The sequence below is a fragment of the Strix aluco genome, chromosome 18 (assembly GCF_031877795.1).
Source record: "Strix aluco isolate bStrAlu1 chromosome 18, bStrAlu1.hap1, whole genome shotgun sequence".
NCBI lineage: Eukaryota > Metazoa > Chordata > Aves > Strigiformes > Strigidae > Strix > Strix aluco.
This window is the reverse complement of record NC_133948.1, coordinates 16,720,260-16,790,949: the sequence shown is the minus strand read 5'-3', so window position 1 is coordinate 16,790,949 and position 70,690 is coordinate 16,720,260. Positions and strand designations below refer to the sequence as shown.

The 70,690-nt window shown below is 48.6% G+C and overlaps 2 protein-coding genes and 1 long non-coding RNA gene across 12 annotated transcripts in view; 1 reads left to right on the top strand and 2 right to left on the bottom strand.

Moving 5' to 3' along the window:
• Positions 1-1,894, bottom strand: part of LOC141931678 (uncharacterized) — a 9,964-nt gene extending 8,070 nt beyond the window's left edge. For 2 of the 3 annotated variants that reach the window (XR_012625642.1, XR_012625641.1), the window contains exons 1-2: positions 279-1,894; positions 1-167 (exon numbers count right to left, since the gene is read on the bottom strand). The exon at positions 1-167 is cut by the window's left edge and continues 10 nt beyond it. This is a non-coding gene — a long non-coding RNA (uncharacterized LOC141931678). The remainder of the gene's footprint in view (positions 168-278) is intronic. The other variant, XR_012625643.1, reaches the window with a different exon arrangement.
• A 4,476-nt stretch (positions 1,895-6,370) lies between these two features.
• LOC141931707 (apelin receptor A-like) lies at positions 6,371-7,495 on the top strand. The gene has a single exon (XM_074844202.1). The coding sequence runs from the start codon at positions 6,386-6,388 to the stop codon at positions 7,451-7,453; it is 1,068 nt and encodes a 355-aa protein (XP_074700303.1). The 5' UTR covers positions 6,371-6,385; the 3' UTR covers positions 7,454-7,495.
• Positions 7,496-13,673: 6,178 nt separating this feature from the next.
• On the bottom strand, positions 13,674-63,355 carry MORC2 (MORC family CW-type zinc finger 2). 8 transcript variants are annotated; one of them, XM_074843696.1, is made up of 26 exons: positions 63,231-63,355; positions 57,068-57,121; positions 55,549-55,583; positions 54,499-54,567; positions 47,709-47,799; positions 46,032-46,140; positions 44,598-44,757; positions 44,405-44,516; positions 42,577-42,702; positions 37,166-37,245; positions 32,369-32,451; positions 31,380-31,465; positions 27,990-28,130; positions 27,282-27,436; positions 27,011-27,139; positions 25,603-25,708; positions 21,464-21,596; positions 21,049-21,123; positions 20,550-20,939; positions 20,007-20,147; positions 19,859-19,913; positions 18,927-19,068; positions 18,392-18,583; positions 18,203-18,296; positions 16,768-16,956; positions 13,674-15,866 (listed from the first exon to the last, which is right to left on the bottom strand). In XM_074843696.1, exons 1-26 carry the CDS (start codon positions 63,296-63,298, stop codon positions 15,798-15,800), a joined length of 3,084 nt encoding a protein of 1,027 aa, XP_074699797.1. In that variant the 5' UTR covers positions 63,299-63,355; the 3' UTR covers positions 13,674-15,797. The 8 variants fall into 8 exon arrangements, with proteins under 8 accessions (XP_074699797.1, XP_074699801.1, XP_074699799.1 ...); XM_074843700.1 differs by lacking the exon at positions 63,231-63,355 and adding an exon at positions 60,954-62,454; XM_074843698.1 differs by lacking the exon at positions 63,231-63,355 and adding an exon at positions 53,847-53,925.
• Between the last annotated feature and the right edge of the window lie 7,335 nt (positions 63,356-70,690).

Below are 70,690 nucleotides of genomic sequence, written 5' to 3'. Positions count from 1 at the left end.
CCAGCAAAGGGCCACAAAGATGAGGAAGGCACTGGAGCACTATTCGTATGCGGAGAGGCTGGGAGAGCTGGGGCTGTTCATCCTGGGAAAGACTCGGGGGGATCTTGTCAACGTACACGTGATGGGAGGGAACGAGGAAGAGGGAGCTGGGCTCTCCTCAGCAGCACCTGCTGGCAGGACAAGAGGCAAAGGGCACAAACTGCAAAACATGAAATCAGATCTGAACGCAAGAAAAAACTTTTTGACTGCAGCTGTAGTCAAGCATTGCAACCGGTTGCCCGCAGAAGTTGTGGCGTCTCCACCCTTGGAGTCCACTGGAAACCTGAGGGGTCACGTCCTGGGCATCCTCCTCTGGGTGACCCTGCTTGAGCGGGAGGGGTTGGACTCGATGATCTCAAAGGTCCCGTCCAACCCCAACGATTCTGGGAAAGCCACAGATACAGGTCTCAGCCTGGAGCTGAGGGGCAGCATTCATCAGCCGACTCAGAGGAACAGGCTGGGAGGCAGCTAGAAAACTCTTCTTCCCTTGTCACCCCTGGCTCAGGTGTGCAAGCCAGTGCACTGCTTTGACTAGTCACCGAGTTCTCACCCTGCTGTGATTCTACAGATGACGTGAACACAGAGGAGGTAAACAGGAAGAACCTCTGCTTAAGGACACGGGGACCTGAAAGCGTCTGACAGCTTTTCTCTAAACACGGGCAATGCTGCTTAGATTCTGTCACCTATGGAAGAGAAGGAAGCAGACAAATGGGGCAAAGGATGACACAGGAATGAAATATGAGGAAGGTACAAGAGACACTCAAAGTACTGATACGTGCCCTGGAAGACTGTTTTGGAGTCAGCTGACCTGTCCAGTTCCCCACGGCCACGTGCTGCTCTGCCCTGGCTGCTGCTGCCCTTCAGAGGCAGCTGCAGCTGGGGGCTTGGAGCGCTTTGGGTTCCAGCGTGAGCCCAAAGCATCAGAGGAGTTGGCCTTGACCTTGTGGCAGGTCTTGCAAAGGGAGAGCCCAGGCCTCTCACGTCAGCATTAACTCTGGTGCCTAATGACAGCTCTGCCTGGGGTTCTGGAGAGGAAACACCCTCTTAGACAGCGCTCTTGAGCCTTTCTAGCAGCCACGTTTTACTTCTAAACCAGACACTACTGGAAAGCTCCAATGAACAGTGACCCAGCTGAGCAACAGTCCAAGAAGCAGCCCCTTTTTACCCCGTGAAAGCCTAACGGTGACGTTTGTACGGCCTGCCAAAAACAGCAACTGCCGATCGAGTGGGCGTTCTGCAAGAAAATCATGACAATCTATCTGTCCACCAGCAGGAAGGAACACTCCTGAGAGTAACGTCCCCACGGTGCTCCATGAAATCTCTAGTCCCCTCAGGTGCCGGCGGGAGCAAGCTGAGAAAATCCGCATGCCAAAACCCAAGGAGTTTCTGCTTCCAGCTCGAGAGAAGATTCCCGCTCGTCTGTTCGAGGAAAGCCAGGGTTATCTCTGCAGGGCGGGCAACAGAGCTCATCCCACACACACTCCGGTGCGACACGGGGTCAGAGCACAGATTCTGGCAGAAACGAGGGGGCGGGGGGGAACGCCCGGCCCGGCCCCCGGGGAGCCCCGAGTGTCCCCGGGGAGCACAAAGCCTGGCAGCTGCCCCTCCTCACGCTCCCGCCCCGCTCCTTCCGCAGCTCCTCCGCCCCTCCCGGGGAAAGCGGCCACCGGCATCTCCCCCCGGGCCGGCCCGGGCCCGCCAGGGACAGCCCCGGCCGATGCTGCCCTCGCCCCAGCCCGCCCCTTCTCCCCCGGGGGCTCGTCCCCGCGGTAGCGGGACCCGCCGCTTCCCCCCGCCCAGCGTGCGGGGCCGGGCTGCACGAACAGAGCCCCGGGGGCCCCGTCCTGCGGGCAGAGCCCAGCGGGGACCCGCGAGGGAACCGCCGCGGTTCCGCTTTCGGGCGGTTCCGCTTTCGGGGAGACCCCGGGCAACGGTTCAGGCGTGGCGGGGCCCGTCCCGAGCGCGGGGCCAGCCCCGAGGCGGCTGGCGAACGAGGCGGCTGGCGAACGAGCCCGGGGCAGGTGCTGAGCGCGGGGCAGAGCTGCCGCGGGGGCAGCCGAGGGCGGGCGCAGCCTCGGTCCTGGCCGGCGCTTGGTGCCTCTAGAGAGCGCCAGAACCCCGCGAATCGGCCCCGGCCCTTCGCTCCGTGGCCTTGTCCCCAGGGCAGTCGCTGCCAGAGACACGGGGACCCCCGGGTGCTGCCCACCCCCCCGCTCCCCGGCCCCGGGCAGGGTCCCCCCCCATCTGCCCGCCTCCCCCCGCCGTGGGCAGGAGCTCTCCGACCCGCGCTCCCCGGCCGCAGCGGAGCAGGACGAGGAGCTGCAGCGCCCGGGGCGCGGTGCCGAGGAGCCGGTTCCTGCCCCCCCATCACCGGCGGCGGAGGAGCCGCCCCGCGCCCGCAGGCAGCGCTGCCCGCCCTGCCCGCCCGTGCCGCTGCGGGCAGCTCGGCTGAGCCCGGCTCGGCTGAGCTATACCCGGTTCGGCTGGGCTCGGCTCGACTCGGCTCGACATCGGCTCGGCTCGGCGGAGCTAGACTGGGCTCAGCTAGACTTCGGCTCGGCTGGGCTGGGCTCGACATCGTCTCCGTTGGGCTCGGCTCAGCTGGGCTGATCTCGGCTAGACTCGGCTGCGTTCGGCTCCGTTCGGCTCGAGTCGACATCGGCTGCGGTGGGCTCGGCTGGGCTGAGCTCGGCTCCGTTCGGCTCGGCTCAGCTGACCTAGACTCGGCTGGGCTCGACAGCGGCTCGGCTCGGCTGGGCGGAGCTCGGCTGCGCTCGGCTCGGCTCAGCTGAGCTCGGCTGGGCTCGGCTAGAAATCAGCTCGGCTGAGCTCGGCTCCGTCCGGTTCGGCTGGGCTCGGCTGGACTCGGCTCGACACAGCTACGATGGGCTCGGCTCGGCTGGGCTGAGCTCGGCAAGACCCGGCTGAACTCGGCTCCGTTCATCTGGGTTCGGCTGGGCTCGGCTCGGCACAGTGCCGGAGCCCCCGCCAAGGCAAAGCGGTCAAGATGCTGACCGCCTTAGGCGGGGCATGGGACATCCCTGCTAAGCTCAGCCCAACCCTCCTGGCTGGGCAGCAGCTGGCAGGACAAAGAAACCCTGATGGGCGCAGAGCAGAGACACGGCGATAACGACCCGCCCTTCCCGGGAAAGAGGAGTCAGCAGCGGCTGTCCCGGGACTGATGTCCCACGCCCACCCGTGGGACCCGGGCACCAAACAGGGTGCAAAAGGCACCCGGCTGCCGACCCCAAACGCGCTCCCCCCCCGCAGCAGCTCCCCGGACCGAGCGGGCCCTGGCCGGGGTGCCCGGCTGGCTCCAGGCTCGGGGCACGGAGCATCTCCCACGGGAGACTTTTCCGTCGGCGATGATCCCCGCCGTGGGGTGGGGAGTGTCCTGCCGGTGACGCCCCACATCACGGGTGGGCAGCGCGCGCAGGCAGCGGGTCCCACGTCCGGACGCGCTGCCCCGCGGGGACCCCCCGAAGAGCTTCTCACGTCTTTGCTTTTCCTACTGGCTGTTCTGCAGCGGTGTGAAACGAGGGGGCTGCAGGCAGGGGCCGGGGGGGCTTCGGGCAAGGGTCGGGGGAGCTGCAGGAAGGGGCCGGGGGCTGCAGGCCGGGGCAGCCGGAGTGCAGCACCGTGCGGGGGGGGCTCGCTGAGCGGCAGAGCTCGGTTGGCCGCGTCCCGCAGCGAGAAGCGGGCTGGCTGCCCGGCTCCGGGCAGCGGGAGCAGAGCGGGTCGCGGCAGGAGCGGAGAGCTGCCGGCCGCCCGGAGGCAGGGAGCGGGCGGGACTCGCTCCGGGGTAGGCTGTGGAGGCACCGGCAGGGCCAAGAGCCCCGGGACCGGGTCCCCGCGGGAGCAGGCAGAGGCGCAGCTCCGGGCCCCAGGCTCCAGCGCTCTCCCGAGAGCAGCTCCCGCTGCTGCTGGCAGCGCTGGGCATCCCTCCGGGCGGGACACCAGCACGGCCGTGGCAGACGCTGCCGCTCCCGGGAGGAAAGGGCTGGATGCTGGCCAGGCTGGGGGGGGCTCCCCTCCCTCCCCGCAGCCCCTCCGGAGCCCCCGGGCACGGCCCTGCCCCTGCCCACTGCTGCTGGGTCTGGCAGGGTGGCAGGCCCGGGGCTGCCCGCTGGGATGTGGGGATGCGGAGAGGGGCCGGGATCTGGCAACAGGCTCCTGTCCCATCCCTGCCCGCGGGGACAGGCCCGGGGAAACCCAGGCTGCCGGCAGGACAGCGTCTGCCAAAATCCCCTGGAGTGGGCAGCGTGTGCAGGCGCAGCCCTGGGCCCAAGGAACAGGATCAGGCCCGGACCTGCACCCGAGCTGGGTTGGGGACAGTGGCTAGGGCCTGGAAACACCACAACTCTGCCCTGGGTGGCAGGGCTGGGATGGTGCAAAACTCTTCTCAGAACATCACCCCCCTGCAGACATCACAGCTCCAGGTCGTCATCAAAGACATCTCCAGCTTCTCCTAGAGTCCACCTCGTCACCGCGCAGTCAGAGGGCTCAGGGATCCCTCCCGTGTTCATATGCAGCACAGCCTCGCCATGTCCTCAGCGGCACCGACATGTCCTCACCACCCTCAGCGCCCCAGCACCGACACCACTGCCCGCTCGAAAGCTGCAGCAGGTGTGTGACACCCTTCCTGCCCGACCCGCACCCCCTATGACCCCCGGCTTCGCGCAGCGTGGCGGCTGAGGAAAGGCTCTGCAGTGTCGGGCACACAGGACAGAGGACGAGACCCAGAAATGTCCCTGCTACCCAGGCAGGTCCTCTTGCCTGGCTCCCATGTACTTACTGTCCATGGTCCGGGTTCAGTTTGCCCACTTCCCACTGCAGGACAGGAACCGCTCCCCTCCCAGTGAGCGGGCAGCCCACCACAGCCCAGCACTCCCTCCCCGCTCCTGGCAGTGCTGCAGCTGGCCACTCGCCACCTCGGGACCAACACAGGGGAAGCGTCTTCTGCAAGGCTCTTCTCGAACAAGGACGTTTTTATGGTGTGTCTGAGAGGAGGAAAAGAAAGAAAATAAAATTTCTCTGAAATACTGAGACTGTGATCCATAGGAAACCAGCCCAGGGGGGAGAGAACTTGCTTCCGGAGATGTTGCAGATGCTGCTGGCTCCAGGGCTCCCAACGACCCTGCCTGTTCCCCGTGCTCGGCACGGCTGGGGAAGGGGACACTGAGGATGCTTAGTGGGTGTAGTGGGTGCAGTGTCACTGGGGAATGTGTAAACACTTGACACGGGGCTCTGCTGCTGCTGAATGCTGCAAACCAGGAGGTGGCCAGCACGTCCAGCTAACCCAGCTGCAATTTCAAAAGGAATTCCACGCTCTCAGAGCCACAGCATCAGCCTCTCTTTCCCCCTTGCCTGAACCGAGTGGTGATAAGAGGTCCTGCCCTTGCTCCAGGGCAGGCTTGCTCTCCTCCTGTGCTCGCCACATAGAGATTCCTTTGCAGGAGGTGGCCACCTTCTCCTTATCACCAGGTCCAGTGGGAAGGCTCTTAGAAAACACTGGCTAGGACAGAACAAACTCACTTCTGTCTTTGAGGAAACACAGTAAACGTGCAAGTCTCTGCAGAAAGCAGTGGGAGGGACACCCTGCCACATCTCCTCCATTCCTCTGCGCTTGAACAGGGAGGCAAGAGCAGGTTTGGTGCTGGAGGGAGCTGCTGGAGGAAGGCATGAGGTGCTGGCGGGGATGTGGGGGGGGTGCTTCACGAGGCCAGGATGCTCTGGGGCTTGCTTCATCTCCCTCCACCAGACCTCCAAGTCCCACTCGGCCAAAGCTGTGCTCCAGCACGGCACCACCAAGGAGCGCCGGTGCTGACATGCCCAGAGCAGGGACCCCGCAGGTTCCCCACGCTGCGTGCTGCTCTGCCTCCGTGCCGTGCTCACCGGGAGGCGTCTGCATCCTTCGCTTTCTGCACCCTTGCCTGTTCATCCCGCAGGATGCCCGGCACTCTGCTCCAGTCCTCAGCTCGGGCACCGCACCAGGCACGCGGGGTGCGCGGGCACCGCAGCCCCTCGCGGAGCGCTGCAAGAGGCATCGCGAATTGTGTTACCACAATCCCCCCGCGCCCGCCTGCCGTCGCTCCTCGCCCGTCGCCTTCGGTGCCCCGCGGGCAGCGAACCGCTCCCGCCGCCGTGGCGCGGGATGCCCGCAGCCAGCTGAGCCGCCTGCGGGGCTGCCGGGCAGCACCCGACGGATTGGGGCGGGGGGGGGGGGATGCTGCGCCGGGCGGAGCGACTGTCCCGGGGCCGCCCCGGGGCGGGGTGGGGGGGGGGGGCGGCGGGACCGCCGGCCCCCTTATAGCGGCGCGGCGGGGCGCGGGGGGCGGCGGTCGCGATGGAGTACGCGGAGGCGGAGGAGTACTACTACGGGGAGGAGCCGGCGGGCAACGCCACGGGGGAGGCGTGCGAGTGGCAGGCGGACTGGGAGGCGTCCTTCTCGCTGCTGCCGCTGCTCTACCTGCTGGTCTTCGCCCTGGGGCTCTCGGGCAACGGGCTGGTGCTGCTGACGGTGTGGCGCGGCCCGCGGGCGCGGCGCCGCTCCGCCGACGCCTACATCGGCAACCTGGCGCTGGCCGACCTGGCCTTCGTGGCCACGCTGCCGCTCTGGGCCGCCTACACGGCGCTGCGCTTCCACTGGCCGTTCGGCGCCGCGCTCTGCAAGCTCAGCAGCTTCCTGGTGCTGCTCAGCATGTTCGCCTCCGCCTTCTGCCTCGGCGGCCTCAGCGCCGAGCGCTGCCGCGCCGCCGCCCGCGCCGCCCCGCCGCCCCGCGCCCCCCGCCGCCGCCGCCCCGCCGGGCTGGGCCCCTTGGCCGCGCTCTGGGCGGCGGCGGCGGCGGCGGCGCTGCCGGCGCTGCTGCTGCGGGAGGCGCGGCGGGGGCCCCGCAACCGGACGCTGTGCGAGCTGGCGGCGGGGGGCGCGGGGCGGGCGGCGGCGCTGAGCCTGGGCGCCACGGCGCTGGGCTTCGCCGCGCCGCTGCTGCTCATGGCCGTCTGCTACTGCTGCGTGGGCAGCGCCGTGCGCCGCCACCTCCGGCCGCCGCGGGCCGAGGCGGCGGCGCGGCGGCGGCTGCTGCGGCTGCTGGCGGCGCTGGTGGCCGTGTTCGCCGGGTGCTGGCTGCCCTTCCACCTGCTCAAGAGCCTCTTCGCGCTGGCGGCCGCCGGGCTGCTGGAGCTGCCCTGCGCGCTGCTGGGGCTCATCGCCCGCCTGCACCCCTACGCCACCTGCCTCGCCTACCTCAACAGCTGCCTCAACCCGCTGCTCTACGCCTTCCTCGACGGCCGCTTCCGCGCCCGCTGCCGCCTGCTGCTGGGGCCGCGCCGCCCGCCCGCCGCCGCCGCCTCCTCCACGCTCAGCGGCCCCACGCAACGCTCCGAGCTGCCCTCGGCCGGCACCAAGCTGTAGCGGCCCCGCCGCGCCCCAATAAACGCCCTTTCCGCCGACGGAGCCCGCTGCCTCTTTCCTCCGGCTCCGCTCGGCAGCCCCGCGCGGCCCCCCGCCGGCAGGGCAGGACGGAGACCGGCGACGGGGTGTCGGCTCCCAGCACCCGCGGCCTCGGGTCACCTCGGGGCGCCGGCAGCCCCGCGCTCCCTTCCCCGCCCCGGACCCCCGCGCGGCCCGAGGAGCGGGTGCTGCGCCCCGCGGGGGAACGGCCGGCCCCGCCAGCCCGGGGTGGGGCCGGCCCCAGCCCCGTCCGTCCCTCCCCGCCGCCTGGGGACCTGCCCCCCCTCCACCGGAGGCTCCCTGCGGTGAGGGGGCTTTGGCACGGCCGCTGTCACCTTTCTGAGCCACCGCTCTCACCGTCGTCCAGGCAGCGTCCCCTCCGCCCTGCCCGCCTTCAGGGCCCATCCAGCTTGTGTCCAGCCGTGTCTGGAGGCTGCTCAGCTCCTCTCCTCGCAGACAGAAGCTCCTTGAGGGTTGTCCAAGACAGCTGGGTGAGGACACGGGCGTGCTGCCATCCTCCAGGCATGGTTGTCCTAAGGGGGCCCTGCAGTCTGCTGGACCCAGGTTGCCAGGAGCTGGGTGCATTTTCCTTCAGCTCAGGTGAGCCAGCCTCTCCCCAGGCACAATCTGGTGCTGGAGGTGTCCTCTCGGAAAACCCTGCCCATATCCAAGGGGTGTCACCTGGGCCCCTGAGTTTCTGCCCACTGAGCTGACACCAGGCAGGCAGCACAGGGTCTTTGGAGCGTTGCACTGGGTAGAAGTAAGGAACGTTACCCATCCCGTGCTGCTGTCAGCATGAGCCTGCCCTACTTTGGGCTGTGATGGTATCTCTGGAACGCCACAGATGCATCACCCCTTTCCAGCTGGCAACGGGCAGCCCTTTTGTGGAGTCTAATGGCCATCTCTGGGGGTTGAGCTTTCAGAGGGCACAGCTGCTGATGGTGCTGCTGTGGGAGCTGTGACGGGCCCAGCCAAGCCTCGTGGTGTGGATGCTGCCCCACCAGAGGAGCTACACTAGAGAAAGCTGAGCCTGAGCAGAGCGGACACCCCATTTGGCAGCGCCGCACGTGCGAGTGGATGTGCTTTCCTCCTCCCCTGGCTCTGCAAATCCTGCTGGGTTTTTGCTGTCTGGTCTCGGCGCTCATACACCTCTGCAGGCACAGCCTGCTGAGCTCAGACTGAAGTGAGACCTGCACAGTTGCGGAGAGTAACAGGCTGTCCCCCTTGGAGCCATGCACGGGGAGAGTCCCTCCCCTCCATGCAGAGGAGAGTCAGGCAGCACAGACATAGGTAGGAGGTAGGTCCTCAGGCCCACCGGTCATGGGACGTCTGGACAGGACATCAGGGCAGTGTAACATGGGCTGTAAGCACTGTCCCCCCCAGGCACCTGGTGAAGAGTCCTTCCCTGGAGCAGCCCCTGCTGCTGCTCTCCTGGGGCACCCCTGGGGAAAGCTGCCATCTCCCCATGCCAGCGCAGGACACCAGCACCAAACTGGGGAGGCTCATGCTCTATAGCTTCCTGTTGCTTCTCTTTCCCCTTCAGCTCAGCTGGGCAGCTCTCTAACGGCATGTTAAAAACCCCCAAACCCTGCCCATCCCTCCTTCCGGGCAGTGCCTCCCCCTGCCCAAGCCTTGCTGCCGTAGGGCTGTGGACTCTTCTTCCCCACAAAAAGTTTGAACCAGAATATTTGGGACACCTGCCAGGGCAGCCACAGACATGGCTCCAGACTGCATGAAGGAAACGTGAATCCTGGTAAGGAGCCCTTGAGGAAGGGCCAAGGGTACGGGGAGGATCCCAGGAGGGGCAGGCACCCACCACAGCCCCCTTCGTCCACGGAAGCACAGCTGAGAGGAGATGGTGCCCATGGGACTGGCAGGTGGGAGCTGTCCCATTGCGGGCACTGCTTTCTGTGGAGGGAAGGCAGGGAAAAAGGGAAGGGCTCATGGCCCTGCTGCCCTCGGGGTGGACCCACACGCTTGTGTCCATGCTGGTCACCTGCTCTGTCCTCAGACCCTCCCTGGAAGCCCCACTCTCTGCATCTCGCCCCAGAACAAATCACACTAGCTGTCCTCCAGCCCCGACCCCGAGGCACCTGCCCCACACCAGCCGTGTGGGCTGCAGGGCCTTGTCCTGGGCTGCAGGGACAGAGCAGGCTGTCCCATCGCCCTCACCAGCCTTGAGCGATACTCGGGAGCAGAGCCTGTGTGGACGCGACAGGGGCTGGCCCTGCCACGCTTCTGCAGCCACCACAGCCCCTGTTCTGGGTGGAGCCACGTTAGACCCAGGGTGGTGCCACACAGACCCTGAGCGTCAGCTGGTCAGGCGTGGGGTGAGCATGGGGACAGGCCAGGGCCATGCAAAGAGTAACCACGCCAGACAGGGCACATGCCTTCCCTGCTCTGGGTGCAAGCCCCTGGCAGAGGAAGTGCAGAGACAGCTCTGCGCCCTGCCAGGATTTCAGCTCCATGTGCATCACTGCTTTGCATTTGGAAGATGCATCCAGACGATCCATGTGCCTGCTGCCCATGGGCGCTGCATCCAGCTTCCAGAGCTCAGGCTCTCTGGGCACCAGCTGCTTTGGACCTATGCTACAGGATGGGTTTGGAGGGAACTGAGCAGTGGGAGGCTGGTCCTGCCCATGCCATGGGGCAGAGCAGCTCTCCTCTCCAGCTACCACTGTGCCTGAAGACAGGTGAGCAGCTCGGAGGAGTGGAGGGCTGCCAGGAGCAGACAGTGCTGAGCCCATGGCCCCACCTAAGCCAAAGGACCACAAGGCAAGAGCAGGATCTGGGAGGAGCAGTTGGGAGATGGGCCCCAAGGCTCCCAGGGAGTCCCTGGGCAGCTGCACTAGTAGGAAGGGGGCTCCCCCCACCCGGCACGGCTCCAGATGCTGAATGCTCAGTCACATCCTCTCCATCCCACTGCAGCTGCCTCCCCCATCACCCCAGAGGGACATACATGCCTGTGCCATGGCCCTCCAGGAGGGAGCTGGGCTGACAGTAGGGGGAGGAGGATGTGAGAAACCTCCTGTGGTCACACTCGGGTGCTGCAGGGTTGAAGAAGATTTAAAATAAAACTACCCATCCTGATCCAGCCTTCCCCTGGCTCAGTACATCAGGGCAGTGGCTTGTGCCAGGCAGGTAGAGGCAAGAGACAGGAGACAAGGGCATGTGGCAGTCTCAGTGGCCCAGAGCCAGCGCCTGCACCCTGGCACCCATAGTGCTGCACCCAGGGCAAAGCAGCATCACCGCTGTGGCCGGGCAGCTCCTCCTTCCAGGCTGGAGCAGCTGAACTGGGCAGAGGATGCCCAGCTGCCTGCAGGGCCCAGGACAAGGCTCCTGCCAGTGGCTCCTGGTGCTCTGACAAGGGCCCCACTGTGTGCTCAGCCCCAGGTGCTGCTGCACCTTGGCCCAGGGCTGGATCCGGTGCTGAGTGCCTGCCTTCACTCCTCCCGGGAGATGCCAGCTGACCCTTTCAGGGCAAGGGGAGCCACTTCCAGGCAGCTGCAGCAGGAGCTGGCGGCTGGCAGGAAAAGGAAGACTTTATCCCCTTGTCTCCCAAAGAAATGTAAGGGAGCCAACAAAGGCAGGGTGGGGGTGCCCTGGCAGGGGCCGGGGATGCCTCTCCCACTGGGGGACGTTTCCCTGGAGACAGGGCAGCACCAGGGGCTGATGCTTTCACATGTGTCCCGTGTTCCCAGGCACTGGTGGCTCCTGCACAAAGAGGCACTTGATAAAGCGGTGGCAGTGCCCTCGCTCAAGGGGTCCTGCCATGCAGCCCACGCCTGGCAGCTGAGCCAGCAGCTCCACCTCAGCCTGGCTGAGCATGGCCCAGGGCAGGCAGAAGGGGAATGGCCCTGGCGCCAGAGCCACGCTGGGTGAGGAGGGCACGAGACTACCAGACCTGCAGCACCACAGCTGCCTGTGCCTTCCTTGGTAAGCAAAAGCAAAGCTGTGTAGTCTGAGATCAGACGGACGCCAGCAGCAGGAGCCAGGGTGATGGTGGTGCTGGCCCCAGCCTGGCTTCTCCCTGCAGCTTCTCAGCAGCTGTTTGCAGAGCCCAGCCAGACCAGAGCCCACCCCAGCACCTGCACACTCAGCCCCAGGCACGGCAGCCCTGCACACAGCAACACTGCTTTGGGCAGCCACAGCTTCTCAGAAAAAGACAGGGAAAACGAGGCCTGTGGGCTCCGTGCACTACGCAAACACCCCGGACTGGTACCCACCCTCCCTTCTTCCAGGCTGAGCCAAGGCTGCTGGGGTTTTTTCTTCCAGTCCCAGCTGCCTGACACCAGGAGTCAGGCTCCTCCTTCCCAGTGAGAGCAATGGGCTCTGCAACACTGTGCTCCTGCTGTACTCACACGACTCAACACGGCCCTCCCCGCTCAGACACTTTGCTCAGTGTGTTCAAGTAACAACAGCAGCCTTAGACAGGCCTCAGGATCCCCAACCCTGTCCCCTGTGCTCTTCTGGGGCAGGCAGAGTGGTGGTACCCTGCAGTGGGGGGCTCCCAGGAGGATGAGGGGGACAGTGCATTTAGGATTTGTTCTGCTCCGTGGGCTGCAGCCCCGGTAGAAGAGGGAATGGCCCAAAGCACCTGGTTTCCACACAGGGAAACCACATGGCAGGGACCCCTGAGGTCCCCATGGACCTTGTCTCTCATTTCACTGATGTGGCAGGTGTCCTGATTCCCCCAGGCCTCCCCAGGGCTTTCTTGGAGCCTTCCCTCCAGTGCAGGTTTAGAGGGTCTCGTGCTGTGCAGCTGCAGCTTTGCTGATGAGAAAGGGGATCACAAGATCATCCAAGAGTTGCCCATCTGGTAACTTCAATGGAGTGGGCACTGGTCAAGTGAGGTTGACCAGTACGTAGGGCCAGGACAGCACTCTTGGGACCACAAACAAATCCAGATGCTGCTAAGAGGGATTTTAAGATAACTGGTACTGTCCTGAGTAGATAAAGATAGCCTGGGGCCTGGAGACCAGGCTGGGTTTCTTGGCAGAGAAGTTTGCTGTGCCTCTGGGGTAAGGAAGCAGCAGAGGAGACCGAGTGTGCCCCATCACGTGAGAAAGAATAACCCTGTAAGGTAGCTGAGAGCAAGCAGCACCCCAAAGCCCAGCCAGTCCTTGCTACAAGCTGCAGGAATGACTTATTAAAAAAGGCAATGTTGATCGTGTTGTCATAAAAATCAAACCCCAGATCCAATGCTGGCGACGTGGAGTTTCAAGCCTCCAGTTAAGGAACAGCTGCGATGCCCGACCCTTCAAAGACGTGCAGGCAGGACTGTGTCCCTCACCCTGGGAGAGGGATCAACTGCCACAAGCTCAGGTGTTCTCGTTCCACTCTGCAAGAGAAATGGCAAATCCATCCGAGGTGGAGGATCACCGACAGGGACCTCGCGTTCCAGGGTAGTGCTGGCACCCCAGTGAGGGAAGCACCAAGGACAATCATGGTCCTGCTAACAGAAGCCCCCAAGACAATCGTCCTGGAGCAATAATCATGAGACCCAAAAGCTAATGTTATCTTCCTGCCTCTTTATTAAACCCATTAGCAACCTTACCTACAGAAACACGTATGCTACGAAGTATCTAGGTGTCAGCTGGGGGAGGAATTTCCAAAAGGGGTGACTGTAACAATGGGCATAAAGGAGGGACTCAGGGTGCTCTTATAGAGGGGATATGCTGTACAAAATGCAACTTGTGCACTTCTTAGTATTTCTGCTGTAAGAAACAGCTGGAAGCTGAGAGGAAGACTGAGGGAACTGAGCACAGACGTGGTTACCAACAGGCTTGACCTCAGCACGAGGTCTAACTGCCAAGGCTGCAGCAGCTAAGGTATTTTCAATAGGCAGCTGTAACAGCCTCCAAAGCTGCAACAGGGACACCCTGTTAGACACAAGGAAGGAACACACTCACTGGAGAGCTGCGTGATGCAGAGAAGTGGTGCAACCTCCACCCTCGAAGATTTTAAGAGCTGAACTGGAAAAGGCCCTGAACAATGTGGTACAGCTTTTGAGTACACATTGCTTGGAGCAGGTTGTTTAGATGACCTCCAGAGGTCATTTTGTTCTTACGTTTCTTAAAGGCATTACTAAAATCAAATGTTATGCATAGGTCTACTTAACAAGGTGACAAAAAAAATTTTAAAAAAAATCAAATTGAAGCAGCTGCAGAGGACTACCAGGAAGGTTTTGAGAATGAAAAACTTTATTGGCACTTAAAAGTTCTTGGCTTGCTTTTCCTAGCAAAATGGAAGTTTAGAGAGGACGTCTCAATTGTACTGATCAAAGTAACTCCAGGGAAGAAATGTAACTCAAACCAAAATACTTAGTACAAGATCAAGAAAATAAAATGCCATTAAAAAAAGTTAAAACTGGAAATGAGAAGTTTTCAGAGAACAGGAAAAAAACAGAGTAACACCTTCCTAACAGGAGAGCAGGAGTAGGGGATCAAACTGTGTCAGGAAGCTCAAGAAATGTGTAAGAGCTATTTGTGCCACACTGGTATACTCTGGGTGTTACAAATTGAAGCTTGCAAGCAGCAGCATCTCTAAACTGTATTTTAATGAAATTAGGTTCTTTAGAATTTCTGCTGGTCACCTGGAAAGGACAAAGATTTTTTTTCACCGTAATAAAAAACTCAGTTTCTACAGAAGGATCATCTTCATCTGAAGCACCGTGTGTGGCCATCACAATTAAAACCTTCAATATGTGTAAGGAAATCAAGGAGAGTGGTGGAGCTTGCTCCTACGCTTAAGGAATGCTGCCCCTCTGTCCAGGAAGGTGTACAGGGGTCAGGGGGGATGCTCCTTACCTGCATTTATACTAGGATGTCCAAACCCAGATCCTGAATGAAAGCAGTCAGTCTCACTGTGTGCTGTTACAAAGACCTGAAATTCAGCTAATAAGCAAAAGTCTCCCCTCTCTCCTGCGGTATGTAGAACTTGGGAGTTCTCCAGGACTATAAACCATTAGTGCTTAAGATTCTGTACAACAGATGTTTAATTTGGCTTCCCGCCCCCCCCCCCCCCCCCCCCAAACATCTATTACACATTCAGCTGTCAAAAGAACCCCACTGGTCCGTTCCAGTTGATGTACCTGCAGGCGGGCACCTCTTGCTCATGCTGTGTTTCTTCAAACCACCAGGCTGTAGCAGATTTCAGTTTTCTGAGCACTGAGTTCATGGGCATCTTGTCCTAGCAGACCTGAGAAGCTGGCTAGCCAGCAAACTCAAACCGAATCACCTTGGCTACGAGTGATCTGCCAGGAGCTGTAGTGCAGCCTCCAGCTGGAAGGACGAGGGAAAGGCATTGTCCTTGCTGCTGACCCAGGGCCAGACGTAACTCAGGGATGCAGGGCTCCAGAGGCTCCCAATTCCAGCACTCTAATACAATTACCTGGAAGAGCAAGTTGATCAAAGCAACACAAACCTGAGGGAGTGACAACAGAACAGAGGGTCACTTTATTTTCAGCTGGTTGAGCAGTTCTTTTGCTGTTGCAATTATGTCTCAAAGAAACAGCAGCAAAAGTGTGCAAGGGTCACTGCTAGAAAAGAATCTGAACTCCAGCTTTCTCTGATGACCACAACCCACTGCGAGCAGCCTAGGAGGCCATCATGTTCTAAAAGGATCCTCAGCCTCTGACTGTTAGCACGGTGACAACTCCACCTGCTCACACAGACCTCATTTAAGAGCCTCACTGCACTGGCAAGTGCCAATCCCCACCCCCAACCCCCTCAGAACCACCAAGATGTCATCCCCTCTACTCACACAGGGACTGCGTTTTGATCTCCTCTGTGTAGCTCAAATTCCTGACTAGGCTTTCTCCAGCCCAAGTTCAGTATCTTTGAAGTCTAAGTCCCGATCTCCTCTTCCAGAACTCAAGGCTTATTTTTAAGTTGCTGCCAGGTTCATAATTGAGACAACCTGCTAGGCAGGATGTTCTGGTCTTCCAGGTCCAGCATATGAATATAACCCCAGATGCAAAAATGGTACTCACACTTTTACCTCACTAAAAACACACAGCAATCCTCCCATCATATCAGGCACAGTTCCCATTTCTTTTAAAAATAAATATTTATAAACAAACGGAAGATATTCAGAGAACTACAATGTTAAAATTTTTCCTGCCAACAGCACAAATGTCTTTTTCATGTAAAGTCACAAGGACAAGTTGTACACCGACACAACATAAGTACTGTCTAGAAACCCTCTCCTCATCAGCTGTCACAGTCCTCCACAGCAGGAATCCACATCTGCCATCGCAGCAATCCGCTCCTCTGCGCTTCTCTAGGGCTTGTACTGGGGTTGCTCAATCTCCTTTTGTGATTAAGTCCTCAATATATGCATCCAGTTCATCATCTGTGTTAATATCAATGTCCTGAAACCAAAGACACAAGAAATACCAGTGAAAAGTGAATCTTGAAGAACAGTGCAAGAACAGACGAGACAGAGCAGCACAGCATCCTCTGCAACACCTGTCCTGGTCAGCCTTTACACCCCGACTTCCAGCACTTTCCAGCTGTTGACATCTGCTGTGAAACACCACCAGCTTTCCCTGTCAGAGCCTGATGGACAATGCCTGGAAACCAGTCAGTACCTGATGATCAAACAATGCACTCAAGCAATAGATTTACTATCTGCTGATCTGGGTCAAGTTAGGTGTTGGGTTTTTTTTTTTTAGCTTTAACACACATTTTCCTAATAGGGAGCAACTGCTTCCATCAGCTTTTCCACTGGGTGGTCTTAATTTTATTTAAAGTAGCTTTTTTATTTAAAGTTTAATTATTTAAAGCTTTTATTTAAAGACAGATTTGTTATTTTAATATTTAATAGTATAATTAATAGATTTCACCATAAAGTTTTTTATATTATTGTTTAAAGGTTTGCATTTCTATACATGGGGTTCAGAATCCAGCACCACCTTTCTGCTCAGGAATTCCCTGTAGAACACTGCCTATGCCCAGGGAAATTCTCCTGCAGCCCCACGTTTCATAGCAGAAAGCAGAAAACAAATAGAAGCTGTGCACTATGTACATGCCATGAAAAAATCCATCTGTGAAAATTAACACTCATCAGGACCCCCAAGACACGGATCCCAAAAGGTGGGCAGCAACAGCAGCTGCTTCTGATGGTGTAAGCCTAAACTGCACCCAACGGAGAGAGAGCTGAAGCCCAGCTAAATACTGGACTAAAACATGTCAAGTGCCCGTAGGGGCCTGGGTCTGGGTCAGGTTGCTATGCTTGGGGCAGCTCTGGTTTTACACCCCTTCCTCACCCACCTCCTGCACTTTCTGTAGAAGGGTCACGATGTTAGTCCTCAGCTTCTGCAGTTTCTCCTCTGTTTCCTTCAGCTTCCTCTCCGAGTTGCGGAGGTTTTCTTCACAGGCTTTGGCCCGGGCATCAGCACGTGTCTGGTACGAATTGCAGAGGTTCTGCAGACCTACCTCATACTGTTTGAAATATTCTTTCTGTAGAAGACAAAACACAACAGATGACACGTTAAGAAGCAGCACCGAGTGTCAAGAAAACCCCAGCACTCGCAGCTTGTAGAAGAGTCCAGGTATCAGCACTCCATAACCAAACACCACCCGCCTAACACCGCGCCCCTGCACGCCCTGCCCGCATGCTCACATTTACATTTCTGATTTGCCTACTACAGGCAGCACAAAAATCACACAGGTTTTCACATTCCTCAAAGACAAGAACTGCAACAAAAGCTGCCTGAATTCAGATTAAGGACACAGCATGTTTTAAAAAGCCCAAAACCACAGTTATGCTGCAGAAGGATCTGACAGCCTCTGTAAGCAGTGAGCTTCCTTAGCGTAGGCCACCCAGCCAACACAGCTTATTACTGTGAGGTAGGAACAAAAAAACACTTGCAGAAAACTCCAGACAAGACCAACATGTCCTGCAGAAGCAGCAGGACTGGTAACTCAAGCAGATGCCTGAATTAACAGAGACAAAAGAGGAAGAAACAAGAGGACTGCCAATATATACACTGTGAGTGAGGGAGCACTATCAAATAAACAGTGTCTTTTGTCATTTGGTCACCTGTAGGTGACAAAAGTCCTGAAAAGATCTCCCTTTCTGGTATGTCAGAGAAGACAGAAGTCAGAGAAGCCAGTACCCTTTCTCCATGTTTCAGCCTGCACTGGACCTTCCAATAACAGCACGCAGATACTGGTGCAGGCTCAGCCTCACCTGTTCCTTGCTCAAATAAATGGAGGCCACACCAAAAGCCTTAAGATGTACAGCTGACTCACAGGCAGTCAGTCTGCTCACCTGGAAAAGCGTGAGGGGGGTTGGCTTCTGTGTTCTCTCCCATTTTTAAGATTGCTTCTGCATAAGTTAGATTTATAAGGCCAGGGGCAGAACGAGCAGGTATGCCTACATCCTACTTCTACAAACCTCTAACCTGGCCTCTCTTTTTCAAAAGCTTAACAGCAATGTACAAGCAGTTAGGATAGTAGCAGCCAACAGCTTTCCCACACAGATGTATGGTAATTAAAAAAAATCCTCAGACGCAACTGACAAAAGACCTAGAGCATGTTTCAGAGGCTCTCGTTCTTTTTCTCAGTGACTTTAGTCTGGTAAGGATCCAAATAACCTTCTGAGGAGTGAGATCTTGCATCAACAGGATGCAAACTTGCCATAAGAATGGAATGTGTGTGGCAAAAAACCCCAAACTTACTTTTCTAGAAATACTGAACTCACCAAGGGAAACACCAACAACCCTTCCGAGCTCATGGAACTCAGCTCCTTCTTGGAGATAGGAAAATTTGGAGGTAAGAAGTACCGCAAACAATTTCTATGCAGGAAAGAAAAACACAAAGCCAGAATTGGGAGTTTAAAAGACTAAAGCCATCAGATTGCAGCAGCTCACAATAGCTGCAATGAACCCACCGAAGGATCTGGACTAGTAAGTCTACAGTTTCTTGGCTGCTGCTGGGACCAGTGGTGTCTGGCTCAATTCTGACACAGTCTGAGGTAGAAGGTTCAGCCACAACAACCTCCTCTTTCTGCTGCGTATCTGGAGCCTGGTACTCAGGAGAGGGAGGCTTCATCAACCTCACATCCTCACTGCCCTTCTCTACCCTGAAAAAAAAAAAATATTACAGGAAAGTCAGGTATCTTTTTCTACATTGGCTATACCTGAAACACCACCAACAGCTTCATCAGAACCTGTACCCAGCTGTCACTCTAAGACCTCTACAGTACACAACAGCTGCCTCCACAGGAGCATCCCATCAAAGCCACGGGCAGACTGTATGGACTCCGTCATGCCCATTCCTTCAGAAGCAGCTGGACAGTCCGGAGCACACACATACTCCCTGATATGACAGCAACGTATTTCTTTTCAGCATCTATGGAAGTAAAATGGGGTCTTCCTCCTGAAAGCAAAACAAGCCTCCAAAATCCAGTAGCTAGAGATAGTTACCAGCGATCCCTTGGTGTGGTATCTGTAGGTACATAATCAAACTTCACCTTCCAGCGCACTGCATGCTTGCCCATTTTCACAGCTGTGACACGGCCTGTGAACCACTCCTTGTTCACACGCACTTCCACATGCAGCCCTTTATCTGCAAGGAGGATGACAGTAAAAATGTTTGCAAACATTCAGGTGCTGGAGAGCACATTCTGCGTGAGCTCCAGACAAGACAGCCACCCTCAGTGGGGGGAAAACCTAAACCTGTGACAGTCCTTCAAATGGTACATAAACCATAAACCCACCACTGTCACACAGTTCAACTCCTGCTTAGAAAAACATTCAGATGCAAGGAAATGATATGGCATTTTCAGACAGAAGGGTTCTCCTGTAATCTGGGCTGTTCGACACGGGCTTTCCAGGCTCGTGTTGGCCACCAGGACAATCTGCCACATGTTCCTAGTGGGTCACTTTCCAGACAGCCCCTTGGGCTGAAGAAATGCCTTACTCTGGCAGAAGCTGCAGTACCATCCTGGCTACCGTCTTTCCCAGAGGTATCTCAGCCCCTCTCCTCTCACAGCAGGTCTACATACACTTCTCAGCATTTCCCAGCTCACGTAGCTCCATGATCCAATCAGTTAGGAGGGGTGAGCACGACATCAGACCACACCACACAGCCAAGCATCACACCGTTAACATGATGCAGCCCTCAGATCACAGATCCTCCCATGCCACAGTTGCCTCTTGTCTAATCAAGGGGTTCCTGGCCAAAATGTATCATGCAAGTTAGAGTCATCTCAGGGTTTGGAACCCAAATTTACACTAATTCTTATTTTAAAAAGCTCATTAATGAAATCACACGTTTAACCAGTGAGTCTAGTCCTGCAACAGTTCTTTACCACTGTGTTAAGATAGTGGAGGCAGTTCAAGGGTTCATTTCTCACCTTTCTGAGCTTTCTTCAGTTCTGCCAGCTCTTCTTCCCCAGCACTGTCTGTGAGCTGTGAGGAGAGAGAACTCAGATTAGCTGCCTCCCACCAAGATTATGAACACTTGACAAATACCTCGTGCTAGGGAAACCAGTGCACTCTCACCTCCACCACCACCTCACTGGAATCCTTCTTCTCTTCTTTCACTGCCACAAATTTGCCCCGTTTTGTCTTGTCCTTGTGTTCCCCCTCCTCCTCAGACCCGTCCTCTATGGTGTTCAAGATCCTCTTCCGAGTGGTGGAGGTCTGTAGGAAGCAAACAAGCTCTAGCTATAATTCCAGCATGCTACCAACCAAAACTTTCTTTTAGCCAAGTTTAAAAAAAACCCCAACCGTTCAGCATCCACTATTTCATTTGATAGTTAATTAGCTTTTCCAGAAGGTTTTAGCAGGTGCTACGTGATCATACAAGCGCTCACCCTGCCACTCCACATTCTTTTTTTTTCATGGGAAAACAGTCTGGTCTAACAGGAAAGAGATGAAACAAGTCTTCACAAGGGTGTAGAAGAGCACCCTAACCCAAGGGTGAAATAAGAGTTACCTTGTTCTGCACAGGGACTACAGTGCAAATCCCATGCAACACAGCAAGACAGGCTATACAGAACTGCAGGTAAAGGAGCTGACAGTTTTCATCCCATCAAGTCTCACCTGTGAGCATCTGACAGTTGCAGATTTCTTTAGTGCTGGCACCTTGGTAGCTTTTGGACTGGGTGTCTCACGTGAGCTTTTGGGGTTCTGCAGGACAGCAGAGGGTGGCTTCGTTGTTGTACCTGGTTTGGCAAGAGTTTTTAAAGCACTGTTAGACTTTCCAGCTGTCACAGTGTGCTGGTGTGTCCTGGAAGTGCTGGCCTCCTCCCTGGAGAGCATGCTTGCCAGTTTGGGAGTGCTGATATTTGGCCAAGCTGAAGAGCTCTTTTTCAGCTGACTCATGGACTTGGTAAGAGGCATAGGTGGTGGTGGTCTGCTGGGAGCATTCTTGATTACATCAGGTAAAGGAGGAGATCGCGGGCGCTGAGTTCGGGTCTGTGACTGCGTGTTCTGAAACAAATGAGGGTATAGAGAAAGGACAGAAGAGTTGGGCACTGCTTTTCAGAGCAGCTAAGGATAGCATGGAAGAGTATAAAGCCCACAGCAGTATCCCATTTACCTCTCCTGCAGGCCGTGTGGTCACTTCCAAAGGCAGTTTCTTTAAGTCAGCTTGAGATCGAATTGGAGTGGTTTTCTATTAAAAAAAAAAAATATATCAGAAAGGGCATCTTTAAAAGCTGTCAGGGCCTGCCTGAACCCAGCCCAGCAGTTTTCCAGTTTAAAATAAACAGTTATACGGTGTGTTCTGTGTCCTTCAAGAGACATCCCTTCATTTGAACACCAACAGTCACTCCCATTTTCCTGGCAGAAAAATGAAACGCAAGCTGAGATGCTTGTTTTCTGTTATTAAAACAACCCCCAACCCATGAAGGAGCACAGGTGGCATGAGAGGCTGAGACAGACATGACTCAGCATCATCCATCGGCACTAGGAGGTCCCTCAAGCCTGCTGTGCCTAGCTGGAGACCTCCTCACCTGCAGAGCTTCCAGCTTTTCCTGCTGCTGGCGGATTTTCTCTGTCAGTTGTTTCTGCTTTTCCTCTTGTGATTTCAAGTCTTTCTTCAGAGTTCCCAGTGGCACCTTCTGCTTCTGCTCTGCAGCTTCACATCTAGCACAAAGGGAATTCAAGACAACCTCAGCAACAACAGCAGAATCTGCACTGCCTCACACACACAGCACTGTCCCCATATCCCATCCCAAATGCAGCAGTAAAACCACCTTCCTTTCTGCAGTAGCCACAGCCTCAAAAACAGTAGTTTTCTTCTTGGGAAACACAGATACGATTTAAGGATCAAAAGCACAGTTGTTAAAAAAAAGCCATTTACACTGGGAATTATCAGTTCAGAGCCCAGGAGCTAGACAAAGCTTAGGAATAGGTGTGACTGCTTTTCTAGACTGTTTCTGTACTCTGGAGTTCTATAGCAATCTTCCTTCCTACCAACTTATGTCTTCATATCGATTAATCTTTGCATAGGCTTCCTTTCCATTTAGAAAGAAAAGCTTATTACCAGTAACCCGTGATTAAGACAACGTTTACACAAGCCTTCCAATAGAAGATGCGCTTCACCTTGCTGCCCAAGGCCACAAAGTTTTCCTTTGCCATATCCCTTAACTATTTGCTCTTCCCATCCTGTTCAGCTTACGGCCTACAAAAGAGTGGTGAGTATCCTACTCCCTCAGGTTCTCTCAGATGCAGGATCCTGGAAGAGTCCTTGAGAGAGGAGGAAAACGCAGGTAGGAAATACATGAAAGTGGACTGGCATCACCTTTAAACTTCTGGGTGAGCAGCTGGCCATCAGGAGCATTGCCAGAGGAAGAAGAGGGGACTGAGAAGTTCCAAGGCTCATCTCCTGTCACAGAACTGAGTCATGGACTGACACACACAGGATCAACCTGGGCAAAGGGCAAAGTCATGCAGGGATGATGTGAGACAGGAGGAAAGCAGCAGTACCAAGACAACTCTTGCACAACACAAGAGATCCAGCTGACTCCTCCGCTGCCTTGGAGTCAAGCCAATAAAAACTTCCTGCAAGTGTGGGTCTTACAGACAAAGGGAAGACCCCACTCTCGCTGTGGATCACACAGAGCTCCAAGAGGCTGATGAGAGATGATTTTATCAGTATCTCTGACCCCGAACCTGCTAACTGATGGGATATCCCCTAGTCTGCAAGAGACGTACTGTGATCAGTTCTGTCAGTGAAAAGGAGCACAAGCAGCAGTTTCTCCACCAGCCTCTTCTTAGCTGAAGCACTGCAGGGTTGTTTTTTCACAGAGTGATTACTTCCTTGGCTAAGAAAGCACCTGTCAAAATGACTGCAAAATGACTGCCTGACACCAAAGCTGCAATTCCCAAAGACAAAGCTGAAAGGGTGGCACCATACACAAGTTTCCCAGCAGAGAAATGCCATCTCCTCTGCCATTGTACGGACTGAGCCTGAAAACATTGTTAAGCTGTATCTTACAGCACTAGAAAGTATGACAGCATGCCTTAGTTCTGCCGACAGGAAAAAATTAAGATTATATATGACATTCAAAACCACATATTGCATCACTACAGGCAGCAAGTCAGAAAAAAGGAATTATCTTTGTAGTAAGAATAGTCTGCAACTCAGCACCAAGGCTTTGGTGACGCACAAGGAGCTTTGAGCCAGACAGTCATCTTCAGCTGGTGTTTCAGCCGTGAATCCAAACACCATTTAGGACCCAGCTGGATTTTAGGTAGAAGAAGGGAGAGTGAGCCTGACACTGAAGTGTGACACTGCCTCCTCTGTGACAAAGTGAGCGATGATGCCACTTAGTGCTGACCCCAGCATAGACCATGACATCAAAAACAGTGACTGCTTTACATGAGAGAGATGGAGAAGAGCATTCCGCTCCTGTGATCTGGGACAACATGCCACCAGCAGAAACTGAGGTGTAGGTGGACAAGTCAGAAGGATGGGGAACAACTCAGTGCCAAAGTGAACACAGTGCAGGCAGACAATGCCAAGGCAGGCAAAACCACCACATGGTCTTCTGATGCCAGGAGAGAGTCTGAACATCAACTCTGACAGTGCTTCATCTTCAACCTGGCTGGATGAGATTCTGCACAGACCGTCATGACAGACAAGCCTGAGGCCCCCCACCCATGGTGGCAACAGCAATGCTTCCCAAATCCTCACTCCTCCCTCAGACAGTACAAACACCTGAAATGGAACAGCTGGGGTACATGGTCAAGACACAGAGATGAAGGTGTCCAAACCCACGGCACAAGGACACAAGCAAGAAACATCAGGCAGTAGAGCACTTGGAAGGGAAGTTCAGAAGTGCAGTGACTGCAAGGAAGCCCTGCTTCTACTGGCACCAAGCAAGCCAGAGGAGTGCTAGTGCAACTTCTGTAGAAAACCTTCTGGCTTGTGTAAAAGGACACAACCATACTCACTGTTGGGAAGTGCATCTGAGCCTATTCAATCCAAAAATATTCTAGTTATTTATCTTCCCAGAGCAAGACTCCTGAGATCCGTTTCAAAGAAGCTGAAATGACCAGAATTTTGGATCACCTGTCCAAAGCACCTCACCTGCCCTTTCCCAGCAACACATTCCTAGCCTTGCTACTGCTTCCACCTGGGGGGCTGGAGGTGTGGCAGCCTCTTCTCAGGCTTGCAGATGCAGCCCTGCCCCAGCAGTTTAGCCAGAGAACATCCTCAGCACAACCACACTCTTCTTAGCTCCACAGCAGGGCACAAACACATGGAGCAACAGGGAAGTTAGCACTGGTATTCTTCCAATGACAGGTGCCAAAAGGAAGAAGCTGGAAAAATCGATACTTTCCAAATATCAACATGAACACTTCTTTGTGGCCTTTTCAGACACAGAAGTTAAGATTTTTATTCCAATTAAAAGTTACCACTTGGATTGATTTCCTTTGTCTTTAAGGACTGAGCCAAGGCACCTGAATTACAGCTGAGCAGCCTCCCTCATGATACAAAGACAAGAATCAGCTTTTAAGCAGTGTCTCTCTCCACAGCAGCCTAGAGCAATCATTTTCCTCATTCAACTAAATTACTAGATTCTACCTAAATTTTATAACTGTGAAACACACTGCTGGGAAATGAATCTATGTGTTGCTCCCTCAAGTGTGCAAGATGTCATTCTTGAGCTCACAGCAACTCACAGGTGTTGCTGCAGTTTGTGTGTCTAATTGCTATAGTAGCAATAAAGAGAATTGCAAAGACCCCACTGAACATGTATCACTGCCAGCCTGTGCTTATGACTATTCTTTAATTGCTGTCTATGCTACCTACACTAAAATTAACATGCATAAACCAAGGCTACAATCCTATTTCCAGTGGCAGGGCAGAAAAACCACAGAGGAACTTATTCTCACCAAACCACTGGTTGAGGTCAGAGGGGCCTCTGGAGGTTGTGTGGTCCAAACCCCCGCTCAGGCAGGGCTATGGAACTGGTTGCCCAGGATGTTTTCAAATATCTCCAAGGTGGAGACTGCACAACCTCCCCAGGCAATGTGTGCCAGGGTGTGGTCACCTCACAGGGAAAAAGTGTTTCCTGATGTTCAGAGGGAACCTCCTGTGTTCCAGCTTGTGTCCACGGCCTCTGGTCCTGCCGCTGGGCACCACTGAGAAGAGCCAGGCTCTGTCCTCTTTGCAGCCTGCCTTCAGGTATTTCTATACACTGATGAGATCCCCTTGAGCCTTCTCTGCTCCAGGCTGAATAGCATATACTGGTACCTGGGGTTGTTCCTCCCCAGGGGCAGGACTTTGTGCTTCTCCTGGTTGAACCCATGAGGTTCCTGCCAGCTCATTTCTCCAGCCTGTTCAGGTCCCTCTGGATGGATGCACAACTCCGGTGTGTCAGCTACTCCTCCCAGTTTGGTATCATCTACAACTTGCTGAGGGTGCACTCTGCAATCTGTACATTGCACAAATGCCCACCAACATGTCAGCTCCAAATACGTACATCATCAGTACTTTTTCACAGACTGTGAGCACATCTTAAAGGTACAGAATTACTGCCTATCCCTCCAACTGTTCTCAAAGAACAGATGACCAGGAAAAAAACCCCCATGTGCAGATAAGGCATGCTGCAGAAAAGTCTTTACATGAAGTGATTCTTACCTGTCTTGTTCGGGATCAGGGTTCATAGAGCATACCCAGCTATCAGGGTAGTTCTTCTCCACTGAACTCAGCTGGAATGGGAGAGTCCGCCACTTCAGACATACATCTGTTCAACAAACACTTTGCAAGTCAGAAATACACAGCCTGAGTCACAAAATCGTTTTTTTCTATAGCACTTCTGAAGCCCATTTAACACCCAAGGACCACACCAATTTACAAAGTATATCCAACGACAGTGAGACTAGTGGCAAAAAAAAAAAGTGAGACAGCCACAGGATATACTGAATCAATTATTGCTTTGTGCTCACAAAATGTTTGAAGGAAGACCTCAAATCTTGTACAAGGCGTCCATAACAAGAATCTGATGAAGCCTGGCATCAACCAATGCTAGAGGACCTCACACTCACTGCTGCAATGACAATACATACAAACCAAACTGAAGAGCCATTTCTGAAATCACTGCTCATCTCAGAAGTAAGGCTGTCTCTTACTGGTATCAACACAAAACAAGTCAGAGATTTATCCACTAAAAAAAAAGTTATAATAATCTAATAAATTTTAGATGAATGAGGAAGACAGATTTGGGTTCCAGAGCATTGCTGGCCTACCAGGAAATCAACAGCTAAAAAAAGAAGTTTTTCCACAAAAATACAAACATTCTTAAATCAGGCTCTGGAAATATGTCAACAGCAGAGGACAAGAAGAATGACAGGAAAGCCCCTCCTCTTTGTGAGGAACTTGGAAAGGACTGAGAAAACTGATGAGGCAGGAGAGCCTAACAAAGTAATTCCACAAAACTGGCCTCACATTCCTTGCTACATCCTTATCCCCAAGTCCTGTGGGGAAAATTAGGTTGAGAGCATTTGGTGTCCCTCTAAGAGGCAAAGTGGTTGTGCTGAGATCTCCCTTACTCCAGTAAGGGCTTAGCCAGAGGGGTTTAGAGGTGCACAGAAGAGAACTTGGATTAAATTTGAAAGTCGATTGGAAATTATTCCCTTCTGTGCTCGTACCAGTTAGCAGGACAGCACATTAGAATACAAATTACTTGGCCACTTTCCACTGCCTATGGGGAAGTTCCAGATTAATGCTGAGATGGGTGGCTATGACATTTCTAAGCCCACTCTCAACACTGCTACTGGCCACACTTGCCCCGTTCTGTAAGGGCACCTGAAGAACATCACCGTTAGTAAACTGTGCAGGAAAGGAACCTTATGCCAAGAGGTCTAAACACCCATCAAGTGCAGACAAAGGCAACTCACAGAAGGAGACAAGCTCTAGAAGGGGATAATGGTAGTGAAGTTCATCTCAAATCTCCTACCCATTTAGCTGCTCCCCAACAGCAGCCAGGAGTCCCTCCCCCCTCCCCCAGGGAGGACCAGTGTCCTATCCACAGCCTGCTCAGACGCACCACACTGAATCGTAGTGGGGATCTCCATGGCTCTCCGGCGTTTGTAGCGCAGTTCACTAGATGGAGGCTGGTTCCAGTTTGCTGACAAATAACCAAATTCATCCCAGAACTTGATAATACCTCTCTGGGCTGGAAAACAAACAAGCCCCTGCTCAGTACAGAGCCATTACCACAAAAATCACCACCTGCATTCTTGGCTGCCCTTCCCCTTAGCTGACTTCCAGCCACCAGTTTCCCCTTCCAGCCCCTGGTAATCGTGCAGCTTCATTACCTATAGCAACATCCTTCCAATACTGAGCCAAATGCTCTCCCATGGCCTTCAGCAAGTGTCGATACTCTTTGGCATCAGCGAAGTCTTGTTTATTATGGGTGGGCTCCAGCACCAAATAGGGCACATCCACCACACCTACCACTCCACCACATGCCCTGGAAGCGGGACACAGTCACAAACATCATTAAACCACCAGGTCGTTGTTCAGAGAAACAATATTGAAATAGCAGGTAACACACACACACACACACACACACACACTCAAATACCCACCCATTCCTGCAGCAGTACCAGTTTTAATTTATCAGCTTTTTAAATCAGACTTGAGCCAGCACGCAAAAAGCGAGGTGGGCTTAAATACCTGTATTTGCTTTCATGACCCATTCTCCCTGTACCTAGAATGAGCCAGTATTGCTACCAGTATTCATCAGCCCCAAATGCCAGCACTGAGAACAAAAGCCTCATACTGCTGCAGGTATGACGAAAAGCTGTGTAGAGAACTCTTATCAAGAAACCAGGGAAATATCTGGCAATAAATTACATCTAATTTATTTGTCAAGAGTCCAAACTAAAGGCTGACGAAATGAGCAAGCCTCACGCTCGTGAAGAATGATTAATGCAGAACAAGGTTATTGCACAGCCAAAGTTGTATGTAGGAACATGCCAGACTTAAGCAAAAAAAGTGCTGAAAAATCTCCAGGAACTCACATGCCACCCTCCAGCTGCGGGCCCACCTTCTCATACATCTTTATCAGTCGGCTGCAGTTATAAATGAACATGCCATCCAATTCGCGCTCCTCAATATTCACACCAAAGATAAAATTCAATTCTTTGGGTTCCTTCAGCGCCCTGTAAGAGAATGAAAGAGTCTCAAGAGATGCTGAAAATAAAACTCATTATTTTCTGTCATTAGACAGAGGGTATGGAAGTCCAGCACCACTGAGCATTATGGGTTTACTAACATCTGTCCTGTAGTCTGCTGTGTCTAAAAACACAAAGCATTTGTTGAATGTGCGTTACAAGTAAACATGAACAAAATACAAAACCTCTGTAGTACAGACACCAATTTAGGCTGGACAGTATCTGTTCAGATAATTTCTTCATTTGGATATGTGTTGTCCTTCAGGAATGGATTCTGGTTTTTACTTCAGATGTGCTTGTTCAAAAAAATCCTAGTTAACTAGTTTTATGAAAGTACTGTTAGGTACAGACTGGTCCTCTCCAATGCTATTTCGGTTTGTATTTTCCATACGTAGATCTCTCTGCTAGATAAAACATGGAAATTAAGATTTTGATACGAAACTACAGTCTTAATATTCCGATTCTGGGAAAGTTCTCATAATTACAAGTGTTACAATGCTCCTACTACAAGTTTGAAATCTGGAAGATACAACACACAACCCAAACACAGCTTTTTTCCCTGGAAATGACAGGATAGCAATTTGTATGATTTCTGCTTTATCTATGCAGCAGATGACTTCAAAAGTTGGTCTCCAGTATGTTTATGAGCACATATGGATTTCTGAGTCTGAATCTTTGATTATCAGGAACGACGTATCTCCTGCGATGCAGAAAGCCTCAGGAGATTTTGTTCTCTTTGCATTATAAATCAAACAAAATCCCCGTGTCTCACAAACAGAACTACTGCTCTTTAACAGACTAAATTAAGCAGTTTCCACAGCTTCCATGAAATCCATGCTGAGGATTTTTCATAATGAGAATCCTCAGTTTCAGGCTGGAAGTATCAAACATAAGGTCTAAACTTTTAACTATTGTTCTACCCACCCCTCTAATTTCTGACCTCCCTTAATTTTTCCCCCATATCAAATTCTTAGCACTGATGTCCTTTATCCCAATTAAGAATTTGACTTCTCCTTAAGTGATTAGTTGAAGATAGTGAATTCTTTAAAATGGTCTGTTGACTGTCTACTAATATCAGATATTAAAAGAACCTGAGCTGTGCATGCATGAGCACTGCACAATAATAACCTGCAGACGTAAGATGTAAGTCTGTCTTAACGGTCAAGCATCTCAAAATAAATCCCTGAAATAGATTAATCTCATGTTCATTTTCCGTTTAAAGCCATGCTCTTCCCCACACAGGTGTATTGGTACCCTGTAACACACCTTTCTTTAAAACAGATGATTCTAAAACAAGTTACTAGGAAGACACCTGGAATAGCAGCTTTCAGTAATTTTAAACCTAAACCTTTGCTAGGAGGTGTTTTGAACGCTGCCAAGTGTCAATAGAAGCTGGGCTAGAATGTTACCCTTTTGGTTTCAGCTCATCCAAGTGGACAACTGTGATCTGAGAACATGACTAGGTGTGGTAAAACAGACACCTCATGGATTATTTTTATTTTTCTAACTGCTGGAAAAGGATGTAGAGCCTTACATTTCTAGTAACAACGTGCATTCACCTACAAAATATGAAGGGCATCTCCTCATTTTTGTCGGAGAGGACAAGAAGTCAAATTATCATCCAAACCATGGAAAATTAAGTGGAGGACCAAAAGCCCAGGATTTCATTACTAGGACTTCAGTATGTGTCCCATCTGCTGGATTTATAACCTGACCTTACCCAGGCTTTGGGAACCAGAAAGCATTTCTTTCACTGATGCATCCAGCACCAGAGAAACAGCTGAAAACTGTCCTAAGACATTCTCTATAACTCAAGAGTTTTCTGACAGGCTACAGAAATTATTTCTTACAGAAGGTTGCCTATTATATACACATTTTTCAGGAATTTCTTCTGTTTTCTGGATAAAATACAAGATTATGGAATAGTGTGACCCTCTGAAGTGTCTCTGATCACCAGTGACAAATGCAGGGACACAGGGCAAGTCATATGCCTGTCCAGAGCTGGCAGAGCACCCGGCAGCTCTCGCCTGGGAGCACACATGGCCGAATCTGCACAGAAATCTGCACAAAGGCCTTTTCCTCTGCTGTTGGTTAGCGGTCACATACATCTATTTTACTCATCATCACATATTTGAAACCTGACTAGAGATAACCTTTTGACATATCCACAGTTGGGGTATTCTTCCAAACCAGCTGGTTACATGTGGCCTACAAAACTTAGATTCAAACAGGAAGAACTGCTGAAGAAAACTTGGAATCTCTCATTTCCAACTAGTCAATAAAGGACATAAAAAAGCTATTTTCAAACTTACATTGTCCAAGTTCTTTGTTCTCCAGTTTTTTAAAAGGAAAAAGTATTTTGCCCATTAGCAGGAAGGCCAGAAGACTATTCACAACATTTTACTTTGGGCACTAATGTCATCAAAACCAAGAATTAAAAGACAAGCTGTACATGGAAGTTGAAGAAAACAGCTTCTTCCAAGAGTTTCTGCATTCTTCAGATCACAGGTCTAGCACTTTAAATTAAAAGCTTTATTTATTTATAGCATCTTAAGATGCATTAGATCTCTGGCAACAAGTCTGGGATAGATCTGACCTAAGCAGCCATGTAAACTAGCATGCAAAACAACTAGGTGGGAACAGAGACTTGTTATATACAAATCCCTAACTTTCTCAGACTCAGCATTTGTTTTAAGAGCATTTGTTTCTGGTTATGACTTAATTTGTGAAATGCATATGACAAATTTGAAAAAAACTGTATACAGAGTGAAATATTCATGTGAGAACATCGTTAATGAAGTTAATTGCAACCAGAGCTAAGTTAGAACATTGTCTTGGGATTTCACAGCAGTATAACAGAACTCAGCAAGTTTTTAGAAAACATCTCTACAATCCTAAAAGCCATTTCACTGTAACTGGCTAACATTTGTTTGCCTTCCTGATTCTTACCGGCAGATGAAAAAGCAAAAGAGCAGATGTGAAAACCAGATAACCATCTACAAAATCCAAGCCAAATCCAAAGATGTCTATCAGCAAGTAAGAGGGGAAGAGCAGAAGCAACCAGAACAGCAAACTCAGTCCCCTTGGTTTAACAGCCAGGGCATACAGCATACCCTCAAAGATGTAAGCTTTGAGCTGAACTGCTCCCTCCACCACACAAGCAAAGTAGGAGACACATCTGAGCACATGGAATGAACTGCCTGAGAAAATCAGAGCTCTGAAGCACCTTGCACTCACCGCTGCTTTGCATCCTTGATCCTCTTCTTGACATCAGCCTCCCGGCGCATGGTTATTGCAGAGTTTTGGACTTGACGTAGCATAACCTGCAAACAGGCATCACACAGTAACACTGCTGCTGTGAAATTCATGAAATTAACTCACTTCTATGATTTTTTTCCCCCCTTCAAACAGATCTCAGAAATGTTTTAAATGTAAAGAATTCACAAACAGCGGAGAGTGACAATCAGCCTGTCTTTACACTTAGGGCAGCACTTGCTGCTGGGTTGTTTAAGCAGCTACAAAGTTGCTCAGAAGAAAATGTCTAAACATAGCTAAATATCTAATGTAAGTGATACCAGAGAGTAACAGGCACAGAGAAACAGCCAGGGTACTTGGATACTACTGTTTCCATTAGATGCCACTAGGAAGTACGGTGATTTTAATCTGGTGTCACTTGCTGACTCACCTGGCGTCCCCACAAACCCTCCTCCCACCCAGCAGCAGGCTGGGTCTCAGCCTTGCCCCCGTCAAGAGCCACAGCCCCGGTGGGAAGAAGCAAACAGTCCCTTCAAAAGCCCCCCAAAATGCTTTGGAGCCAGCTGCACAGGCAGGGAGAGGGAACAATCAAAAAGCACCCAGTTTTACTTCTGTTCAAATGCCTCACATTCCCCATGCCTTTTCTGCAGAGGCTGACATCAAACAAAGTGCCTAGGGGCTGGGGGTGGCCTTCCCACTCAGGATATACTGGAGGTTGAGGGCAAGGGAATGTCAGCATCCTTCCTACTTGGGCTGGAAACCACATGTAGATGTTGAAGAAACTGCAGCGGTGAGAGACCACAGAGCTGTCTGAACAGTGCTGGCAACTCACCAACTGAAGTCGCCACCTGCTTAACCTACACGCTAGGACCAGCCAGTACTGCTCCAAAGCTAGTACTGCTCCAAAGCCAGAGCTCTGAACTGTCCCTCACTGCCTAACACATAATGTGCTGCCAAAGCATAAGGCTCACCCTGGACTCCCGTGTGAGATCCCCTCCTAGGCGCAGCTCAAGGGCACGGGCTTTACTCTCTGCCTCACGAGCCTTCTCCTCCGCTGAAACACACAGGGAAAAGGATAACGTCAACCATTCAGTACATACAGCGTAGCGTAAGGTATTCACCCGAGGAGACCGATTTCCCGAGAGCCTCTGCTGGACTGACACGTGTAAAGGTACAAAATAAAACCTCACATACGAGAGTGCACCACCGACATGCCATCTTAAACTTGTCCAGAGGTTGCAGTCAACACCAGCATAATAGTAGGGCCAAACTCTGCAAAAGCACGTTTAAAGGAAAGATCCATGAGGAAGCCTGTGAGCCAGTGGAAAGAGTATAAGGATGCAAGTGGCCCTGCCTGCTCTACCCACAGGTGTGAAGGCAGAGAAAGGCTCTCACATAAGGAAGACTGAATTCAGGCTTGAAAAAAAAAGTTACAAAGAGGTAATTTTCTTGCAGGGATGAAGGAAAAAGAAGACTCTCAGAAATGCTTTTCTCTTTGATAATTGTTAAATTTTGCCTGAAAAGAGTCAGATCTGTGCTACACACAAAACAGGACAGAGTGTACTGAAAACCTACCACTACACCTGATCTCTGCGCACACAGCCTATCACTTAAAGAAATTCCCCTTTTCTCTTCTCTCTCAGACTGCCTGGCAATAGGTACACATCACCCTCGTATTGCTTAAGATTCATTCAATAAATTTCTTTTTCAGCAAGGAAATCCCTTCCTAAAATTGAGACACAAGGTACTTTGGCAAATTAGCACCATGTACCTTGCATCTGCATGCCCTCCATCCAAAAGCATGTTGGCTACAACTCTCTCGCATTCCCTTTCAGGCCAGAAGCCTGTTCTGCTCACAGCTGTACAAGAACTCGTTGAGTGAGTAATCTTCCTCTGTCCCACAGGCTATGAAATCCACAGGGGTAAACATGGACTGGCAAGTAATACCCTGCTTGGGCAGGGAAAGTCGGAGCTGCAGCTGTCACCTGCAAGCACCTGACTCAGGCATGTGTGCTGTGGATGCAGCACTGACCTTGTCACAATGTTCCCCTGAGCTCGCTTCCGAGCACGGAAATTCCTGAAAGACGATGCAGTGACACCACAGACTTCATGAACTGTAAAAATTTCTAACAGAAACAGACTGGTATAAATAAAGAACAGAAATGTTTATATGCAAGATGACTAGAAGAAATGATAAAGCACAGGTTAGAAGAGTGGCACATGCTGACAGGCACAGACATGATTTGTGGTACTATCCATCACATTTGAGAAGTCATGGCAGTTTGGTGAAGTTCCCACTGAGTGGAAAAGGGGAAACATATGCCCCATTTTTGAAAAGGGAAAAAAGGAAGACCCAGGGAAATACAGGCCAGTCAGTCTCACCTCTGTGCCTGGCAAGATCATGGCATGAATCCTCCTGGAAACTATGCTAGGGCACATGAAGAGTAAGGAGGTGACTGGTGACAGCCAACACGGCTTCACTAAGGGCAACTCACGCCTGAAACTCAGTGGCCTTCTACAACGGGGTTACAGAGTTGGTGGACAAGGGAAGAGCAACTGATGCCATCCCCCTGGACTCGTGCGAAGCATTTGACACTGTCCTGCATGACATCCTTGTCTCTAAATTGGAGACACATGGATTTGATGGATAGACTACTCGGTGGGTAAGGAATGAGCTTACTGCAGCCCACTGTGGCTGCGAGACACCCAAAACAAGGAAACACAACAGTGGAGGAGCGACCTTGCGCGAGATTTATGGAGCATGAGGTAAACAAGATGACAGGATAGCAACTGGCTCCTAGAGATTACCAAGCACTTCTCCAAAAGGCAGCACTCAGTTCCCAGCCAGAAGGAATCCAGATGCTGTAGCCAGTGTTTGATAACCTGTATCCACCGTCCTCCAGGCCCTGCTCAGCATTACTTGAAGAAACGCACGGTTTTGGTGTGTGCAGGTATGGGAATGCAAATGAACACAGGCAACTTAGACCATTACAATAAAAATCACCTTTCCTTTCTATGTAGTGTTACATTTGAGTTTGACTCCACTAATTCCCACAGAAGCACGCTCTGAGGTTCACCACAGCTTTCCAAGCAAGTCAGGGCAGAACTGCACTGTGTAACAGACTTCATCAGAGACAGCTTGGCTAAACATGAAAACACAGGAGTCTAGAGACTGCTTAAAACACTTGGTCCATTTAAGTCAAAGCTTGTATGGTAGGAGCTGGTGGGCTAAATGCAACTGTGTCTAAAGGGAAGAACACAGTGGTAACCCATAAGGGCACAGGTCAAACGTGATTCATTAACGCAATGACAATTGAGATGGCAGGGCTGACAGGGAACGACTCGGACACGAGTCTGAGGGTTGAGGCCCTAATGGGCAAAAATGCACACCCTAAGCAGGACGATGAGCATACGGCAGCTAGAATCCATATTCACGTCCTCCCAGGAGACAAAAGGCACAGCATACCCATGTACTGCCAAGCAAGTCACTGGACACACAAAAATACTCCGGACTAATACCCAGCGCAGAACACAGCTGCTAATGACTTTCAGTATGGGACACCCACATAATTCCTCACCTTTCTGTCTGTTTGCTTTTCAAACTTTCTAAGAGGATTTCTCGAAACCAGACCACGACAACACTGAGATGCCCCAATGCAGCATTCAGTCTTGGTTCAGAAATACACAGAAAGCAGCTGATGGGCTTTCACTGCTACCTTGTCCAGGAGTGGTACCTTTTTCCCAGGTACATCTGCTCACTGAGGGATCTGGATGCTACAGCTTATTGCATGAGCCAGGAAGTCAGTTCCCAGGGAATAAAGACTGGCTTTTCCTCATCTTAAATATATATATATATATATATATATCTTCACTCTTGGGCTGTGGCTTTTTGGACATGCCAAAGCCATGACACCGATAGAGCTGCCTATATGTCTTTTTTTTCCTTCTTCCTCTATAGCTATTTTTCAGTTATCATAAGTTTTGGTTCAACAAGCTCATAAGCTACTTGCAGAGACCCATTGATCCCACAGAAGAGCTCTACAGTATGATGGATTTCAACACATCCCTGGCAAGCAGCCATGGCATAATGGAACTGCAACTAGCTCAGCTGAGGCCCACTGTTTCACACAACGCAACCCTAGTTCTGAAAGAGAAAACTGCAAATCATTCCCTGGTGAAGATCCCTCGTAAGAGTGGTGTGCATCCTCAAGAGAAAGCGTATGCTAGAGATGATGAGAAGTTAATCTTTTCTAACAACAGCAGAACAAGAGAACTTGTTCTCTTTCTTACAGATTAAATCCATTTTCCTAGAAGCAAATAAATGAGATCTGTGCCATTGAAGCTGAGGTTAATGTAACAAGAATGTTTTAGTCCTGGAGGCTTCACGTGGTCAAATCTTGCTGAAAACAGTCTGAGGTCTGCAGTGAGTTTTCACCACCATGTTCAAAGCTCTTTGCTCAGCACCCACTTCACCACCAGAGGCTCTGAGCTGGCTTTGGTGATGAAAGTCAGTTTACGTTTCTGTGCCAATGGTACCTGTTCTTAGCACTGGGACACAAATACCATTATTTTTGAGTGTCAAGACACTAAAGCTCACCTTTTAAACATCATGAAAGCCTCATGGACTGCAGCAAGAAAGAAGCCTCTCTAAATCACCTTCTTGAAAGGTAATGCAAGCTTGTGCTGAACACCTGCTTTGGCTAGAAGATTCAATCTAAAAAATAAATTTTCAATCTAAATATTCAATCTAAAAAAATAAATCTAAAAAAAAATCTGCTTAAACGTCATAGTTTCAAGTCTATCTTGTTAGGTTGTACTTTATAAAGAAGGAATAGGGAACATAGCAATTTACACAATTTCACTTTGCTGCTTTGCTTTGGGCAGGGTCAAAAGTCATGCTGCCCTTAATGACTGCACAGGCTGAATGTGGCATCATCACTTGCATACTGACCTGAATACACACACACACGTGCCCAGAGCAGCTCTTACACAGGGAAAAAGGACACAGGCCTCTGATTTATGAAGTTGATTTATGAAACATACCAGAAGATATAGGTCAATGTCTTACAACTTCCAAGACTCCTCCCTCACTACGGCATTTCCCCATCAGGGGTTAGGGAGACTGTTCTGTATGTTAAGTTTGTGCAAATTTAATGAAATTATATGCTATATTTATATGCTTATGCAATTTTTATATGTTGAATATCCAATAACGTCAAATTGGGTTTCTCTTGAGGACTACAGGATATAATAGCAAGGAAAGACTAGACGGACCAAAGGTATATCTTGAAGGGGAAAAAAACCCCAAGAAACAAACCAGGACTCCTGTGCACACCCATACCAATCACTTTACATCAAGTGACAGAATAAAAATCTGTTTTTTGAACAACTGCCTCAACAGGGAAGGAGCAGAAGGAGAATAGAACCAAAAGCTAATGATATGCAGATAGTGAGAGCAGAACTGTGGGGTAACAGGCAGCAGCGCAGCCAGACTTCAGATGGAGCAAGGACAGACAGCTGTGACTTCAAGGGTTATTCTGTACCTGTATTCCCCAGAGGAAGAACTGGTCTTAGGGAACAATGTATGTTCCTTCTATTGCATGGAAGTAGGTCTGGGTCATCTGTAGTCGGTGTTATAACTAATTTCCTGAGCAACCATAATGATCACAGAAGCAAGCAATTTCAGGTCATATCCAGCAAGGCAGCCTCTTTCAGTCCTTTCCTTCGCTACAGCAAAATCATGATGCATGCATACCTCAGAGACTCACCTATCCTTGCCATGTGCTCTGCTTTCTTCACCTCTTGCTCTGCACGGGTCTTGAAACGGTTTGAAGTATATTTGTACATCCTGTGATGATCAAAACTTATTAATGAGCAAACTCAGCAGTAAGGTCAAACCAAGATTTCAGCATTGTATGAGAGAATAAGGTCTCCACATACTACTTTAGTATTCTCAGTAGATTCAATAAATGGAAAAGGAGGCTTACATGTCACGAACAGGGCAGTTTTGGATGCAGCTAGGCAAAAACTTTTAAAGAGATGCTTTAGTAGTAGCTGCAACCACAATATCCCCTTCTGCATTAGCCAGTGGGGGAGATATATATCCATATTCCTGGAGGAAATCGCAAGGTTTAGAGGAGTAACTTCTTCAGAAGCAGAAAGGAGGAGTGAAAATATATGGAAGGCTTCTCAAAAAACTCCCATTACAGATAAATAACCCTTCCTTTCTCCTGCAAACAGCTGTCCACAGGTACAGTCTGACAGAGCCCATCTCTACGCAGGGCTAGCTCAAAGCCTCTAAGTGGCAGAGCAACTCTCTGAATGGAGCTTCAAGTTTCAACTCTGAAGTTTCAGGACATTTCTGTATGTCACAAATCTGACTCACAACCTTGTAAATTGTGCTTGAGTTGCAACGGCTTGCTTCACCTTCCCTATATCATAACATGCCAAATGCAGATCACAATCTGACCAACTACTGCAGAGTGAAAGAGTCAGGCATGTATAAGAGGCAGAGGCTCGTGAGTGTCACCTCTGTGCAGAGGCACATAACTGGGGAAGAGATGACACCAAGAAGGTTGATTAGAGCCTGCAGGAACTCAAACTGCCTTAAGACACAAGGTTTTGGATGTACTGAGAGGAAAAATCCCATCCCAAATAACTTTCTATGAAAAAATAAACCTCTCCAGCATTTAGCCAATGCAAAAGCCAATAGAAACACTGTTTTTACAGAGAGGCAGAAACACAGAAGGACATAAGGCTTGATTGATCAACTCATTAATGTAGGAGGAACCACACTTAGATCCCAATGAGACACAAGATCCCCCCCCAAATGGCACATAATCAGGATCCATGAGAAATAACCTTGCACAGATGAAAAATTTCACTTAGATATGTTTCTGTGGGTGAGCACACAGGGATGTCGACACTGATGTCAGAAATAGTCACACCAACAGAAATACCTTGTTCCCAAATCCAGAAAATTCACACCACAAGCACAGTCCACTTAAATACATTTCTGCATTTATTAAAGTAATTTTCTGCTATTCATAAGGATCTCCTCACTGGGGAAAAAGCAGGCAGGTGCTAACTCTTCCAGAAATCACCCAATAGCCATGTTAGGAGATGCAGTCAGGTTTCTGATGCTCCTCAAATCTACTTAAGGGTGATTAAAGTCACCTGGGGCTGAGAGAGAGAGAACACATTCTGAAAACTGCTTTCAATATGCTGGCATAATTAGATTACCTCATCCACATCCCACCTGACTTTCTGGGGAGAGCAGGGGGGGAGAAGAACAAAAAAGCAGGGTGAAGCTGAATTAACACACCCAGCTCATAAGGTAGGGCAGTACCTGAAGCGGACCTTACAGAGAGCACCCGTTTGCAACAGGGTGCAGGATGAGCAATGGCAGGGTATAGGCACTGTGAGTGATCACTGTGCCCACCTTCCTGTTTCACTTTCTTTTCCAACACCAAATTACTTCAGTCAGAGCCAGGAAAGCCTCTGTTCAAGTGGTCTGGAACAGTGTATCCTAATAAAGATGTACAGAAACAGGTCAGACAGACAAGAAGTCTGAAGGACACAATAGTAAAACATACCCTCCCATCTTCAAGATGTTCATTATGACTGCCTTGGAGGGCCCTCATGAAGGAACACCCTTGCACTTGGCCTGGGCACTTCTATCTGCACAGCCCACGCTGCTAAACAAGCTGAAGTAACTGTTGTTACTGAGGGAGGGAACAGACGGAAGCAATCCTGCAGGAGCCACAAGCCATTCCCAGGGAGGCTGGTACTGAGGTATCACGCCTGCAAACACTGGTGAAGGATCTGCACAAAACCTGCCCCTGCCACTGGGATGTTACAGGCTCCAGAAAGGTATGGAGAAGCCTCTACCCACAGAACTACAGCTTCCAGAAAGGCTGATGACAAAAGAACGTGCGTGCCATGCTCAGGAGTCAAGCTGTTATTCCTGACAAGGAACAGTGCAACAGCTGCAAAACCTCTGTTTTTAGTAAAGGCACATAAATATCCTAAAGCCCATGACAGCCCATGACATTACATTCTTTGTTCTCTAACACCAACATATGAACCTGCAGACAAGCTACTGTACAAGCTTTTCCTTCAGAGATGAAGGCAATCCGACTTACAGCCCTGCTGCAGGAAGGCAGCCACCACCTCCCGAAGGCAATCCTCCCCAGCAGAGCTTGGAAGCAGGCTGGGCAGCAGAGAGACCAGCCAACAGCTGTACCTACCAATACCCAACAAAAGGCATGAAAGCATCATGTCAAACAGAAAGACACCTGACCCAAAGTTCACCAAGAAGTATGTAAAAAGACAGCCATCAGGAGTCATTTGTCAGCTCACCATCAGGTAGTGACCTGCCCTTTGCATGCCAGGCTGGTTTATACCAGACTTTCTTACAAAACCAGCAGTATGGATGGACAGAGGTGTCTCCATACTGACAGAGGAATGGCATTCCCTCACAGTAATTCACTTGCCTTTATCAGAAGGATATGAATAAAATTAATACCTGTTTAGGCTCAGGTATCATGACACTTCCGCAAAGACTAGCAGAGAACCCTTAAGTACGTACCACACAGTGCACCACCTACTTAGGCTGTATGACAGGAGAACCCTTACTGCCTGTTACCCACCCTTTTGCCAGACCAGGGAAGTTGAACAGTTACCTGGCCGAAACTATTGAGGCTCTGCAAAAAACAGCTATGCTAAGGAGCTGAGCATTGCTGATGCATCAACTGCCCTCTAAAGGAACACCTTAATGGTGGTACACTTCCCTCGTATGCCCCTATACAAACTGGAGTCCCTGTACAAGTGCAGGGGAGTAGTGTTACCCTGCAGAGCACTCAAAGCCCAGTAGTTAAATGGGAACACGTGAGCTCTGGTCCAAACGGAAAACCCAGTGCATAGGCAACCTTCTTCAGCAGGTTCAGGGAGAAGAAAAAAAAAAAAAAGTCACCTATAACTGTAAAAGCAGAGTAACTCCACCCTCAGAAAGGGCTGATTTACTGGTTTTCCTTCAGGAAATAGCCACCCAGAGCAGACTAAGCTCTGCTCAGGTGTCTGAAGGTAAAACATTGAGTTTCTACAACCTGTCTAGGGCACAGTGTTGGCACCTACCCCAAGGGCTCTCAGGACCCACGGTGAAGGCTTCAATGGCTCGTCCCGATGGCCACGTAGGTTCTGGAGTCCAAATCTGGCATCAGGAGTTTGAGACTAGAAGGAAGCAGTCTGGACACTCTTCAGAAAGACCTGGTAAGGCTACAATAATTGCCCCAAGTCCAAGAAGATCTACACTGTGCTCTACAGGAAGGCCTTGTTTGCACAGTCTTTACTACTCTGCTGCAAGAGTGGGGATTTTAAATGTGTCTTTTACAGTGTTGGTGAATTTTTACTGGCCTACCACCATAAGCAGATCTACAAGGAGCCTGCAAAAATGCAGCACAAGCAGATTTGTTAGATACACATGCACCAGCACTGATCCTGTGAGCATCAGCATGGGGCACCTTAGCCCAGCACCAGCTCCATTTACCACAACTGGCCCCTGAACACCTGGCATTACACCACTGTTAGGAGACAATACTGCAGCATTTCTCATCTCATCAGCCAGCGCAACCCATTCTGTGATTCAACCTTCTTGCCCTCCATGCCAGATCATTCCTAGGTCACAAATTACCATTGCTGAGCAGTCACAACTTGAATTTCCCCTTCTACAGCTGCAACTATTCCTCAAAAACAATGAAAAGCAGATACAGAATTGGTGATAGGGACCCAGAAGAGCTGCTGTCTAAATTGCCTAAAAACACAGTCTCTTTTCAACAGAAACAGTCTTAAGGTATAGAACAAAATTCTCGTGTTCCTCCCCAGACACTGACTATTGACCACTTGAAAAAGAAGATACTGAGGCAGATGAACATCTGGGGTGACCTGGTCTGTGTTACATTATCATGAAAATGCTAGCACCACCCCATAGTGATGACATCCTGTCTTTGAGTCTCACAAGAAGCTGTTCTCTGATGAGAAAACCTGCACCCTCCTCCGCTGCTTTCTCTCCATAGTACTTTTGTTGGACTGCAGCACAAGGCACTCACAGGTAGGTAAAATGCAGTCAGAAATTCAGAGATTCTCTACCCAGAAAATCAGGATTTACAGTGGCAAGTCAAGCTGCACCTACCAACTGCCTTCTGCAATGAAATGACTGGCTTGGTCAACATGGGGAGAACACTGGATGTAATCTCCCTTGACTTCAGTCAAGTTTCTGATACCATTTCACATATTTTCATTTAAGAAGCTGAGGAAGTACAGCGTGGTCTGTGTGTCAAGCTTGTAAGTTGAAAACTGTCCAGGCTCTTAGGGCAGCAGTCAAGGGCATGCCATCAGATTGCAGTTAGTGAAAGTACCCAACAGGTTGATAGGGGACCCATACTAATGAAACACTACTGCAATCTGAAATGCTGTATTAAACCAATCTGCAAATACTCTATAAAATTACCTTATCATGTCTTAATAAAATAGTAGTATTTAGAACACAGCCTGTGTGATCCCAGGGACTGAAGAACACTATTGCCTCAAGCAGACTTAAATAGATGTTTTCCTTTCCACTTCCATCCTTATAATGTTTTCCAGCTCCTGTCAAGCCAACTGGCACTCAGCTCAGCTCACTTTCAAATTTTTGTTTAAGGGAATTAAAAAGCAAGATAGGGAAAAGTATTTCCCAATCTCTATTCAAACCTAGATCAGCTACATATAAGTTAATTTTCAATGCAACTGTTTCAAAGTGCTCCGTCTAGTTTCTTTTCAGTAATAATTCCAACACCTACCATATGTATTTCCTTGTCCTACTTTAAAAAAAAAAAAAAAAGCAGTTACCCAACAGTTTTGTATGGATATGGCATTTTGAACAGCCAGCATCTTCATCTCTGTTTGCTCTGAAAGGGAGCCAAACTGCACAAATTGCTCATGCAATTTTCAAAGGCATTAGATTCTCCACTACCTAGCTCTTTTTCCATGATGTGAATACCACATCCCATTCTCTTACAATCTGTTTCTGTGGCTTTAACATGGAATTACATTGGATGCACCTGGAGAGCAAAATGCTGAACGTTTTCTGTAAGGCAACTCCAAAAGGTCCCACACATCTGCAGATTTTGTGTCCAACACTTACCTTGGCTTGTACAGGCAGCATGAAAGTCGTTTGGTTTGGACTTTGTGTCCATTTATGAAGATCCTCATTCTGGGATCAATATAAAGCACAGCAGCATAGGCACGGAAGGAGCGGCGCTCGGGCTTTCTGCAAGAGAGGGATGCTTACAGAGACGGAGCAGTTTGTTCAGCATTTCCTTGTAGGACTACAGGCAGACATTCTCCCACTCTGGTCCACGTAGCCCAAAGAGGACTCCATCGATTCACCCCCTGAGTAATCAAGTGTCTCTTTAGTCAGTGCTCATCTTGGAGTCTCTTTCAGTCTGGATTCTGCTTCCTCTTTTCTTCACAGTTTTTTCCCCCCTCATTCCCCTCCAATTAAGAGCAACTACATACTACTGTCACAGAGCCTCCTCCTCTATCCAAACCCAATGAACAAGTTTCTCCATGGACAAAACTTAAGATTCTCATTTCCCAATAAACTGCTACCTAGGAGCCAAGGGACCAACAGAAGCACCTCCCCACACTGCTCTGCGCTACCCCTGATGTATTTTAAGCACCTATGCCAGGACTCACATCTCATGCAACTGTGACTGTTATTTCAGCTCATAGCCATCTACTTCAAAACATGACAAAACATGCTTTCTTCAGCAAGAAAGCTAGGTAAAAGGCCTTTCCATTTTAATTACAATGCAGCTACATTAAGTGAGGCTTTTCTTTTAAATTTTTTCTCCCTGTCTTCTACAGAGATTTTCTGTTGAGCTGTACATTTTAAATGCTGTTACAAAACACTGATGCACATATTACTATAGCTTGAAAAGGATGTTTTGGATACAGCTGGATAATAAAGGTCAGACCTATAAACTGGACCATTTAACACTAGGTGTGTGCCCCACTTGCTAGCGAATTCTCTTACCATTTGGTTAGTCAGGAGCATGCTCCGACAGAAACTGCACTGATTACACACAGAAAAGGTATCACAAGGTCAGGAGGAAGAAGCTCCTTCCAGTGATCAGTGGTAATCCCAAAAGCTCACCAGCAGGCATTAAAGAAACTGAGAAGCATATTGGACCCCTGGAGGTCCCCAAGGAGTTTGCTGTATCTGTGTACTCAATAACATCAAGCTAATACATACAGAAATTGCTAGGTTTACAGTGTTTCGATGGGAAATTCAAGCACTCGAGGGAAGCAGGTAATTTCATAAAAGTAAAGCTTGCTAGGTGTGCCCACGAAGGTTTGGGATTTAACCAAGCATTTGGCTCAGCTCATCTCAGTTTTTCCTTTTCAGGCTACTCAGCACTCAGCTCTCCCTGAAGAGGGTCCTCTGAGTGCATCCTTCCTCCTTTGCAGGGAAGTCCAGGAGCTGCTCCTGCTCCCAGAAAGATGTGGTGATACACCCCACCTGCACCCAACCATACCTTTCACTTGTGGAGGCTTATCTGCACAGCACCTTGCATTTCTCCAGGGTTCATTTAATCACAAAACTGAACGTCAGTTTGAGAGCAGCACAGACTCACAACCAGCTGTCATTCTGACAAAAACATCTTTGAGTGCAGAAAATTAAACCTATAGCTTAGGGCTCCTTTGTTTTAAGGTGCCTAAAGAAGGGCATCAAGTTTGCTGCTTTGACTAAGTTGAGACAAGCCAATGCAGGCAAACGCACAACCATAACACCCACGGGCCATTTACATCCGTGAACTCCAAAGTGCTAAACAACAAACTAGTCATTTCAATTTTCCAATTCGCCATAGAAAGAGAAGCTTTTAAAAAACACATGCACACAGTATATAGCCAAACCCTACACATAATTTGATCAGAGCCCAAGGGCCTGTAACATCCATCACACTTACGTTCCCTCTGGGGGTGTTTCCGCCATCTGAATGTCTCGGGGGTCAGAAGTCACATCCAGCTCTGGCTCTCCGTTATCCATTAGTTTGAGGTTAAAGATGATCACCAGGGTGCCTGAGCAAGGAACAAGTTGATCAGGTGAATCCCAGCCAAACCCCAAACACCCTGTCTGTGACCAGCACTGTCCATACGTACCTTTCTCACCACAGATCTTATTAAACTGCTCCATCACTTCCTGTTCTGATTTGAAGGGGGAATACTTGTAAATTAGCTCTGTCTCAATAGCAAACTTCTCCATGTTGTCAGTCACAGGCTCCTGGCTTCGTGTGTTCCAGGTGGGCAGGGGAACGATGACCTGCAAATCGCATCGTACTAAGAATGACTCAGGCTCACCCACTCCAGCCAGCCCCTTCCTGCAGACCATGGCTGAACAACTCAGCCCTTCCGACAGCCCCCTAAGTCACTGCAAGGGCTCTTCCTAGCTTTTCAGTGGTTTGCACATCTGTCAAATGCTCAAGGACAGCTTTGCCAACCTCTGAGTTGCCTTCCTACAACATCTAGTCTTAGACTGAACCATTCCCAAGTAATCTATATGGTACTGGCTACTCACACACTCATCTTTTTTCCACTCCTCTTGTAACAACTTTCATAACACTAAAAAAACACCCAAACTTTGCTTCTTTAAAAATGCCAACCTCTGTGCTTAACTTCTGACCTTCCCTTGTATTTATCCTGATCTCTCTCTATTATTTTTATAGGATTCTATCAAGGTTACTGGTGTTTTCTGTCATTTAAAACAAAAACACAGATAGGCCACAGCTGCCTATCAAGGATGGTGAATCCCATTCTCACTTTAGAATTGAGGTCAAGCCAAAATTTCTGGCTCCAGAGCCACTGTGGGAACTACATCACTGTTCCCAACTTGCTTCAGCCATCAGCTGGCTACTAGCAAGCACTGCTCCCTCAACAGCTTCTTTGTAGAGCTCCCTTCACTATCACAGTGGAAAATGCTTTCTTAGATACTATCCCAGAGCAAATTTAAAACCTTTCATTATCGGCCTTGCCTGGAAAATACTTGTGCTTGAGCACAAAAATACTTCCATGTTAAGAGTCTGGATACAGAACAACAATGCCTGAATTGTCTGTTAAGATATACAAGTTTTCAATAGGTAGAACCACACTGATTTTTTTTTTTATTTAAAAAAAAAGATCTAAAAGAGACATGGCTGCAGTTTATGGCCTGCGGGTAGCAACTTCAAACACACCTTTAATTCTTTAGAGAAAATCAAAACAGAGCAATAAATTTAAATACATCTCAAATTTTGTGGGAAAATGCAAGAAGCCTAGGTATGTCCTGAACTCAGCATAAGCAACTAAGTGACTGAAACAAGCCCTTCAAACTTGCTGTAGTTTAGAGAGACCTCTCAAACAGAATTAAAACCAAAAGGAAGAAAAATCTTTGATGACTCTGCAGAAACCCTACAAGTGTACCACCAAGAGAAAACCATACACTGATCCAACCAGAGTGGCAGCCAACACTGACACAGACTCTTCTCCTGTGAGGGCCAGGGAAGTTCAGATGAGACAGCATTCACCACATTAGTTCATTACACCAAAGTACATGCAAACCTCATCAATGCCTTCTTCCTCATGGAACGTCCGTGACAAGAGGAGGCAAGTCATGGTGTTCTCCTTCTTCGTGAAGAGGACAAAATCCTTCCCAATCCGCATGGAACCCCTGGAGACAGATTTGAGGCTATTTTTACACCTGATGCACAACACTGTCTAGGAAGTAGACCACATTACTGAGTTTTCTCCCCATTATTTTCAATTATGAGACGCCAACACCAGGTAAGGCAGAAGAAAGGCTTAAACAGCAACTACCATTTCTCTCTAAACATCTCATTCCTTTCAAAAGGCATCTCAATCTGCACATTTTCACAAGGTTTCAAAACATTTAACACCAGTCACAATTAAAAGGTGCAGAAGTAAGCATGGCTTTCCAGGCTCATACAATGTAGAAAGTTTAAATCTAAAAAAAAGTTGACTAAGGTGAGATGTGACAACAACCTTCAAATATATGAGCAGAAATGTAAGTGAGAAAGCAAACAGACACTTCATTTCACTGCAGACAGAATGAACAGCAGCAGACAAGCTTCTGGGAGACAGAATTTATTTCCTAATGTCTAACTCAAGAGACTCACTGACACTTCAGTTAATGCAATTTAGTAGCTAGCTGTCACAAAAGAGACAGTCCCATCTTCCTCCCCACTCTCCTATCCCCGATAGTGCCTTCCACATCTTCTCTTTTATCCTACTACCCAATTCATCCAAAAAGACCTTAACAGAGAAAAATTAACACTGCCTCAAAAGAAGGATTAGTCTTCTGTCAGTTCAGTTCTCTTTAGATTGGCTTAACATGTTTCCAAAGCCCACCTTTCGCATGTCTAGGCTTCAGTCTGCATTTTGCAGCTGTAATACGTTATGCCTCTTGCTCAAGGTTAAGAACAGGACAGAGATCTGTCCTGGAAGTGCACAGGCAAGAGCTGGGATTTGTCCTGCACTGTAGCTGGATCGATAGTATCTCAAGAGCCCTTACATCCCCTTTTTTTCTGTCCCCCCAGATTGTAAGAGTCCCAGATTTCCCCAGTAGGATGCATATAGATAATTAAGCCACATGGAAGAGCATAAAGCAGAACAGCCGGAGTAAGCCATAAAAGCCCTCTGACTTTCACAGACATCAGTTCACCACAGCAAACACCTTCCTCTTTCCTAGCAAATCCCCTCCAACCAGTAAGATCTCTTTCCCACCTCTATTTCTCTGCCACTTAATCCCACTCCTCCTCTCATTCCTTCCATCATTCCTCTCCTTCTCAATGCATCTGTTTGATTTAAGAAAAAAAGAAAAGGTTTAAGTCCATCCACCTTGCACCAGACAACTTTCCTAGTGAGAGGCTGCAGCACTATTTTGCTCCAATCTTCCTATCTGTCTGCCACATGCATATTAAGGTTTTGTTCCCTGCTCTTTTTTTTTTTTTTTTCCCTCAGCTCTCATCTGTAACCTCTGCATCATGCAAACATAATGGCAAAACACTGTCACCAGTTTTGGACAGACTTCTCTGCCAATGAAGAACTACAGCAAGTGTTCATAGAGCTCCCATCTACCAAATTATGGTATCTTTATTTAGATTTCATCTGCCTTTTTTTTTTCCAGTGAAGAAGATATACACCTCCAAGCAAAAAATACATTTACTATCTCAACTCTAACCTCCATAATCTCAGGAGGCTGGCTTTTGTTATACCTACGATTTCAAGCCGTTCCCATACTGCCCAATTTGAGTTGACTCAGGTGACCGCTTAGCTGATTTACCAAACTGAATAACACTGGCAGCTTCATCTGGAACGAGAGACAGGGAACAAAAAAGGTTATTTTAATATATTCACACACATTGCTCGATGGCATTTACATTATCAAAAGCTTTGTATGCTGACAAAAATAATTCTAAGTTTCAGACTAGCCCAGTGCCCCATCTGAACTGCATGAAGACATTTCTTTTTACCAAAAATGTCCACAAGATTGTGTGTTGTGTCCACCACAAATATCAACGTGACCATAAACCAAAACATCCCCTGGAGCACTGCAGCTCTGCTGCACTGCTGACACCACAGACTCAAAACCACTGGCACCAGAGCATAAGGCAGTACTATAAAAAAGGTCTTGAATTTGGGATAAACGTTACTTTTTCTTCATGGTGTTGAACTGAACACTATGATTAATTAATGCACTATTAATGCAAAAGCTAACTTTTGTAGCAGATTGCTGGACTACTGACAGCAGACAGCTGTGTGTGAAAAGGCACTACTAGCAAGTACCACAGCAATTAACAGAGTATTTTATTAGCACAGGACAAAATGAAAGGACATGATGGCTTTACAGCTGAGAGGGTCTGTCATTTTTAGTTCAAGCCTTTCTATTGTTCAAGGGACAAAGCCTTTTAACATCATCCATAGGACAGAACAATTCCTCTCCCTTCCCCCAAGAGACAGCAATCGTTTGACCATAGAATTTACTGGGAGAAATTAAATGCAATTCCAGAGACAAGGAACACAAAGTGCCTTGACAGGAAGGCTAACAACAATTACAGCCCTCAAATGCGTACACAAGCTGTGAAGGAGCACGGGACAACACTCACCCCATCAGTTAGCTACACAGAAGCTGGGCCCATGGGACAGGCTGGGTTTAAGCATGCAGAGAACTTACCCAGGTCCACTAATACTGACAGCGAGTTTTTACAGTAAGACATTTAGTACTAATACCATTGGTCCAACACAAAATCACCGAGATGGGTGTCAAAATGCCATTTTCCATTGAAATGACATTCAGACTTAACACCACAAGTTGCAAGGCAAAACTACAGGAGAACAACTGTGCAAGCACCTCACTGCCTCAGTTCAGTATGTTCATAATGGAGGTCCACAGCTATTTCAAAACCAACATTTGACTGGATGAGAGTCCTTTCCTTCAGCCTACTGTAGTATTTTCTAGCCAAAAAAAGAAAACGTTAGATTATCTTGTATTTAAGATCTGGGCAAGGATACTGGTGATGATGGTAATATTATTATTATGACTATTACTGTGTTAGTTTTAAAGCCTGGTCAGAAAAGGGGCTACTGGAACCCTTTTGCTATACAAAGTGGTATCAACATCTGTTTTTAAGAAAACTTTGAGAAGCCTAAGAAGGGTAAATAGTAATTGTCCGAAGCATTTCCTCTCTCAGAAAAGGTGATCACATGATTTATCACTCAATGCTGGACATCCAATGCCACCCTATAAAGATTCTTCTTTCTGGGCAGAGGAACAAAGATGATGACAAGCAGAGGGGACTACTCAGGAGTGAGAGAGCATCTCTCTGCTCCAGGCTTGCTATCTTTGGAAGAGATTTAATCTTTACCTCCTCTCAGGAATCAAGGTACAAATGAATTTGTTTCCAGCTTTTTTGAGTTAAGGCTCTGGAGCAAGTTTCACTTAAGGCTATTTCAGTCACACTGTTTTCACTTTGTTGTGTCTCAGAGTTACTGCGTTTAAAAAAAAACAAACTCCCTGGCAACAAAAAGCAGGGTGATGTGATCTATGCCAAACAGACAAGAGAAAAAACAATCTGAAGGAATTTGCTCAAGATGGCAGATTAATCTTCAGAGCCAAAGAAAAGGAATCAAGGGAAGAGAGAAAAAGTTTCCTAATAAGAAACATCAGACTCCTGGGATGAAGAACTGCAGGACAGAGCTGTTTAGTCCCTGAGTGTTGGTCCTCCAGGATAGCAACAAAGCACCCTCCTGAACGACAGACAGGCTGTTACAGCACAGGCGCTGGCTGACACACAACAAACGCACCGCCACATCCCTGCAGGCAGCTGCCTGCTCCGCCACTGTGCGTCACAAGGCAGCCACTGAAGGCAGACCTGGCTTCACCCTCTGAGGCCAGTCCTCTCATATTTCCAAGTTCTCCAGTTAAGAATACACTAAAGAAGGTCCTACTGAGCACAAAAAAAAAAAATCATCCTTCCTGCGTTTTCCATAAATTCACCTCTTACGTTCGCATTAGGTAGAGTACTTGCAGTGGACTCAACAGCATCCTCAAAAAATATTCCAGAGCCGAAGTATCTCTTTACTACATGGGGGAAATCAGCCTAAACCAAGACTACTTCCAGTCAAGCTTTCCCTGGGACAGTCAACAGGGGAGAAGCTCTGAGGTCTTTCATCACTGTAACAAACACAAGACACCCAGCCACCTGAGCGAGATGGCTGAACACAGCTAGTGATTGACAAACCAGTTTAATATATGTTAGTGTGATTTATTTCAAAAATCCGTTAACTTGAAAGGAAATGTCAATGTGCTACAAGGTTAAAGAGATATTTTCCTCTGAGAAATATGTAGACCACTTCCCTGAGAGTGGTCTCCCAGATGTCACTGCCTACACATAAAAGCGTATACACGCACTTCAAAAGAAGCACTAGAATCCCAGTTACATTTAAACATCGTTCCTCACCCTTGTGAGCCTTGGATTAACAGTGTTTTAAAAATACAAGATCTAATAAAGCAACCAAGACATTAGTACTTAATTAACTGCATCCAGTAAAACAAAAGCTCTTTTGAGCTTCCAAACGTCAAAAATACAGTTTAAATAGCAAGAACTGATATATTTACTTCAATCCCTGGGAAAGCAGCGGAACTAGTCCTCTTAAAAAGTATTACAAGCCAAAGGAAACAGGTGATTCAGATAAGCCAGCACAGATTTCTCACAGGCAAGTGACACCTGACTGACCTGGTTACCTACAACAAGGCAGCACTTTCTGTCCACATGGTGAGAGCACTGGATGTTGTTTAGCTGGGCGTCAGCAAAGCACTCGACACCGTTTCCCACAGCCTTCTCCTGGACAAACTGGCAAGACACAGACTGGATGGGTGCTATGTAAGATGGGTAGGGAACCGGCTCACAGGCTGTGCTCAGGTGATCATCAATGTTTTTTACTCCAGCAGGCAACCTGTCCCAAGTGGGGTCCCCCAGGGATCAATGCTGTCCCACACACTGTTCAACATCCTCGTAAGGGATCTGGATGATGAGATCAAAAGCACCCTCACCGGGTTTGCTGGACACATCAGAAGGGAGAGCCACCTTAGAGAGAGACCTGGAAGAGTGGGCAAGCAAGAACCATATGAAGTTCAACAGAAGGGCAAGGTCCTGCACCTGGGATGAAATAACCAAAGAGCCCAGCACAGGCTGGGATCTGCGTGGCTGGGGAGCAGCCTTGGTGAAAGGGACCTGGGGGTCCTGGTGGACGACATCTGAACAGGAGTCAGCACTGCACCACTGCAGCAACAAAGGCAAACAGGATCCTGGGCTGCATCCACAGGGGCATTACTATGGAGACAAGAGATGTTATCATCCCACTCTGCTCAGTGCTTGCCAGGCTGCACCTGGAGTACTGTGTCCAGTTCTCGTCTCCTCAATTCAAGAAACACACACAGACTGGACAGAGATGATCAAAGGGCTGGAGAACCTGCCCTATGAGAAAAGATGAAAGGAGCTAGGTCTCTTCTTCCTTGAGAAGAAAGGATTTGGGGTAATCTCATCACAGTATTCCAGTACTTCAAGGGCAGCTACAAAGAGGATGAAGGCTCTCTCTTCATAAGAAGCCACATGGAAAAGACAATGGCCAAGAGGTACAAGTTGCACTGGGAAAGGTTTCATCTCAATATAAGAAAGAAATTTTTTAGAGTGAGAACAATCAATCACTGGAACAACTTCCCCAGCGATGTGATGGAGGCCCCATTACTGGAGCTTTTCAAGACGTGATGGGACAGGGTGCTAAATCGTCTCATGGTAGTGTGAGCTTCAGCAGCACAATGGCAAGTAGTTACTTTTAATGCATCAGCTTTATGTACAATAAAATAATCCTTAATTAAAATTATCATGTGGAAAAATAAAACACTCCCAAGCTCTATGATTTCTGTTGAAGGAAGGTCTGTATGGATGTTGATGCTATTTTCAAAATAAGAAGGGAGAAAAAAAAGTTCAGTAAAAGGTTTTCTGCTGACATCTCCTAAAATCAGCTTTCAGATAAGAATCTAGTAGATCTGCATTATAAGAAATTAAAACTCAGACCCCTATAGCCAGGGACAGAAACAGAGAGAGGCCCATGTTGGGACTTAGAATAGCAGACTCTCCCCAGCCACTTTTGTCCATGTTGACAGGCAAACAGTGCAGCAAATGTAGTTTCTACCTCGCTGCCCTTGGTCAAATGACTGTCAAATGCATATCAAGCTTACTATGACCATCCAGCATTGAAGCCATGAAGATGTGATCGCTAGAGCTAGACTCTGCATCAAAACAATATGTCTCAGACTGCTGAAAATTAAGAAGGGCTTTTCTGAAAGCGCTAAACAAAGTTGCATACCAATTTTACATTCTGAAAAGCAATGTCCTGGAAAGGGACAAAGATAACTTCACAGCCTAGTTGAAATTTTTTTGAAAAAAATAATTTTCAGACACAGAACAAAACACACTTTGATGGTGTCTTTGATCAAGACAATCAAAAGACATAAACTATATGGTATTTGCTGTGCATGATGCACAGTGCTGTGAAATACCACTACAACCTACAGAATCTGCCAATCTCCTTTACAGAGTATCTCAGACTACCAAAGTCAGGATAAAAATCCTTCAAGATTTGGCAGAAAGATCAGTCAGAAGAAGCAACTTAATACTTAGCCAATATTTAAATCCCACTTTGTCACAAAATCAGCAATACAGGAGCAACAACGGCGTAAAAGCTGCTATTAGACTCTGCGGCATTAGAACAGACATTTGTCACCTTCTACGCTCAATCTCAAGACAAACGTGTAGTTTTCAAGACATGCAGAAAAGGTTGTATTTCTTCTCCCTGATTCAAAGGCTTGTGAGAAGGCCACAGTTAAGTCTCTGAACTTGTTTTATGGATGGGGCTTAATTGCTTCCTTCAATTCCACTGGTGACAGAAAAGTGCTCTCAGAAGACCTGTTCAGCACCCTTAATTGTATTCCAGAGAATACACAGAAGGTGTCTAGAGTTCAAACTAAATTCCTTTATGCAGGTCACAAATCTGTGTATGAAATATGTTAATGTATTTTTATAAGGATTAATAAACAGAACTAAATGCTTCAAATCTGTACTGGTTTGGCTGGGATAGAGTTAAATTTCTTCATAGTAGCTTGGATGGGGCTATGTTCTAGATTTGAGCTGAAAACAGTGTTGATAACACAGGGATGTTTTCGTTACTGCTCAGTGGTGCTTACACAGCGTCAAGGCCTCTTCTGCTCCTCACACCGCCCCACCAGCGAGGAGGCTGGGGGGGACAAGAACTTGAGAGGGGACACAGCCGGATGGCTGACCCCAACCAGCCCAAGGGATATCCCAGACCACAGGATGTCATGCTCAGCAATAAAAGTGGGGGGAAGATGGAGGAAGGGGGAACATTCGCAGTGATGGTGTTTGTCTTCCCAAGTAACCATCAGGTGTGATGAAGCCCTGCTTTCCTGGAGATGGCTGCACACCTGCCTGCCAATGGGAAGCAGGGAATGAATTCCTTAGTTAGCTTTGCTTGCAGATGCAGCTTTTGCTTTCCCTATTAAACTGTCTTTATCTCAACCCATGAGTTTTCTCTCACTTTTACCCTTCCAACTCTTTCCGCCATCCCACTGGAGGAGCGAGTGGCTGTGTGGTCCTTAGTTGCTGGCTGGAGTTAAACCACAAAAATATCACAAGAGGATCTTAAAGTACTGAGAAATCAGTACAAAAATGTTAGTCAATGCTTATTTACCCATCTCCCCCACTTTCTCCAAAAGCTTCCAATTTAGCCCAACTTGTCTCCTAAGTAGAGAGCTCCTCACAAGGAGGATTTACTCACCTTCAAGACACAAAGAAAGTGATGTGGGTTGAAAGTGCTGTTCACTGATGTAAAGCAAAGCAAGACTGCTTTTCTCCTGCTAGATGCAACATGGATTTACATCAATTCTTACAACAATGCAGAAGTACATTTGTTACATTCTTCTCATACTCCTAAGATCTTATACTGTCAAGTATTGATCTCAATCACAATACCAATGATGAAACTATTGCAAAATGCTTTCAAAGCTAAGATTTTCAATTTCTGCCGTGGCACAGTTTCATATTAAATCTGAGATACACTAACCACCCGGCAGCCTCTAATAGGGAAAAGGCTTATGCTCATCAAAGCTTGTGCTTGTTCCTTTTTCTGGCTAGCTACACTATTCTCACTGCAGCCCCAAGGTCAACTTTGGTTGCTGGAAAACCACAGGCCAGGCTGACTCAACTCTATAAAGCAGCAAAACAATTTTCTTTTGGGCAGATTAGTTTTCTGCAACTGAAAAGGTGAATAGTTTGATATATGATACAGTGCAAAAGAGCCAGTGCAGGGGCAGGAACACATATCCAGGCATGCAACATGCCCCTTTCAACAGAACCAAGCTGTTAATTCAACTTGAGCCATAACATGAAACCTCAGCTTGAAAACGCAAGTGTAACTTCCTGTCACTTACTTGAATCCATTCCCGTTCCATCATCCAAAAAACACAGCATGAATCCACCTCGCAGGTCTTCCCGTCGCTCTACAAGAGAAGAGTTATTCACTACTCCTACAAGCAAAAGTTAAAAGTTCCATAAAATGGAATCAGCGTTCACAACAGAAGTAACACAACAAACAGGACTTTCACAACCCCAGTATGGCTAAGCTGTAAGAAAGAGCACGAGATTTTTGTTACAGAATGACTAAGAACTTCTGCACTTCAAACTGTATGTAAACATATGCTACAAGAGTATATTGTAAAAGCAGGTTTCTAATGCATCCAGTATAAACAGCTGCTCACTTTACCTGACAGCTGAAGGCTGATCTAAGTGCTTGCCCGAGTTATTTGTAAAGGTACAACTTTTTGAAAGACAAGCAGCACTGGGGCACAGGACAAACAGTAGAATCACGGAATTATTTAGGTTGGAAAAGACCCTTAAGATCATTGAGTCCAACCATAAACCTACCACTGCCAAGTCCACCACTAAACCTTGTCCCTAAGCACCACACCTACACATCTTTTAGATATGTGTAGATGGTGACTCAACCACCTCCCTGGGCAGCCTGTTCCAATGCTTGGTAACCCTTTCTGTGAATAAACTTTTACTAATATCCAATCTAAACCTCCCCTGGCACAGCTTGAGGCAGTTTCCTCTTGTCCTATCACTTGTTACTTGTGAAAAGAGACTCATCCCCCCTCTCTGCACCCTCCTTTCAGGGAGTTGGAGAGGGCCATGAGGTCTCCCCTCAGCCTCCTCTTCTCCAGACTAAACCCCCCCAGTTCCCTCAGCTGACCCTCACAGGACTTGCTCTCCAGACCCTGCACCAGCTTCATCGCTCTTCTTTGGACGCACTCCAAGGCCTCAATGGATTTTTTGTAGTGAGGGGCCCAAAACTGAACACAGTATTGGGTGTAAACACCCTGACTCTTATTCTACCAGGTACAACACGCATTTGCAGCCTAAATCCAAGTTAACCACTGACTTAACTGCTGACATGCAAGGAAGCAGCAGGAGTGACTTACCAGTATAAATGTCTATTCTTGTGGCGTCTGCATCTCTACAAAGCAATAAAAACACAATATTCAATCTCAAATAGAAATGAAGCTAAAATCCAGCCAAACACAGTAATTTCCAAAACGAATTGGCTGCACAGATCAAAGCCCACAAAGGCCCCAGATTCAGCACTAACAAGCAAGTTAAAAGGTACATTGTTCTACTTTTTGCCTACTTGAACCCAAACTCCAGCACAAGATGTTGCTGCCACATAACTAAACCTAGTTATAGTGTCACTGTCTCTTTAACAAAAGTCATACTAAAGGGGGCGGGGGGGATGGGGTGGGGATTCAAATAAGCACACACTTCTGAGCTCCCTCCTGTAGGAAACAAACAATACCTACATTTTTTCTGTCAAGATGCCTATGAAAAGTTTAGGAAGTCCACATAGAACTCCATCCAGATACATTCAAGGCTGTCATAGGAAACTGTCATTTCAAGATCGTTTACATAAAGCCCTTCATACACTGTGCATCATCCTCTGTATTTGAAAAAGCATCATATACAGCACTACCGCCCTCTTCTCGAAACCATTTTTTTTTTTTCTTGTAGACCATCACATACCCTTGGTTAGCTGATCAGAAGAGTGCAGTTGTAGTGCTGTAACAAAACCTCACTTCCCAGATGTCAAGTCACTTTGTATCTCCAGCCAAGTACAGCTACCTCCTTCCCAGAAGGCCAACCTCACTTTTGCCAGAGGAAGAACCAAGAGGTTGAAGAGAAAACCACCTATTCATCTCAAAGATGCTACATTTAACTATGTTATATCAAAAGTGAAAACAGCAACAGTGCGCACTCACACACAGCTGATGCCTTACACAGAATCTTTCCTACACAGAAAACTTCCAGTTTCAGGTCTTTGCATTATGAACTGCAGAGTGTGACAATTCACATTTGATAGAAAATAATCCCAGAATATTTCCATAATGCCTCATCAGAATATTTTGTGAAGCTCAAGGCTTAGGACGCAGCCATAGCCTGGATTCCCTAATGCAAACATGAGAAATGTGACCTAAAACCTGAGACTTCCAAATACCAAGTCTCCTCTCAAGTCTCTCTAACTGTTCCTGCTCTATTTTTCAGCATCCTGCTCCTGATTTCATTTCCATCCAACTGCTATGCTTGGTACTAAGTCAAAGATTAGCTAAGTGTCTTAAGAGTCCCAGCTCCAGTAATTTAAACAAAAAGTCAAACTTACTTTTTCCTTACATCAATCTTGTGCCTTCTCACAGTTCCCCTTCCAATCTGAGTTGTTCTACCATTCAAACTTACCTTTTCAGGAATAATACCTTTTTTTTTTTAATGGGGTAGATGTGGCGGTATAAGAGGACCAAGGGAAACATTTACACTAAACTACAGCAAAATCTTCTGGTTTGTATTTTTCATAAAGTGTATTAGAAGTGAAAATTGCTCAAGGTCAACAAATAGACTGGCTAATTAAATCTTAACCAAATTTACCTTGGGAATTTGGCAGTCTCAGGTACATACCTGGCATTATCTACAAGTTCTGCAAGGGCACCAAACAAAAATTCATGGGTAGTTCTGCAACAAAACAGAATCAGCAGGGTTACACTGACACTTAAAAAGAAACCTTTAAATAAACAAGAATCTCAACCACATTTTAAACAAGTCCAATAGTATGTCTACAATACTAGCATCTGCCACTGACAGCAGACTAGAAATGAGCATTTTACTGTCTACCAGAGGCAGACACGCAGCAGACAGGCTGCCCCATGGAGTCTGATACAACAAACTGCTGCCCACTATGGTCTAAAAAACATCACGTAGCTCACAGACGCAACAGAGAAAATCGTTGACCTGATGAACCAGCCAACAATTCATATAAATCCTTAATTATTCACCACACTGACAGGCCTGTTCATAGCAACTAAACACTGCCTATAAGTAAAACACGGACAGATGAGGATGACACATAAGGTCCATCTTCCCCAAGCACATATTCACTTTGTAGAAGTCATTTCTGGCAGGAAGAAGCTTCCAGATCCTGCGAGACTTCCAATAGCTGCAACTGCTCCTAATCCAGAGAAAGGCCACCACTATACAACACCACCTTCCAAACTCAACGCTAAAATCACCTACTCGGGTGTCACTTCAGCACAATCTTGAAAGCCACATTTAGTTTCCAGCCTCTTAACTGCCACCTTTTATAAGCAGCACTTGTTTGAAAGCCATTAGTTATGTGCCTCAACCTTGAAAGAAGATACATGGTGAGAAAACCTTAAAGAGCTAATAAAATCATTACAATACATTGTCTGCCAACATTAATGCAATATCACCACTGAATGCCCAACCTGGTGACCTACCATCAAAACCTAACAATTATTTCAAATGTAGATGAGCCACACTGACTCCAATACTAACAGCAGCTACAAGACCTGAAGAAATCTATTGCTCCTCTAGGATGCTCAATGAAGAGACTGAGTCCTCAGAAACTGTTTTTATCAACGTTTCAGTTTGCATGAAACCTCTTCACTTAGAACCTGCTTTCACTACTACACAAGAAGGCCAACAGGTGACCAAACAGAAAGGTATACTTATTCATATTTTCAGCTTTTGAAGAACACAGGTACTTCCCACACATAAAAATCTATAACTGTCCATAATGCTGACAATCACAAAATGAACTTTCATAATCATCCTCAATGTCATGGCACCTAACCCATCAACGCAGCTCCAGTCAGAGGTAAAACACATCAGTTTTGCAAGTTATCACTCGAACGACGAGAACGGAGATTTCCATCTCTGCAAGTTCCCGCTTGCCCACGCAGAGACACGAGACAGAAGGGAACAGTGTTTTGAAGACTATCTTCCCAATCAGAAAGCTTCCACAGAAGCTCAAACTTGGTATTCTTTCCTTTAAGCAGGATTTCCTGTGCACAGATTTCAAGTGCTGCCTTGAGTTTACGAGCACCTATTCAGCTCCACGAATCAACAGCCCAGAAGTTTATTTAGGAAATAACCCATGTCAGGAAAAACCCATAAGCGAATGGATGGTTTAGCATAGTAACTATGCTTCGTTAGCAGCTTTTACTCTACAATTTTAAAAATGCTTCAAACTAAGGAAAAGATGCAAATAAGATACAAGTAGGGATTTCCAAAGAAAGATACTGGAACAAAATAGCTGAAAATGTAGCTGTAGATGATAAGAAGAGAGGCAAGATAAAACTTCATTTCCACATAGCCTGACACCATCCTCAACCTGAGCATCTACCAAAACTGGAACCTCTTGTGCTGACACAGGCAAAGTAAAACCTTGCTACAAGCAAGTGAAATCTACTCCAGCTATTCATCACTAATAAAAATTTATATACACTAGAAATATCTTCTAGTCAGTATATTAATCTCAACATTTACACTTATCTTGTCAATATCTAATTAAAGTCTGGCCTGATTCTTTGGCCTGATTCAATCAACTCAGCTTTAACAAAAACCATGGTCTTGCCTTACAGTCAAAAGTGCCTGAAACACTTAACATCCACCATTATCAACTGGTGGTAATTTGCCCCCACCTCCCAAAAAAGCTTGGGGTTATTTTACTTGCGACATAAGTTTAAAAACCACGAGGCAAGCTGTTGGCAAAATGGAGTCTATCAGAGCTTGCACATAACCTCGCAACACTTAGCGCGAGCTAGACGGGCATCACCAGAGGCAACAGTAACTTCCATCAGTCAGAGCACTTGAAATACAACTACTACTGGTCATACAGCTGATGAAATGACACATGGATGGAGGAGAAATGTTATCAAAATCTGTACTCTCAGCAACAACTCATCTTGGCGGAAGCAGAATGGCTTGGATCTTCCCACAAGTTCCAACTTTCATGAGACAGCTCCACGCAGGAGCGCAGGCTTGAGAAGGAACAGAACAGGGAAGTCCAACACTGCCAATTTATTGAAATTTGGGTTACAAAAGATCAAGTCAGATAACTCTGCAGAACATGGCTGACTTCAAACACCTCTACAAACAGCCATTTGGAGTAACATCCCAAGGGATTATTTTGTGAGCAGTTCTTAGAGGATCACCTCTGTTTGAACCCAGCTGGACTTCTGATCCTGCACAGTCACCTATGCAGGTGACTAATTACTAAAGTACCTAATTACTAACGAAAGGCATAAGACTTCATTTTTATTCTGAAGGAGGCCACATCCGGGAAAATGCTAGTTTGACATCTGCCTCAGGGACAGGAGCTATCCTCTCAGTACTGCACTCTGTTTCAGGCCAGAACAGAAAACACGCACAAGAAGAAATTGGAGAGTTTGTGGGGTGGGCAAATGTTGTTGCTATGTTATTACTAGTATTCCTAAGGCCCACCATTTGGTCATTTTGAAGACTTTCTATATGAGTGACCTTCTTCCACTCCAGCTGTACTCAACAGGACAATCCTAGTTACTGAAAAAAAACCCAACTTCAATCACAAGTGGAATCCTACCTACTGTTAGAAGACAATGTCAGCTGTTCATCTTTTACCAAACTACTTCAATTTTACATTACAAATGTTCAAAATATAAAAACCCAAGTTGGCTGGGCTCAGGTGTTTTTGTGATCATTTCTATGAATAGCTTTGGAAGTATCTTAAAGTAGCAGCATTTAATTTTTAAGGAAAACCAATGTGAAGGCAAGCAGGTAACTTTGGGAAGTCATAAAACCAACGCACAGGTAGTTTTTACGTGCTTATGCACAGTGATTTTCATCCTATGATCTAGAAGAACTTTAACATAGAATCATAGAATAGTTTGGGTTGGAAGGGACCATTAAAGGTCACCTAGTCCACCCCCTACTGCACTGAACAGGGACATCTTCAACTAGATCAGGTTGCTCAGAGCCCCATCCTACTTGGCCTTGAATATTTCCAGGGATGGGGCATCTACCACCTCTCTGGGCAACCTGTGCCCATGTCTCACCACCCTCATCATAAAAAATTTCCTTATATCTAGTCTGAATCTACCCTTTTTTAGTTTAAAACCATTACCCCTTGTCCTATCGCTACAGGCCCTACTAAAAAGTCTGTCCCCAGTCAACTATCCATCAAGAAAAGCACTTGGAAAGCTTGGAAAAGCACAGTGGTATTCTTACTAAAAAAAATACAGCCCCTGAAGATTCAGGTACATGCTGTGAAGTCTGCCATCAGACATGGAAGCATTAAGAAGCTATTGAAAAGATCTGCTGCAAGTTCTCAAGTTCAGGGACGAGATAAACTGGCTTCTGTAAAGCACTTCAGACTGAGTAGTCTGAGTTAGACATACTAAAACTTTTACGTAAAGGAAGTCTTTTAAGAAAAAAAAAGTAAGGCGTGGTTTCCTTCTGCACCTCAACAGCTAGATGGCTGATTTTTAACTGCAATTTAAAGAACTACCTCCATGACTATGAGAACATCTTTAGCACCGAAATGAAATTTGTCTGAGATGGTATGGTTTTCCTCAGCAAGAGAGAAAGTCCAAAAGATGAGAGTCTCCATTATCAAAAGCCCTATGCTGTTCTTGGGTTGGTTTTGGGTGTTGGGGGTTTTTTTTGCTCATTCTTTTCTTGGGGGGTGGTTTATTTGTCATAGGTTGATTTTTTTTTTTTTCTTCTTTTAAAAATTACTTCCATTGTTTCCATTCCCACTCTTAGGAAAGCATTTGGCTTATGCACTGATCCCCATAATCAGAAAAGGTTCTTCACTCGTGATGGACGGAAAGCCCTGGCTTTGCCTTATTCATACACATTAGCCTCCAGCTCCTCCTAACAGTTGTGTAATGCAATTATGCATTGCAGACATACAGCACAACGGAAGTAGACCAGCAGTGTAAGCAGAACAGTAAGTATGGTGGCAACATGAAGTAGCTTCAATATCTAATACTTCAGGGCAGCAACAACACATCAGCCTTTTCCGCAGCGCAGACATTATCTTCTTAAGAACTCTGGCCGACTTCATATGTTCTGCAGGCAAACACAAGCTCCTGACAGAGCTCTGCCATACGGTCTTCTAATCTGTACATTTGTCTTCTGCAGCTGGACATGAGAATGTCACAAATCAGCGGCAGCACAAGGAAGGTGACTCAGTACTGTCTGTCATCGTCAGGCACCTGACTGTCCACTCCACACGCAACTGCTACCAGCCAAGCCAGAGAGCGAAACCACAGGACACAGACCCAAGGGTAACACCGGGCTGTTACTAGGTTTCTTCTGTGCAGAACCCATTACCTTCCTTGTCCTGAAAAGAAATGGATCATAATGCTCTTGGCATACATGAGATTCGTCCCAGTTGCTCTTGCAGATATATCTTGTGTTACCCACAAAATCAGTCAGATCTACTTTGAAATCAAGTTGTCCACATTTCTGCACATCCAGAGTCTTTTAAACTCTTGCAGACCACTGCAGTCCTTCACTCTAAGCCTGCCTTCACACGTTGAAAAGGAAAAGTGAAAAGATAAGCCTGGCTTTATTTATTCTTCTATTGACAGTAACAGTAAGAGTCAACTCTTCCACAAAACGTTAGCAGACAATCATACGACAGCGGCCAGCTGATCCAAATGAAGAAATGCCAAGTGCGGTTCACACTGTTCTTCCAGGGCAGTTTGGCCAAGCTCTTTCTTTAAACTCTTCTGTATGTAGCACTACAAGGCTTATGTGCAATAGATGGGTGCTTAACCCTGCTAAGCACCATTTCCTGATGGCACTTCCCATCTTCTAGACGTGCATTCAGAAGTAACCCATTTTAAACAAGAACTCTGTCTCTTCTCAGGAGATTTTACTTTGGGGGATTCATCAGTGTCATGGTTCAGGTTCATCTGGCAACTGAGCACCACGCAGACACTTGCTCACTCCTCCCTCCGCCATGGGGGAGCAGGAGAATCAGAAGGAAAAGATAAAAACTCATGGTTGAGATAAGGACAGTTCAATAGGACAACACAAGGACAGAAAGAATAATATCAACAATACTACTAATAAAAGAATATACAAAGTGAGCGATGCACAGTGCAACTGCTCACCACCAGGAACCCGATGCCCAGCCCATTCCAATGCTCAGCCCATTCCGGAGCCACTATCGCTCCTCCTCCCGGCCAGCTCCCCCAGTTTACACAGCGAGCATGACGTCAGATGGTATTGAATAGCCCCTTGGCTAGTTCGAGTCAGCTGCCCTGGCTGTGTCCCCTCCCAGCTTCTTCGGAAAGTTAACTCTATCCCAGCCAAACCCAGGACAATCAGTGACAGACAAAAGCTGCAGCAGCTTCAAAAAGCTCATCAGAAGAATGTCATGCTCCTGCTTGAAACATATCTGCACAAAATATCTGGGCACAGCTGAAACACGACGCTAGGGAGGGACGACAGCCGCTGCGGCCAGCACAGATGCTTCTCCGGAGAGGCGCAGCCACAAGGGTACGGCTGACCCAGAGGCTACACCCGCCTTCTCCCGTGAGCCCCCTCCCCGGGGCCTGTCCTCTCCACGCCCCGTTATCCTCTATAACCCACAGGCCCGCCCACAGCACAACCACAGGGCCGGAAGCGGCCCACGAGGCACCCGGCGGCGCTGGGGTCGGCGGGGGGGGGGGGGGGCAGCGCTGCCCCCTGGAGGGCGCGGGCTGCGGCCCCGCCCCACCGCTGCCCTGCCCGGCGGCCGCGGCCCGTCGCGGCACGGCCCGGTACTCACGAGTTCGTGTGCAGGTACTCGAAGGTGAGCTGGGCCCGGTTCAGGCTGCTGTAATTGGCCAAGGCCATGGCGGCGGCCAGGCCCGGCCCGCGCTCCGCGTGTGCCTCGAGGCCTCCCCGCCCGCCACCCCCCCGCCGCCAGTCACTACCCGCGCCGGGAGGCCGGCGCCGCGCGCGGAGCCCACCCCCTCGCCCCGGGCCGGCGCCGGCGCCGCCACCGCCGTCCTCGGCCGCTCGCCCCACCCGCCCCCCGGCCCCGCTTTGTCTCCGCCGCGACTGCAATCGCGCCCCGCCGCCGCCGCCGCCCGCAGCCGCCCCCGCGCGGCGGGGCGGGGCCGAGCCGCTCACCGCCCATTGGCTGGGCCGCGGCATGTGACGGGAGAGCCATGGCGCGGGCCGCTGCGGCTTCTCCGCGGCCGCGTGACGGGCGCGCTCGGCCGGCGAGACGCGGGTGGGAGCGGGTGAGTGCGGCGCGCGCCGGCAGCGCACCGGGGCGCGCGGAGGCCCCGCGGCCGCGCACAAGACCGCCCCGGGTCCCGCCCCCGGCCCCGGGCTCCCCCCGCCAGCAGCCGGCGGGAGCAGCCGCCGCCGCCGCCGCCTCCCCCTCCCCCCGGGCGGGCCGCGCCGCGCCGGGAAGGCCGCGCAGCCCCGGGAGCGGCGTCCGGGCCGCGCCGCCCGAGGAAACCCCGCCGGAGCCGCGAGTCCCGACCGCCATAGGGACGGTGCCGAGCCCTGGCCCGGTGCCGCCCGGCCCGGGGAGGCGGCTGCGAGAAGCGGGGCCCGGCGGGTCTAGCGGACGGTGGAGCTCGGGCGCCGGGGTGGAGCGGGAGAAGCCTCCGGGGAGTCGCGGGCGCGGCGGCGGCGGCTTTGTGCGGGGCCCGCAGCTGGATGGGGCCGCTCCGCCGCTGGAATCCGTGCGGAGAGCGGCGGCCTCTGGCCTGCGAGAGAGCGCGGGGCCGGCAACGGCTGCGGGGCCCTGCGGCGGGCAGCGCGATCCCTGCAGGCTCTGGGAAGTCAGTAAGGAGAAGCTGCTGAATGTGCCCGCACTTAATAAAACATTAATAGAGAGGGCATATAAAATTATAAATATTCTTCCTTAAATCCTGTGCCTTTAATTCATCTTGAAATCCAAATGGATTGAACAAAGTGGGGCTGAGCTCCTTGTATCCTGCGCGCACCTTGTCCCCCCCTAAACCACGGGCTGAATCTGGGAATCCTGAAGGCCAGAAATACTGTGCTGAACACTTGAGTTGCCCAGTGGAAAAATATACTAAATTCTCCTTCTGGACTTTAAAACAGGATGGTTCCATCTCCTGTGTCTCAGATAATATTGAATTAAAGACCCAAAGTATGAAGGAATTCCGTCTGTGCAGACACTGATGTGGTGTATCTGAGGTATGTGGTGCAAAGTTAAACTTAATGATCTGTTATTAATTGTGATTGGTGAATGGCTAAAGTCTGAGCTTTAGATTTGAGTTGCTTGCCTCCCATTTTGTTTGCAGTGTCTTCTGGTCTGTACATTTGTGTGAAATGGGTTCCCAGTGCATATTCAAGCCAGAGCTGATGAGTCTGCAGCTGAGAACTTTACTTCCCAGCACAGCATTTAGTCCTGTTCATCCCCAGTTCAGCCTGTTCAGGTCTAAAGATTTCTTCAGGCCAGCAAGTCAGGTCATTCCTGCTGACGGGGGTTGCTCTGTGTGTACTTGTGCGGTCATCAGAAAGTCACTGCATGCGCGTGTGCAGTGACTCTTTTAGGCCTTACCTCTGACAATCTATGCACGGCAGAGCGTCAGAGCTGCGTGAAGGAATTAGCAATATTACTGGCAACAACTGTGTTTAGGTGTCATGAATTTTATGACGGAATATAACGTGTCAACTTGAGTCTTTCAAAGATTGTAGCATCATCTATTCTGCTCAGCTTTTATTTCATCATATTGCAGTCAGTATCAGAACCAGATGTTCAAAAGCAATATAAATCCCATCAGTGTAAGGGCAAAGTAATTACCCAGATACATGTTCCTGAGGGACATGAACCTGAACTTGTGTGTCTTGTCAGCCTTGCCCTCTTCAGTACTCTGGGTATCTCCTTTTTTCCTGACAGGAGCTTTGTTTCATCATCTTACCTTGAGGGAGGAGCCAGTGTTCCTTTCCTGACATTGGAGAGGTTGACAACATCAGCAGAGTACTGCAGCGCTCTGGAACAGAGCAGTTGGACCCCTTCCTGCTGGTCCTGTGGGACCTGACCTGCTGCTGGGACTGGCTGGATGCCAGTCCTCCCCATCTGACCCCTGGGCGGAGACCAGGACATTGCAGTTCCATTTTATTTGGCCAGTCCCAGGCAGGAAGTTAATCTTTTCCATCCCACCATTTGGTGGTGGTGAATTCCACATCTTTTTCATTTTCTTTGACAAAAGTGAAATGAAAATTTAATTCTTACACTTTCCATAGCTTCTCTGAAGAAGGTTTCAGACATGTTTCTGACTTCTGCTCTTCGGTCTCTCTTGCCCAAGTCTTGAAAGGATTATATCATTGTTCAGTGGCCCTCTGAGCTGCCAGGCATTATCCCAAGGAGTAATGAAATTAATTTACCTTTTGCAAAACAGCGTTTGGATCACACCACAGCTCTACCTTGGCCACAGCAGAGCTATTCTTTGGTGGGAACCTCTCAGAGGATGGAGAGAGTGTATGCTCTCGTTGCTCATGTGCAGTGCTGCAAACCGTTGAGTTCCTCAGTGCTTTTGAGAGGCAAGTCTTCCCACTGGAAATCCACATTTATCCTCTTCTGGGGCAACTGTTTTATCTCGGAAACTCTCTCTCCAAACTTGGCTTAAACAGTTCTAGATCTTTGTTATACTGATTATGACAGGCAACTTCCCTTTTTTTCTATCTGCTACCAGCACCATGTCTCTAAGTTCCTGTTCAGCACCAGGGTCTCTGCAGCCATCTTATGTGAATAGGCACAAGTCTGGCTTCTTAAGTGTTGCAGGCAATACCCTCTCACCCTTGAGGGCTTCTTGTTGCAGTAGAAAGCAGCAGTTTGCTGTGGTGCACATAACTTTCCTGATAAACGACCTGTAGATTGGTGGTTTCTCCAGCCTGTACATGTGGAGCTTGAGGCAAACAGTACTGCTCTTCTTTACCCCATGGCTGAGTTTCTTACTCTGAAATAAACCCAAATACCCTTGTAAAACTAGTCTTTTGATTCCACACTGGTCAAATTTTGTGTGTCTAGGTCGGGGAGTGAGAGTTCACGTGCAGTCCTGTATAGTGTTTGTGGGGTCCTTGTGGTATTTTGCTAAGCTTCTCTCCACTGGAGCCTGAGCCATAGCCTGAGGTTGTTGAACCATATATTTATGTGGCCCTTGTTCTGAAAATCGGAGATAACTGTTTCTAACACCTGTGTGGGCCTTGAATCAACAGTTATTCTTTGTCTCCCCTAATTTCTAAGAAACCAGACTTCCAAGCCAGTAAGTACTTAATGGGTGAGTCGCCATAGTTGTAAGTACTATATTCTGCGCCAGACAAGTGCCATGAGTGTAGCAAAGTGTCTTTTCCACACTCCTATGAGGTTCCCTGAGTTAACTGTTAATTACTTTATTCTGTGTTTATGCACACGAAGAAATGTAAACCTTTGCATTGTATAAATGAGGTTTTTACTGTCAGTGAAATAATCACTGCAGGCAGCAGAAAATAAATCTGACAACATCACCAGTAATCCTCAAGGACTTACTGGTCCTTTATCCTTCCTTTTTCTGAAAGGAAAAAATAGCATCCAGCACTATCTTTGGGTACAAGGTCCTCTGTACACATTGTGACAGGGCTAGCTGAAGTTCTAAGTTTGTGCTGTTTTTCTATTGAGCATTCACTTTCAAGATACTTCTCTGAAGAAGCTCAGGTGTAGTTACAGGCCCCAGTAACCTAAGTGGCATGGATCTCTTCCGTTGCACTGAATTTATAGAAGGAATTTCAAAGTACCTTCCCTTAATGGGCTGGGAAATCATCATGTTGGCTCACAGCTTTTTGGTTCATTCCTTCATGTTGTGCCACATGCTGGCTCTGCTGCATGATTTGCTCTGGTTATCTCCCTGTACAGAATGGAAACTTCATGCCATGAAATACACTACTCCCTCAAAACAGCATAGGTATTCTTTAAATGGAGCTTGCCTGTCTCACGCAGAGAAGAGCTGCATTATTAATCAAAACATTCTGACTTTTCTTGGGCAAGAGTTGAACCTCAGAGTTGACTCAATACAATACAAGAATACATGCCATGAAGTCAAGAATTTAGAAGAAGGAAGTGTTCCCCCTGGCTTCTCCTAGTAAGGAGTTCTGCCTTACTGACCTGGGGTAGACCTGCTTCTTGTGCTTATAGTCACGTCTGTCCAGCCTCTCCGTCGTTCCTGTCAAGTAGCAGAGCAATTTGCCGACTAAATGCAAAGGAGTCATGAAGTGAGATCTCTCTTCATGAAAGTATCTTGTTCTCCTATATTGGGAGACACAAATCCTGCTTTTCTTCTCTCTGGAACAGTCATTTCGTGAGCAGTCAATGAGTCAATCCTTACAAGACGTGCAGACCAAGATGTTCAAATGCGAGCACCTAAACGAGTAGGGGAGACACTGGCATAAAAGTTCAGAGACCTTTTCCATAGTGCCAGGTGTCAGCCTCTCACTTCTTTGTTTCCAGGGAAAGTCACACCATGGATTTAATTTATTTCTGTCTAGGTGCCATCCTCAGTGAGACACTGGCTGTCAGAAGTGACCTTGTAAATGAGTTTGCAGGAGAATGAAAAGAATAGATGAGAGCAGAGAGACATCTTGAAGTGAGAATCAGGAAACTGTCAGTGGAATAATGGATGGTGAGGATCCTCCACTACCAGGCTCCCTCTGTCCTGAGTCGAGCTTTGATTAATGAACTAAGCAAAGAATGGAATTAACAGACATGAAAAAAATGTAAAATGTCAGCATAGCATTACTTCACCACCTCAGGCCTAAGACAGAAAATACTCTGTGTCTTTGTGAGAATGACATGCAGAAGAGCCCCTGAGAAGCTAGTAGAAGAGGAGCGGTGGTGGCATCTTAAAAGAATTTAGCTGACAAGCTTGGAAGAGTTACGAATGGCATGAACCAATCATTTGTCAGAGGTTTACAGTTTGGCCTAGGTTGGATAGTTTTCCACAGGGATGCTGAAAAGGACCCAAGTCTGGAGGCTTCCTTCTTCTTAAGCTGTGATTGCATGCCATTTTTAGTGGCCTCCAGCAACATGAGGAGGAGTTCAGGCTTCTTAACAAGGTGACCAACTAGCAGAATTTATTTTTTTCCTGAGTAGATAGTTTTCCCTGTCTCATTATTTGAAGTGTGTGGACTATGGTACCTGTGGGTTTTTGTTCAGTTGAGAGTGTCTTTTTAAACCAGCCTGATGGATGTGCCTAACAGGGGCGGCTCAAGTAATTTCAGTTTGGCAAACTTGCAAGCAACCAAAACCAAGTTGTTGTAGTGAAAAGCTTATGGAAATCTCGTCTGTGTGTGCCTCTTAGCAGTAGCATCCGAGTAGATTGAGCTGTGATACAGATGAAGAGATGAATGGCCATGTGACCACATCTGGTACAGAACACACTTGGGGAGTGCTAAGGAGGGAGCAAAGCTCTGCAGGTTCTTTCTATTAAAACATCTCTCAGTAGATAACTGCTCCTCTAACGTGTGCTGTGAATGCTACCATGTGTTCAACGCCTCTTGTCATCTCTGAAGGCATTCATCTCCCATAACTTTAGACGTAGACAGGTACAAGGTACAGCAGAACCCTGGACTGCCCTTCTGCGTTATGTGAAGCTGACATCAAAGAAGACAGGCTTGGCTGCCTTGGTGGGAGAGAATGAGCAGAACTTTACAGATGCAGAGCATCTTCTCTGGCATGTGATGGTTTGCAGGAAGCTGGTCAGTCTGACAGCTGCAGACATGAAGGCAAGAGATGGTATGAGGAACAAAAGTACCGTAACGGAAAGCCGTCAGTCAGCACTGTGTCAGTACACAGCTCCAGAGACTGTCCCTGCCCTGACCAGGAACTGCCAGGAAGCTTGGAGGTTCTCAGGAGGCAAAAAAAAATGAAGCTGTGGAACAATGACATTTTCTTCAGCAACTTCACTGTGAAGTTATTTGTTCTTGTCCCTCAGACCTTTTATCCAGACTTGGTTATTTTCATTAAGAGAAAGCAACTCAGGAAAGGTTTTATCAGCGCAGTTGGATCATCTCATGTAATGGTTTGACCAGTCCTTAGCAATCCTGTAATCCCATCAATGTCCAGTTTGGAGGATGTGTGGAGATGTCACCATGCTTGTTCAATACATCCTGAGCTCCTCTTATTCATGGGGTCTGGCTTTGTCCTGTGTTAATGTACACGGTGTTTTCTCACATGAGCCTAACTGTTTTAAAAAGACAAAGACCTTTGCTCTGTAAAGGTGGCTTTCCCTGTGTGCCTCTCCCAAACGGTTTCTCTCCCACCTCCCCACCTAACCTGACCTGACAAGGAAGAGCAAAGTATCTGTGGGCTCACAAGGAATGTGGTAGTGGCATGTTTCCTACAGGCATGTGGGATAGTGGGTATGTGAAAGCCAGTGAAAATAGTGTGCTGAAAGCTTAGATGCTGCAGCAGCTGTGGTGGCAGTTGAAACGTGGGAAAATACCAGCTTTAATGACATTAGTGCAAAGTTGCAGGCAGATGGCCCGAGATTAAATGGAGGGGTGACTGCCAGGCCTTGCAGAGAGTGGAGAGGCTAAAGTGGGGCCTCACACAGGGCTGAGCAAACAGAGCAAGAAACAACCAGACAAAGGGGTGAGAAGCATGATCAGACCTGCCCTGAATGGAGAGTGCCTAAGGGCAGTGCTGCCTGGCTGGGATCACTCACCAAGGCCCTAATTACTGAACAAGGGTGCAAAATCAGCAAAACTTGAGCCTGCAGGGCAGCAGGTGGGAGGGGGAAAGAACTGGGGTGGGTTGTTCATATGGCAGGGGGAAATGGGGGCAAAATAGAGGGCAAAGCAAAGCGTATGGTTGGGGCTGTTTGAGATCAGATGCAGTCAGGAGCAGGACAGAAATGTGCTGTGGCCATACAGGGGGGTTTGCCTTGCTTCTGCAGCCAGGGGGATGGGATGTGGCCACCTAACAACTTCCCTGATGATGTCCACAGCATCTCAGTTCATCTGAATCTCAAAAAAGGCCGCCTAAGGAATCTCATTTGTGTCCACATCCATCTGCAGAGTCCTCCATACAAAAGGAATGGAGGAGGGGGGAATGTTACAAGGTGTCCTCTTCTCCCACCTCCTGGGGAGAGCTGCCTGCAGGCTCTTCCCCAAGCTGCTGCTGGCAGTGTCTTTGAATTCAAGGCAGTACATCTCTTCACAGACCCCACCACAGACTCTGCAGCACACCCAGGCATTCGGCTCAGACTGGGAGGTGACCCTTGCCAG

Coding starts and splice junctions, on each gene's coding strand:
- LOC141931707 (XM_074844202.1), top strand. CDS start 6,386: ATGGAGTACGCGGAGGCGGAGGAGTACTACTACGGGGAGGAGCCGGCG.
- MORC2 (XM_074843696.1), bottom strand. CDS start 63,298: ATGGCCTTGGCCAATTACAGCAGCCTGAACCGGGCCCAGCTCACCTTC. Junction 54,568..55,548: donor AAGAATAGACATTTATACTG/GTAAGTCACTCC, acceptor CTTCTCTTGTAG/AGCGACGGGAAGACCTGCGA. Junction 19,914..20,006: donor CCAGTGAGGTGGTGGTGGAG/GTGAGAGTGCAC, acceptor CTCTCCTCACAG/CTCACAGACAGTGCTGGGGA.